The 60,836-nt window shown below is 40.8% G+C and overlaps 1 protein-coding gene across 2 annotated transcripts; it reads right to left on the bottom strand.

Moving 5' to 3' along the window:
• Positions 1-2,994: 2,994 nt before the first annotated feature.
• On the bottom strand, positions 2,995-60,609 carry USO1 (USO1 vesicle transport factor). Of its 2 annotated transcripts, XM_061588851.1 has the most exons (25): positions 60,398-60,609; positions 57,052-57,138; positions 56,870-56,934; positions 56,374-56,453; positions 47,039-47,139; positions 45,866-45,968; positions 43,517-43,572; positions 40,693-40,813; positions 38,143-38,321; positions 37,803-37,943; positions 34,331-34,419; positions 29,178-29,332; positions 27,171-27,382; positions 25,824-25,844; positions 21,180-21,290; positions 19,680-19,798; positions 18,255-18,436; positions 16,770-16,891; positions 12,180-12,318; positions 10,566-10,729; positions 9,225-9,314; positions 7,605-7,694; positions 7,240-7,350; positions 5,296-5,511; positions 2,995-4,276 (listed from the first exon to the last, which is right to left on the bottom strand). In XM_061588851.1, exons 1-25 carry the CDS (start codon positions 60,461-60,463, stop codon positions 4,187-4,189), a joined length of 2,910 nt encoding a protein of 969 aa, XP_061444835.1. In that variant the 5' UTR covers positions 60,464-60,609; the 3' UTR covers positions 2,995-4,186. The 2 variants fall into 2 exon arrangements, with proteins under 2 accessions (XP_061444835.1, XP_061444836.1); XM_061588852.1 differs by lacking the exon at positions 25,824-25,844.
• Positions 60,610-60,836: the final 227 nt, after the last annotated feature.

The following is a 60,836-nucleotide window of genomic DNA, read 5'->3' as shown; positions in this document are numbered from 1 at the left end:
GAAGAGGGTTTTCATGGTAAGCGGTATTCAGAGGGGGTTTACCATTGCCTTCCTCTGAGGCTGAGAGGCAGTGACTGGCCCATGGTCACCCAGTGAGCCTCATGGCTGTGTGGGGATTCGAACCCTGGTCTCCCAAGTCATAGTCCAACACTCTAACCACTACACCACACTGGCTTTCTAAGCACACAAGTATACATGCACAAATTCTCTTCCTACAAGGTAGCTTAAAAGTTCTTTCACAATGTTACTAGTAATGTATTCATTTTAACAAATGATTCTGTGCCAAATAAGTTTACCAAAGAAGACTATGTCTAGGTAACTTGTACGCTTAATCTGATGGTCTAGGATTTGGGCCCCTGCTTGGGAATACATTGGGATGGATCCAGTCTTACACTTAGATGAGTTGTGCTCACACTGGAGGAAGGAAACCTTTTTAGCTGACTTTTCCTTCCTTCTGCAAAGCCGCTCCTGAGGCTGGAGGGTCCTCTGGAACAGTGTGGGTGGTAGAACTGGTTACTGCATGGGGAAGAGGCAATAGGTGAACCACTGGTTCTCACCTGAAAGGTGATTTTATGGTCTGCCAGTCCATCACATGGGTTCACCTGCCATCCGGTGTTCAAGTACATGAAATGCACTGTAACTCTGAGGAAGCAGTCAGCCATTACTGGCTTGTACAGCCCAGTTCATTTCCTGTCCTGGTCCAAGGCGGATGTCTCAGCCCTGGCTCCCACATCTTCTACTATGTGAGGTCTAAATTGTTTTTCCGCTCTTTTCTTTGACTTTTACTTAGACTTAGTATTTAATAAATAAATAAGAATTCCCCCTTTTCTATCCCCCTTGTACCTTGTGGGGTTTTTTTCCAGGGGGGGTTCCTTGGCTCCACCCACCCCCCCAAAAGGCTCTGGGGTTGGATTTGAATCCTTTTGTTCTTTATAATCCCAAGAGTTGACTCTTGTCAGCTTTCAGTCCCAAGAGGAAAGTGAGCCTGCAGCCAGTCTGTTCAGATACTACTTGTCGTGCCCCTTCCTCTCCATGCCCCTTCCAGCAGCCCTTGTCTGTTTGTTCAGATAGGGCAGCAGCTCCAGCACCTGGCAAGCAGCAGTTTAAAAGCTTTTTCCTTTCCTGCTCTCCCACCTTGCCTGCCCAGCCACAGACATTCTTTCTGGGGCTTTTTCACAGGGAGCCCTACTTCTTTTCTTTGCATTGCAGAAGTTTCTTCTACTGTGTTTCCTTTGTCCTCACCAGCTGACTGTCCCCAAGAGGCAAGGAAATAAAATTTTGATTTTGCTGCTTTCTTTCCCCCCCCCCTCCTCTGGCATTTTGCCTGGGCATTTCAATTACAATTACAACAGAAGGCCCAGTGCTGCACCATTGCCTGTTGGTGAACCTTTTAACCAACATATTGTTCATTATTGTTATTATTGGGGGGCTTTCTATCGCCACTTACTTTCCGCTCCTTTTATTATTCTCCTCATTGCCTCAGACAGGGGAGAGAGTACAGACCCCATAGAAGGGGGCAGCTATTCGTCAAGGACCCACAAGGGCATATACAGCAAGCCTCTTCAGGAACAACTGCAGCCCTCTTTTCATGGTCTCCCCTCCCCAGCATTCAGCCTTTGCTGGGAAGTCATGCTCCCTGCCCCATTCCTATCATTGGCTCCCCCGCCCAAGAGGCTCAGGCCACATGGGCCCATACCATTACCACTGGTGGTCGGGGGAAACATTATTATTATTACTAACAGTACTACTGCTATTTACTAACTCACCAAGCAGTTGAAAACTAATCTCCCCTACTGTAAGGGACACTCTAGATATCCTCTGTCTCCCTTCTTCCCTCCTCTTCTTCCCATTGCCTCAGACAGGTTTAAGAGTGCAGAGCTCCACAGAGGGCACTTTCTCCCAGCAAAGATCCAGAAGAACATATGCTGCGACCTTCCTCTGGAAAAACAGCAGGCATAGTTTCCCTCTCACCAGCAGCAGCGAGCAGAACAAGCTGCCACCACAAGGAAATATGGCAGCAACGCAGGAAGCCTCCAAACAGCCCTGCTCATCAGTTGGGCAAGCTGCAAATATTACTGGGGTCCAAGGTGCTTCCACCAGCAAGCGTAGCACCTCTAAATCTGCCTGGAACAGGCTGCCTCAACAAGGAAATGTTGCAGCAATGCAGGACGCCCCCAATCAGCAATGCTCATCTGTTAGGCAAGCTGCAAATACTACTGGGGCCCAAGGTGCTTCCAAATTCCCATCTCCCTTCTTCCACAGGAGCTTCTACTGGACCCTTGTTCCATATGTGAATGGAAGTAGCCCTTCTGTTTGCAGAAGGGCAAGGATGGATACAATCTAATGGAAACCAGGCTCTCTTTGGGAGGGGGCTGATCTCAGTGGCAGTGCATTTGCTTCTCGTGCAGAAGATCCTAGGAGAGGAACCATAGTAGTTAAGTTGTAGATTACCTACTGTGCACGCAGAAGGGTTCCTAGGATCAATCCTTGGCATTTCCCATTGAAGTTTAATGATTAAACAGATCTTAAGCACCAAGGTTAGGAAAGACCCTTGGAAGCTTGAGGCCTAGATTAAATGGACAAATCACCTGACCTGGCCTAAAGTCAGCTTCCAGGCTCTGCTAGTTCCAGTTAAAAAGAGGTCCCAGAGAAAAGTTAAAAGAGCTGGCAACAATGACTGGTTTTGGTTCTGAAGAGATGCTGCCAGTTAAGACGATATTGGGCTAGATAGACCAGTGGTCAAGACTTGGAATAAGGCAGCTTCATATTACTACCATAACATCACACTGTGAATTACAGCTGCTGAACTTCAGTCCATTAAGTTAAGTGAGTTCTGTGGGCAATCAGTTTCCACAGTTTGCAATATAGAAGTCTCAGTTTTGGGTCCCTTCTTCCTTGCGTACTGAAGAAGATATATTGGCAAAAAAAGCAGGTTAGATAGCAGAAAGCCTTTTGCACATGGAATATCCATATTTCCAAAGAGGGATTACAATGTCGAGGTAGCATTCCAATTTATTTTGCTGCAACTCAGCGTACGTTACCTGTATCTTGACAAACTTGTAAGTACAAAATAGAATTATCTAAAAATACAAACTGGCCCAAATTCTACTTGAGAGTTAAGTAGTCTGTAAGCTGAGTCAATCATTGGAATGAACAGAAACAACTCTACAAATTTTGCGAACAACTTTACCAATTGCCATGTTTCCCTGATAGATGCTATTTTGATAGCATTTTAACAAACTTTTAAAAAATAAATTTAAGACTATTCCAAATAAAGCAGCATTCAAGAAACATGATTAAAAGCAGTCAAAAGTGAACCAAGTAAATAATACTAAATAGTTATATCATCTATTTTTGTTACCAAAAAGGCAAGTTGATGCAGCAACTGCATTTCTCTTTTTAAAAATCTTATATGTTGGGGATAAAAGTCAATAAATTATAATCAATCAGTATGTGGTTTTAATAATAGAACAAATGGTTGTTTTTAAAGTGATAATCTGGTAGCATTTTAAAACCTTTGTATGAGATTTTTGCTAAAACAAAATGCTTTAATATGCTACCAACCGTTGTTCATCTATGGAAATTCCTCCATGTTGTTCCAGCTTCTCTTTTTCTTCTGAGGTACAGAATGCAGCCATTTCAGGTGCAAGGCACTCAATGCTGTACAGTTCCTCTCAATCAGAAATCCACTGAGCAGTAAGCCAAAAGGCAAAAACCATTTAACATGCCCAACCCATCCACTTCAATTAAAAAAAAGTAGCAAGAAAAAGTCCACGAGTTCTCTCCATGCTGAATACAGGAAGTAATGATTTCATTAAACAGATGTTAAACCATATACATACCATATTTAATTACGCTGAAGATCCAAAAAAGGTAAGTTAAGTAATGACACACACTGAACATAGGCAAATGGCAACACACTTACTTCATCACACTGTTACCTTCAATGCTTCTGACAGCATCTAACACTGCTTCTAATGTGTTAACAATTCAGTTTGGATGTGCATGTAAAACTTAAAATAATAGACTTCTGGTTCAGCTAAAGCATTGCTCAACTTCACATCAGAAACTCAGGACTAGTTCTAGTGACCCTTCTGCTTTTTTAACCAGGCATTTTGCATCACAAGGCCATCAATATTTATTCTTACAACTCAATACAAGATTCCCATATTTGACACAATAAAGCTTAATCATCTTCTTCCTCCTCTTCTTCCCCATCGTCCTCTTCATCTTCCTCGCCTTGGTCACCAGATTCAGTATCATCCTCATCTTCCACCTTTTAGAGAGAGAAAAAGCCACAATGTTTAGTTGATTGATTAACTGACTGATTAAAAAGCCTTCCCCACCTCCCAACAATTAGCTGAGCAACGGATTTTTAAAATTCGTTTTTATTTATTTATTTAACAACATGTGCATACCACTTAACTAAGTAAAACCTGTAAGCAGTTTACAAAAGAAAGTATACTTTATTATTGTTTTTAATGTAAATATTTTGAAGACCATGGGTGACAAGTGCCTTCTTAGAAGAGGCATTCCTGTTCTCTCACACAAGATGAAATGCCTCTTCTGAAATGGTTCCTGACTGCTGAGACAAATGCATACAACACTACCAAGAAAGAAACCATGATTTTCCCCATTAGAGCTATGGTTTTATTCTGGTGGAAGTGCATGCAGATTTAATGTATTAAACCTTATATTTCTTTATTTGACAGCTGTAATAAAGTTGTATCACAGATTCCTCTCACTTGGTCCATGATTTCTTACATTCCTCAGCTGTTGTCCCATGTTGTGAAGATATCAGAATGAGTCCCTTAAAGAAAGTATATGCTGGATTCGGGAGTGGGCAAGGAAGCCAGTGTATGGATCTAAGGAAAGGCCTCACCTGATTTGAATGATTGGAAGGATGAATGACTAGGAAAGAATTACTTTAGTGGCACAATTCTGGATAGATATGAGAGGGCAGTGATGAGACAATTGAGGGCCAGAGAGGAGAAGGCTGAAGAAGTCAAGATAAACGACTAGAGCATGAACCAGTTTTCACCAAGGAGACACAAGAGAATGTGATACAAGAAGTGACATGACTTAGTAACAGGTTGAATGTCATCAGCTCTGGCTCCACCCATCAACGACATATGCCCTGACAGATTGCCAATGCCATCATGTGGCCCTCAACAGCAAAAAAGGATGCTGACTAGACTAAAAATTGAGCACTAGCAACATAGGAAGGGGTGCAAGTAGATGACTGCTCAAGCCTAAATGAGCTTTAGAACTGTTTTCAGTGAATGTACATCTTACCGGTTCTCCAAGTTCCTTGAGCTTATTCTTTAATGCAATTATTTTCTGATCCTGATCAGCCAGAAGAACCAGAAGATCATCCTGCTCTTTTTTAGATTCTGCAACTTCTTGCTGCAATTTAGTTTTCTCATTTTGCAAAATAGCCACAGTACTATTGGATGAGTCCAGCTGCTGTTTCAGTGACGCCTTTTCCTCACTGAGAGCTGCAATTTCATTCTGGCAATAGGGGAAAAAAAACAATGTGCATCACTGCTAAAGTTTTAATATCACCTTGTTGATACCTAAACATTGCTTTAAGATAGTAATTATCCTGGGTGTCCCAAACAAAGAGCTTATTTATAAAAGTGATCTAGTGTAATCAGAACCCTGACCTGTGCAATCTGTTTATATGATAAAGGAGCTAATCTACACAGACACTGATCTGATCCAAGGACAAGCACCAAGGTGATCTTTCCTCACACTTTGGGTGAGTTTTATGAGCACATGAAGTTGCCTAGAAATATTTATCCTGACACTGGCTTTGGCATAGAGCCACGGGCCTTTGCAACCTGTCAGTCCATATGCTACCCATGTGAATCAGTTCAATAAAAGGAATTTGTTCCAAAATGCACACATAGTTTCTCAGCTGCTACGGCAAACAATGCCACCATCTAGGTAATATAAAACTTGTGGAGTTTAAGCCAAATACTGAGACAGGATATGAAACCAGATGTTCCCCCCTTTGGGTCTGCATTTAATGAGCAAAATATTAATGTTTTATTTTCAATATGGCTACATCCAAAAACCCCATTTCACTCTTTCACCAGATGATCCGAGTAACTTCCTTTAACATATACAGATGGCATTAACTGAAATCTAAGCTCTGTAAAGGCCCTACATAAATGGAAGGTCGGTGTTTGAAGGTAATGTGCCTCTGACCATAGTACCATGAAAAACACGTGTTATTAATAGCCATACCATATTTCTAGACATTTTAACAACAAAAATTCCCTGCAGCACAATGCCAAAAATCTTTAATGGTTTTTTAAAATATCCAAAACCCATTTAAATACCCTTTTCTCCACTTATGTAATTATTCCAGTCCACATAATTTGGTAAGGCTGGTCCACTATCTCAGCAGGTGGCAGCAGCTCTCCACCCAAGGTCTCCCCAGCAGCAGATAGAGATTCATTTAATTTGATGTGCTGGATGTTGAACTTGGGGATCTTGTACAAGTTCTCTATCAGTGAGCTATGGCTCTTCAATCAAGTATCTCAGGATGATTTTACAATTCACTAAAAGTGTATAGTGTTTTACTGAATCTTGCCTAAAATTCCTAAGACACAGATTCAGAATAACCCTGCCCTTTTGGAAGCTAATACTTCACAACACTGATCCTTCACAGCTCTTTGATATCCAATTGCCAAATTTCATGTTACACTTTACTTTTCAAAAGACCAGCAAATGACCTGCATAGTTGAAATGAACAGATCATTTTTGAAGGCAGAAAAGTGAAAGAATAGCAATTCTTAGTGTGCATTACTCAATAAGCATCCCCGAGTTCTCTTCTCAGTGCATGCCAGTGCTTTTGCACGTCTCTGTGGAAGGTACCATATTCTTCCAGAAGCAAGGGGGGGGGGGGAGAGAGAGAATGAGTTTCTAGAGCCAGTGTGGCATAGTGGTTAGAGTGTTGGACTATGACTTGGGAGACCAGGGTTCGAATCCCCACACAGCCATGAGGCTCACTGGGTGACCTTGGGCCAGTCACTGCCTCTCAGCCTCAGAGGAAGGCAATGGTAAACCCCCTCTGAATACCGCTTACCATGAAAACCCTCTTCATAGGGTCGCCATAAGTCAGGATCGACTTGAAGGCAGTCCATTATATATTAATGCAAAGCTATGTTGAGAAGCAGGCAAGGCTGAACATTTAAATAAAAAATGCAGTATTTTTTATTAGGAAGCAACCTTTAACTCTTTAGTTCCCTGCAAGAGTGTCAAGAGCCTTCCTTCCAAGCACGCTGTTTTTGCTACCATAACAGTGCCATCGTCTCCTGATACAGGAACTGGGGTTATGCTCTGCAAAACAAAGAACATTGAACAAGACTGACATTGGGCAGGAGACATTTTTAGATTACGATTTGCAATGTGTTTTGTATGGCAAAGTACAGCTAATGTAACAGAAACCAATCTGTACTGACATAGCCCACCAGAGCTTATAACGGTGTAAGAACAGACTGTGGCTACTTATGATGCTAGAAGATTACTACTATTCATTACAGCCCATAGAAGAGATATAGAAACAAAAGGTTACAGTGAAAGTCTTATATTACCAGTTTTTGAAGGAGTTCTTGCTTTTCACTCTGAAGTTTAATAACGTCTGCAGACTGTGCCTGGATTTGGGTCCTCAAGGTTTCAACTTCCTGTGGGAGGGGGGAATTTAAATTCTGCTATCAAGAAAACAGTATTGTTTGCAAACATAAGCATAACAAAGAGCCACTGGGAGAGTTTCTCCAAGAGTATGGAGAATGTAATCAATAAACGCACAACACAGAGATCTATTTCTCCTTTTCATCAGATAGTAGTAGGGCAGCTGATGATGCTTCAACAGGTGCCCAGGAAGCTTAATAAACTGAGGCTTAACCCAGACTAGACAGAGGTGCTTGTGGCCAGGAGACTATAGATTTAGCCTGTTTAATGGGATAGCACTCCCCTTGAAAAAACAGGCTTGCAGTTTGGGGGGGTACTCCTGGATTCAACTTTGCATCTGGATACACAGATAGCGACTGTGGCCAGGGGTGCCTTTGTTCATTTTAGGCTGGTGCATCAGCTGAACCAGTTCCTGAGATCAGACCTCAGTTACATCTATGTCGGATTACTGCAACAGACTCTAAATGGGGCTACTCTTGAAGAGTATTTGGAAACTTCAGTTGATACAGTTGCAGTACCAAGGATGTTAGTGGGTGCTCACCTATAGGATCATAAAATTCCCTTTATTTCCAGTGTTCAGGCATGTGCCATTGCTTATGTAGCCAAAATGGCACGATAAGAGAGGTATAAGCAGGCTCCTAAAAATGCCTCCTGCCCCCAGAGACCCAATGGTTGGACAGTTTGCTGCAAAATCTATGTCAACATGTGCATGGATGACTTGGATCATGGCACTGCATAAGCCCCTCTTTATGGCCTCCTGTTTTCTCCAAAGCTTTCCCAATGGAGGTTGCATAAGGTGCTCTTTTGCACATGTGCTGCATGTGTGCCTTCTTGCGAGTAATGGGCTTGGTGATCGAGGCTTGTGCCAAAAGCATAAAAAGGATCAGACTGGCTCTCTTCCTATCCTAATTACCTGATCCAGGGAAAAGAAGCAAATGAAACTATGCTGCTAAAAGCCTGAAGTGTCAGAGGAGGACCTCTGAATAAACCGCACTGGAGAGCAGGCAGGACCAGAAACTTGGGGGTTGGGGGAAAGGATGAACACTCCTTCTACCAGAAAGGACAAACTCAGAAAAAGGATTTACACACTCCTGCTTTGTGATCAAGTATTCCACTGAGGGTATCTTCTCCACAGATTGAGAACATGATTACTCTCCAATGTTCAAGTTTCAAGTTTCAAGTTTATTGTAGGGCCATAGGCCAACACAAGATACAATACCAAACATATAGTATATATTAGTAGTTAAAACAATGTTAAAATTATGTAGAATTTAAAAAGCGTTAAATTGTACCAAAATCTTGTAAGCTCTCACATGATAACAATCCGTAAGAATTCAATAAAGGCAACTAACAAGTTTGTAATTCTGAGACAAATTTGACTCTTAATTTTTGAACCGCTAATGCAAAGAGAGAAACATTATGAGTGATCTCGGGGTTTAAATCGGAGAGTAGGAAGCAATGACAAAGGAAGAGTCAGGAAGAGTCCTGACTGAATATCCTGGAGATGCAACAGGGATTCTTACTTTATATAGTTCACTATCAACCTCAGGACCACTTGATTTGTTTGTTTGTGAAGACTGCTCTGTTCCTCCTGCTGCTGTTGGTGAAAGTTTCTGCAAATATAAGATATTAAAAAAACATTTTTTTTAAAAAAAATACACATTTTTAAATAGCATACCATAAATAGCATCCTTAGAATCTCAGGCTTCATTTTTTTAAAAAAGTGTCAGGTTTCCAGCCCCTATGGCTTCAGTTACAGGGTTTCAAATGTGTCGCAGTGCTTAATGCCATCTGTGAAGTGACGGGATATCCTGCAGCATTTCCAGTGATAAGGAGCAAGGCTTCAATATGTTGTGTAGTTCATCCCCACCCTGCCCATTAACTGCAGATACAAACTATGCAATATAACCAGATCAACATACATTTATGCAGGTCATAGCAATAAAAGAGGCTGATAAAACCACTTTGAAGCATCAGTGGAGAAAAGGGCATTTAAATGGGTTTTGGTTTAGGCACCACTACTATAAAGATCTTATTTCCATAGCCACCTACTTAATCTTCAAAGATGGGTGCCCCCAGATATGGGACTCTGAAGCAAATCTTAATTGCAAAGACCTACAATTGTCTGTCGTTTCAAAAGCTATCAAAGCAAGTTGGTGGTTCACAGCCTTTACTGGAGTTTGATTCCTACTTTATTATTTTCAGGCTACTTCTGTAAGTGACTCCTTTCCATATGTGTGTACTCATGAGGCTCAAAGGGATATGCTGCCTGTATATCCTCAGAATATCACTGTCTGATTTATAAGGAGACACATGCAGTAAATGTTTCCTATTTTATAATTATGGTCACTGATTTGTTGCAGCATTTCTCTGAATGAGGCTATAATAATGCAAGCAGTGTATTCATAATCAATATTTAAAATCTGTAATACTGCTTGCTCATAAGCAAACTGCTGAGCAGTAGATCAGGATCTAAAAGGCACGATCCATTCCTCTAACCTGGTTTTAAGTACCTATACCAGAAGTGACTTTAAAAAAAAACTGCATGGAAAATCTGAGATTTATGTTTTGTTATTGCAAGCCACCTTGAGGCTATATGTGATAAGATGGGATAAGAATCTTATAAGCAAACATGTCCATATTACAAGCCATATTCTTTCCTGCTAGCCACTTTTTGTCCAAGTAAGGAATAAAAAGTTACCTAGAAAAGGGCAGGACTGCTGCCTTTCATTTATATCATCAGCTTGCCTACTTTCTGATTTGGGAGCAAGAAAAGAAACCATATCCAGTCATCGCTTTTCTACTGTAAAGAATGGACTGAATGTTTCAGACCAGATGTTAACAGGCGGCATTCATTTACTCACCAAAGTTTCAATCAAAGAATCCTTTTCCCTCAGCTGTTCCTGTAACAGCTGAAGCTTGTGCTTCCACTCTTCTACTTCCTCATGCAGCTTGCTGATTTCTTTTGGCTGAACACCATTCATTTGAGCCACATCGCTGTGGGAGCTATGATGCTGATTGTCTTTCCCTATTAGATTTGAAAATGAGTTATTTGTAGTGTTCAGGACAGAAATTACTAAAAATATTTATATTATGCCAAACCCATTTCAAATCTATCTTTCTTTCAGAATATTACTACAAGATAGTGACACAGAGATAATAATATCTTATTGTAATTTAGAGCAGGGGTGGTCAGAAGGTTGCTGGCATGCTTACCAGGAATGCTGGACTAAGTGGTCCTTTGTTTGATCCAGCAAAGCACTTCAGTTCTTAAGCAAGAGTACATACTGAGGATCAGTTTATACACATTTGTTTATTGATATAATTTATATCCCACCCCTTCAGTAAAATATACTTCCCGAATAGTATTAGTTATGCCTCAACCGTTATATCTTGAATATGCACTTAAAAAAAAAAAAATAACACACGCATTAATGGATTATGGGGACTGCAGTAAGAAAATGAATTGCACAAAGCTAATGTCAGCCCACACCTAGTTTACAATTATCTAGATTCAGTCACCAATAATGAGCAGGTTTATTATATTTCTGTATTTTTTGTGAGGGAAGTCTGGACAAGTCCCTCATTATTTTGTACACACAACATTTTTCTTTTAGTCAGCAGTGTAGGTATCGTTAGACTTTGAAATATATCTCTTAGCATATCAGACGCTTCCCTTACTGATTTTGGCCTGATTAGCTAGGCATAATTGAGGAGGGGGCAGGAGACTGATTACACAAATAGAAAGAGATGCTAAGGAGGGGCATAGTGTAAGGGAAGGATAGCATTTGAGCTGCAAACAGCTTCAGCCAACACAGTGCCTCTCAAGAGATGCCCCAGCCCCCACAGAGGAAGAGCAGTCCTGTGCCATACTTGAAATGTGAAATAGTAGCAAATAATGATTAAATTCTACTGGGCTGGTTTTAACCACTATGGCTTTGCAAGAGCCAGACCTAACAAAATTGACTCAAGCATCTGTTCAGTGGGTTATCTGTTGTGAACCCATTCTGAGTGCAGTAATTGAAGAAAAGAAATATATAAACTTGACCACAGACTTTTACCTCCAATTCCAGGGGAGTAATGGGCAGGATTCCAATGAAGTTAAAGACCCATCCCATCCATGATGCCTGCCAATCCACTACCTCAACCTTAAAGTCTGCTCTTTTGCCCTTTAATAGGTCCCTACAACTCCAGGTTGACAACTCATTTCCTCTTCCACCTCAACATTGCCTCTTCTCAATAACTGCTCTGTTTCCACCATTTCCAATCCCTTTTCTTGTTTCAGTTTATAGGCTCCAAAGGCTAGTACACAGATAAATATTATGTCATCTGGTCAGCAGCCAGTGACTGTTTCACAAGGTTCCAGAGCTGCTCAAACAATTTGCACCAAAGTGTAATTTGAAATTCCATGGCCTGCAAATCCTCAACAATTTGAATTTGTCAGCAAAGATGATACAATTCATGGCTAGCAGCCTTACCTAGCTGTACTTTAAGAAGATTATATTGGTCCTTATGTTGCTGGATCTGTGACACTTGCTGTGAGACTGCTGTCTGCAATTGCTCATTTTGAACTTTTAAAGATTCTACTTGTTTTTTCAATTCTTCAAGCTCCTGATCCTGGAAAATAAAACAAGAATCTACTTAATGTAATCTTACCTTCGTTTCTTAATTCTTTTGCTTGCTACTGTGGTTTATTTTGCATGGAAAGAGTACTTCATCACAGAAATTAAGCACCCATAGATATCTACCTATAAACATTTCTAGATTATTAGCAGAGAGGGTAATAATGTCTTGATGTTTAACACAGTGAATGGAGGTATTCAAGTGGGTTATCAATCCTCCCATTTGCTCAAAAGGCAGGAAACACATGACTTTGAATTTTTCTGCTGACTTCCCCCTATTGGTTTTTCTCCAGTTCCATTTTGTGGCCCAGCTAAGAAGCAGAATCAATTCGTGAAAAGTAAAAGTTTGAGAAAATTAGTATTTTAGAAGAAAGAAGGCAGAAAAGCCCCATTCTCGAGTTGTGACCTGACACAAGCACTAGAAGGCTGAAGGGCGCTAGACTGAAGCAAAATCAAACAAAAACAACTCAGAAGGGAAGAATAAAGAAAAATGGCAGCCACTGGGAAAAAATATAGCATTGGATACCAATGTTCTGTGCCCATGTTCTGTGTGGGATTTATTCAACTGGGATGTACCAGAGGTATTACTATCCTGAGTGGGTATGTGGTTGCCTACTGGACCTGTAGGATGTGTTGAAATACCCTGCAAATTAAGGTGGCCTCAGTAGAGGCATAGTTCTCTATTTCATTAAATTTGGTGAACTTGCTCAGCATGGACCAGAGGGCCTCAAAAGAAATGTCTGATATGGGCACATTGGTAGAAAAGCATGCAGCCCTAGTGGAGCAAGATATGATGTGTACTGGAGTGGGAAGGGCTATACGTGCCTTTATCCATCTAGCTAAGGAAACACTGGAGATCCTTTTCCTTAGGTTAATGGTGTGGAAGGAAACAAACAAACATGTGTCTGACTGATGAATTTGGTGCAACGAATTTATGTCTTGCATGGCCATTTAGCATCCAACGTGTGTCAGGTCCACTCAATGGGATAAGAGGACTTGGGGCTTAAGTATGGGTGATGGATCCGTTCTGAAGAAGATTATTTCTGTGAAAGATGTACAGCTGAATGTCCATGGATAATGCATTGAGCTCAGACACCCTGCAATGCAGATGTGAAGGCAACCATGAAGCTAACCTTGAAAGAAAGGACTTGCAGCAAAATGAATAGGTTTGGACGGGGGCTTCAGAAGGGTTTGAAGGACCATATGAAGGTCCTAGGAAGAAAATCTGATAAGTGGTGGCGCAATCGCGTCCATTTCCACCCCCACGTGCTAAAGCTTCTGCTGCTGCGCTGCCACACCTCTCCCTAACCCTAACCCTAACCATGTAAGTGGTTTGCTAGCTGTGTTTCTGGAGAAATGCAGGCATATGGAGCATGTATGTTATAGCGAGGTGACGTTAAGTGAAGCGATGTTAAGCGGGGTATGCCTGCATTGTAGCTTTGTCTGATGGTTTGGACAGCTCACTGGTCCAGACCTGCAGCTATTGGAGCAGCCACAAGGGGCACCTGTAAATCTTCCAGTGTTCGTTGTTCTAAAGAATAATGATTTTGTGCATAATTGATGGTTTTCCTACTCTGCTTTGAAGGCAGCTGTGAAAAGCACTGCTAAATACTAGAGTCCAGAAAACCTGAGGCACCCTGAGATGCTGATGAAGCCAAATCCTGCGTAGACAGTGTCAGACCTAGCAAAGGTATTGCCTTAGACAATAAGGAAAGTCCAAATCCTTAAACAACTTTGCGCTTTGAGACTCCTCTATACCCAAACCTTCCAACCATTCTCTTTCTTCCACCTCCACTGGGTGAGGTGATGGGGGATCTCAGTTAGCAATCCAATCAAAATCCCCTGCAGAGGGATGAGGTGGATTGATCTGTTAGGTGCCAAGCCTCTGGGGACAAGATGAGGGTTATGTGATTCACTGGCTTCATTCTCTGTTGAATGGCCTTGTTGCACCAGAGAGCCCTTTGATATACATCTGGAACCCATCCCTTGTTCATTTTTTCTAATGGCAGAAGCTTCCGAAGAGAGGATGACAGTTCCCTAGTCCTAATATGGAAGTATTTAGTGGGTCTTTTACTGTGAAGCTCCCCAGAAATTTATGCCATAATTGCCTGGGCTCCTTTGGGAGGATGGGAGGGACAGAAATGTAATATATAAACAATGACATGAAGGCACTTTTCAGAATAAAAGATGGGATCTGAGAGGGGGGAGCTTGTTGAACTCTGGGATTACACAAAGACTCTACCTGATTCCAGCAAATCTGTTGGTTCTGGCCTAGGTCCAGGCCAGCTTTATTAGAAACTAGTTGATAAAAGATTAAGAAGGCTAACAAGATGCTTTTGCTTCATATGGCAGCTGGTGCTGACTGAAGCTTTTATTTCCAGAAAATTGTTCAGGACATCAGGGAGATGCAAGTGAAGCAGCTGTAAAACATCTGGATGGAGACAAGCAATCTCTTCTGTCAAATGTGGCAGGTAATTTGGACAGGTAGCTGCTGCAACCTTGCTCACAGCTCCTGCAAGGACTGGAGGACAGGCTCCCAAGTGCTCCAAACATTGATCTATCCTGTGGGCAGGTGTTTTTTCTTTGTGTTGCAGCAGATGCTGGGAGAAGCAGAAGATGTTTCTGCGTATTCTGGATGCTGCAAACTGAACTGAAGAGGAGTTAGTAGGGGAGGAGTCAGCAGAAAGAATCATAGTCACATACTTCCTTCTGAATAAATGGGAGCAGTGATAATCCTCTTGGATACCTCTCATGCCAAACATGGAAATGAAGGATTTTTCAAATACCTAAACCATGTTATTTACACAGCTTATTACATCCTAAATTTACTTGTCTATGCTTTTAGATCTTTGGATTAATCTTTACTGTGGTCTGCATCGTAATAAAGGAGCACACAGCATGGTCAATTCAGCTTGCATATGGACTACACTATCAGCTCTCCCCTGCTTCCAGTGTTTAATGTCTGTGTCTTGAACCTATTTCTACCCTATCCTTCCTTTCCCCCCCCCCAACATATACTTCCAAAACACACAAGTGATGCTCTGATGTGTTGCAGCCACTTTTTAAACTTAGCAATGCAAAATGTAACTGTGCCCATGGTATCTTCTCATCTGGCATTACTTCAGCTGTAGAAGTCCCAGACCCTCTCAAGTACGTATGTGTATATGTATGTATGCATATGAGAAGAGGATTAAGTGAAATTTGTAGGTTTAGAGGAGAGGTCTAAATGTAAAGACAGTGGGCCCTGTTAATTGGCTAATTCTTTCAAGAGACACCACTCCTAAAGAACCCATATGCACAGTAGAAGCTCTTCACAATTTTTTTATTTTCACTAATTCTCAAAACGGGACCAGAGATACTTTCCCAGAATTCAGTCACCAAAATAGTTGTGGTTGAACACAGAGGCTGATGCATTCGAGAAGATCGGATTAGGCATGGAATCAAGAACAATATAACCTTTGTGAAAACACAATCCATCATACTGGAAAGTGTAACAGACAGCTCTGATAACTAATTTATGGAATGTATCACATTTTTCAATTGAGTTATCATAGACCAGTCTCAGCCAATTATTATGTTGAAAAATGAAACATTAAAAGCTTCACCTTATCATCTTGTCACAAGGCCACTCCATATAATATGGTGGCAAACCCTGCTTGCCCCATGTTGTACATCGGACAAGGAAACAAAGTCAATCCAAATGCTTGTGCTATATGATATTTCACATCATTTTTCCAAATATGTATGTCATCCACACTTTGTATTTTTAAATTACATCTAAAATGTGGAGTGCCCCCAAAATGAGTTGGGTCATTATCTCTATTAGCATTATTAATTTAAAAATCTTATTTTGGAGAAGAGAATCTATTATAAAATAATTGAAATGAATTACAGCCAGCCAAAGTCTTTTAAATTTGGTAAACTTTGTTCATACCTTTTGAAGGAAAGTTCATAGATATACCCAACAATTGGAATATCCAAGGTTGTCTCACTAAGGGTCAAACTATTGATTACATGAAGCATGCAGTTAGTATCTACTTTAAAAAAAACAAAACTGCAGGAAAGTCCAATCTGGATTGGCACTGTGGTGTGAGGGTGGAGGGAGGAGAATGGACATAAAGTTTCTGTATCATTTCCCCACTAAGAGTCACCTCCACACAAAAGATGTAGTTTGTAGCACTTAGTAGCTCTGGGGGCAAATAGCAGCTAGGAAGGAAGGATTTTCAACAGAAAAATGTGTGTTTGGAGGATGGGGGAGTGTTAAAGCTCTCTTCCCCACACTAATCCAGATCAGTCTCATCCCACAGCTACTTTTCGCTGAGCGGTGACAGGTTCTAATCACATGTTTAAGCAGCACACTTACTGTAAGCTAGTTTGGCCCTAAGATGCACCTCCTTAAGCATACACAGCGCCCACTAGTACAAATGGAACTAAAATGTTTTTTACCTGAACTCTAATGACATTTTTATAGTGTGTCACTATGCTGTCATGTTGTTCTAACGACTTCTTCACTTCCTCTTCCTGTTTATCTTCTTCACTAGACTTATAAACTGCCTTTGTTAGAATGCCTGTAAAAGAAAAGCTCATTTTGTGAGAAATTGTAAGACACATATTTCTGCAGCGTTCCTAACTCCGAGTTAGCCATTTTAGGGCTTCTATCATCAAAATGGCCACCCAAGATCCAAGAAATGTGTGGTTTTGGTATGGAAAAACCCAGAGCTTGGAAAAGTTACTTTTTTGAACTACAACTCCCATCAGCCCAATCCAGTGGCCATGCTGCCTGGGGCTGATGGGAGTTGTAGTTCAAATAAGTAACTTTTCCAAGCTCTGGAAAAACCACATTTCCCTCCCTGCATAGCCAAATGCTTCAGTAAATAGAAACAACCCTATTCCTCAATGATTCTAGCAATAATATTCCCCAAAGAATCCAAATTTCTTTATTACTATGCTGAAGAAAATATAAGCCACCATTCACTGATTGCTGTCAATACTTCAGAAAGGTATACCAAAACAGATTTCATCTTTTTAGGCATGCTGCAATTGTTTCGGTTTGTATCTTGTTGGGATTCCCCTTTGGCATGTTTTCTTAGCTCCCAATCAATGGAATGCCCTCCCACCTGGCATCCACCTGTCTTCCTTGTTTTTAAATTCAAGGCTTCTTTATGACACTTCTGTTCGTTGTGGCTTTTCCCAATTGACCCTTGTTCACTTTTCCTTTCTTTCCTCCCTAATGTGCCATTTCTTTACCAGACTGTAAAGCCTGCAGTCTTTTTTTTTTATAGAGTGCATAGCAATTCTAGTGTTTTATAATCAACAACAACTTTTCAGCAGATAATGCTGACTAATTTTATAGGAGCAAACCCACTAAGTGCCATTATTTTTAAATTAAAACATATCGCAATAAAGATGGAATGGCAGACTGCTCTCTCAGATGCAGAATGGATCAGAACCAGAGCTTGGAAAAGTTACTTTTTTGAACTACAACTCCCATCAGCCCAATCCAGTGGCCATGCTGGCTGGGGCTGATGGGAGTTGTAGTTCAAAAAAGTAACATTTCCAAGCTCTGATCAGAACATACTCCCTGGTCACCGAGAATTTGAGAAGCTAAGCCTCACTGTGTTGTAAATCAACCGGGCCATCAGCTTTCCACCAAGGTAAACACAAAGGAGCTCACACTCAAAAGATAAGAAGCCCAATGAACTGGTTTTATAGTACACTACAAGCAAAGTAAATCTATTGCACCCTCTGTGTAAAATTGTTTGCCTCCAACATCATAGCATGACTTAGGGTTGTAGAAAATTCAAAACCTTACGAAGCTACAATTTAATTAACTTTACATTTAATTCTGAAAAGGACTGGCTCTAAATTTTCAGATTTAATTATCTAAGCAGTAAACAGAAAACTCAACAGAAGTGAAGCAATATGTCTCACCTTCCAGCTCTTTTACCAATTTAGTAAATTCATGATCAAACATCATATGGTCCGGGCTAGAAAAGCTTGGCTGAGGTTTCTGAGCTGCTCGGGAATAGAATTCATGTTTGCTAATGAATCCCAATTTCTCAATAAAGTTTTCCTTGCCAATCCTCTTTTCTATCAGCTGCTTTAATTTCTCCCTGGCGGGGGGAAAACCAGATTACTCAAAACCACTGTGAATTGCACAAAGTTGCCCTTTATAAAAATCAACCACTTCCCCCCTCAAAAAAAAACAAAACCCCAAAATGTGTTTAACAAATCTACTTTGATGGATGGGAAGAGAAACTAGCTGAGAACAGAATCATAAACACCCAAGGCCAGAAAAAATCAAGGAGGAGAGTGGTCAGTTATATCAAAGGCAACAGAGAGAATGAAGTGGTTAAGGCAGCCTTTCCCAACCTTTAGGGCCCCAGATGTTGCTGGACTACAATTCCCACCATTCTTGACCATTGACCATGCTGGCTGGGCTGATGGGAGTTGTAGTCCAACAACATCTGGGGACCCAAAGGTTGGAAAAGGCTGGGTTAAGGATGCTTTCAGAGTTGGCAGCGACGACAGTGTGAATGGAGTGCAGAGGGTGAAACGGATCAAGAGATGAGTTTGAAAAACAGTAAAAGTGACAGCATGTTTCAGGAAATTGGAAATAATGAGCAGAAGGGACAGTAAATTATAATTTAAACAAAGGGAATTGGCTAGATGAAGGTTTTCATTTTAATGTTGAGACTCAACATTAAGCTCTAAGGGAGAAGTATGACCCATTATTCCAATGGATAATTATCTAGCTGTTAATTATGGCATCAAACACTTGACTCTATTGAAGTCTCAAATAATAAAATGAGCCTAGGTCTGTTATTTTCTTTGGCTAAACCATAAGGGGGAGTTCATCTACTTTCTAGTCCAGGAGTTCCCAAACTATGGTCTGTGGACCACATCTGCAAGCTTTATTCAGGTGCGGTTCAGATTTGTGGTTGAAGACAGAAGGTGGCAGATCCATCACATTAAATATTCATATTGATTTTTAAATGAACTTTTATTGCTTCTTTTGTTTCTTATATTGTATTTTATTGTATTGCTATTTGAATTCTATGGGATAAAATAAATCTATGGGAAATAAAAGCAGCAATAAATATACAATTAAAAATCATATCGCATCTAAGACAGTGTATTACAATTGCTGCAGAAGGCAGATAAATAATTAAGTGGTCCTTCAACACCCTCAGCAATTTTCAAATGGCCCATGGGAAAAAAAATTGGGAACCACTGTTCTAGCCTTTCTCCTAATTATATTAGGGAAGATAGAATGTGCTTGTATGCATAGGAATGAAATTGCATTTCTTTTACATAAGAGCTACACAGCATCCCTCCCTCCTTCAATATACTCACTTCTTATAATTCTCGAGCGAGTTGTCGTTGTAATAAATAGAAATTCCTAGTAAGAGAGCGCACAACCCTTGGACTAAGTGCTCTTCTTCTCCAAGGTTTTCTGCTATCTGTCCTGTCAACTAGAACTTTAGCTAAGGATATTTAGGCACTTCATAGACAGAAAAATTCATATTCTTGTACAACGCTTTTGAGTGTCGCTACTATTAGTTTAACTGAGTGGTAATCAATCAAATTCTTATCTGTGCACTATGCACAGTTGAGTTCAAGGCACAAAACGTAAAACATACATTCTTTAGGCTTAGAAGGGAAATGTAAGGCTTAGAAGGGAAGGCACAGTATTGAAGCTCTCTTGCAAATATAATGATCCTATCTGAAACATGTGTTGAATTATTATATTCTCCCAGGCATTTCAATTGCTTAATGTTAAGTTAATTTTGTATCAAGTTGTTAAATGCTTAAGCTGTCTGTTTTAGGGATTTTATCTGATTCTTTTTTACTGTATTGTATTTTATTCCTTGCTGTGAACCGCCCAGAGAGCCATAGGCTAGGGGTGGTATAGAAATGGAATGAAATAAGCAAACAAACAAACAAACAAACAAACAAACAAACATATATATATATATATATATATATATGAAACACTTCTTTTGGAGAATTACATCTTTCCTTCTATCAAAGCTTTCAAGTCCAAGATCAAAATTAGAATCCCTGCAAGTTTATCTAAGCATCAAAGCCTATGTTTGTCAAAGCTTCCTTAAGTAATGTTACATATACTTCCATCAAAATAGAAAAAAAATATTTGAGTCTACTGGTTTACAGTACACACTGTTTAACCTAAGCAGCGATGGGGAATCTCAACCTTGCAGGCCAAATTTGGTCCAGCAGCCACACATCTGATGTCTGATGTGGGGCAAGTATACATATGGCTGGATCAGCTGACAGGTGGTAACATGCTGATCAACAGTACTTCAAAGTGACAAATTATATCCTGTGACTGACAGGAGGGCGGCCATGGCCGTCTGTCAATTTTGGGCAGAGAGGAGTGGTAGAGATAAGGATCTGGTTGCTAGCTGGATGAGGTTCCCCATGTTTGACCTAAAGTGTAGGGGAACTCCACATCTTATGCAGCAAATATGATTGCTACAGGTGTAATGGTATTTTCTGTAGCAAATATGTCAAGTATGGGCAATACATACACATATTGAGATAACTGTGTTACAGGAAACCCCAGGGCAGCCACCTTACTGAAGCTAAGTAGGTCTAGGTCAGGTTAATGTGTGGATGGGAAACCACCTAGAAAACCCACGTACACAACCTTGAATTCTAAGAAAGGACAGATGCAAGTGTACTAAAGAAGAAGATAAATAACACATTGCAGCACTAAAGCTTGCTGTGTAGTGTGGAGTCTCCTTGTTTTAGCTTACATATATAAACTTGTGCTCCTGAAGAACATTTTCTATGATAATACAGAAGCTTTAATTGCTAACGATTAAAGGATACAAATGGAACATTGGCTGGATTGTGGAGAAAATGTGTGACAGCAATAGGGCAGTTGCTTAGCCAGGTACAAAGCAGCATTAATAATCCAACTCTTGTCTGCACTTTGCTTCCCTGAAACAAACAAACAAAAAATATTTTCACTTGTATTTACAGGTCTTCTGCTTCCTTAACATGTTGTTTCTACTTTGAAGCATCTCCCAAGCTGGCAGCAATCTTAAATGTTGGTCCATAACAAGACAGGCAGTGATCACACAATGTCAAAACTTCACCATTCCCTCTATTCAGGGTGAGTGTGAATCCTTACGTAGCAAAACTGGCAAAATCTATAGACAAACGGGAGGTAGAAGGCGTAGAAGAAACTCAAGGTTTGCATAATATTTATTTTTAGAAAAGAAGAAATTAAAAGGGGAGTCCAGATCACTCATTTTCTGATTCACACTGAGAAGTTACTTTCAAATGTCCCCAGAGGTGGAAGTGAGAGCTGCCTATAGAAATCAGTGAAGAAATCCAAGGTCTTAGGATAGCTGGGATTGGGTATCAGTGTGTTCACCCCCCCAAATCCCACAAAAAGGCATCAGGATAGAGACAAATTCTCATTCACTTTGTTATTTTGTGTGAAATGCTACCAAATGCAAGCGTAGTTCATTGCCCTCCATACTGCATGTTGGAAGTGTATGCTGCTTGGAGAGAGTGGTTTATGACATTCCTGCAGTATAGTTCACATGGGATATTGCAAGCCAGGCTCTACTTTACAACAACCCTGAAGACCTTCTCTCAGGCCAAATCAAACACTCAGTTGCATGCAGAAGCCACAAGCTCCACTGACATGCATACAAACTGAGGATACTTGTAAATATTCAGAACTTAATAAATAAATTGTGCATGTGAAGTAAGATCTAAATTAGAATAGAGACTGTCTTTGATGTTAACTTTTGTTTCTTCAGGTCCCTTAGCTCAGGTAACACATGCACACCAGGAATACCATGCACAATTTTGTATAAGCCTTTTTAATGACAAAGTTCATAAACCTTATTTTCCAGTCTTGGTTCAGATCTAATGTCCCCCAGTTCCTTAAACTGGTTAACCAATTAGCAGCACCCCTTAGGCTCATGAGCTGTTTCCCTTAAATTACCCTTTCCCAGTTGCTATGATAAGTGTTCCTTCTGCACCAAGTTGAATGCTAATCTCAATAGGTTTCAATCAGAGTTTGAAACCATGGTTAAAAGCAAGTCTCATACTTTTTTTTTTAAGGAATAATAGTTAGCCTTCTATCTGTGCCAAGTTGAATTCTAACTACAGCTAGCTCTGAAAAGGGAAGGGAGGGAGGATTCGGAGGGAGACAGCAGAGAGGAAGGAGTGTGCAAGTCTGAGGGTTGCTCCTGATATCTTAACCATGGTTAAAATACTGGGAAATATTATGCCTGCACAGAAGCCAAGAGGGAAAAAAAGTGCAAACCAAGAGGCTCAATAAAAAACAAGCAAAAACTTTACAACAACAGCATGAGAATTGGCATTGTTTGATACTGGCCACTCATTTTAAAGAAGTGTTACTGAGTAGCAAAAATAAAATAAGCAGAAAGAATGACACACTTTTGAAACGGAGCCTTGAATAAAGCTATTTTATTTATAGAAATGAGGTTTTTTTCTTATTCTGACAGAGGGGCATCCACATACGAGGTCTGCATAAAGGAAGCATTGCCACACTGATTTTATTGTTGTCTGTATTTAGAAGAAAAAAGTTCTCCTTCAAGCAAGAAAACCCAAGGCACTTATTTAATTCATATATATATATATATGATCTCAGATATCATTTATATATAATATATATAAATCTCAGAGTTTGCCTATCTGTTCTGGGAAAGGTGTACATATACTCTCTAATATTTTTTGAGAAAGGGAAACAGCCCCTTCCCTGTAAATTCACAAGTAAGGGGATCCATCACCAAGAATCTTGCATTGTTAAAGCCCAGCAGAAGCCCAATCATATTCCCCACCTAATTACTTCAGCCCATCATTTGGAAATAACAGGTGTGCACCATTGTCTTGGCACTTAACATACATGATGAAAAAAATGATGTTTTCTGGATCCAGTGGCTGAGCTAAGACAATCATAGCTTATTAAGCCAATATATAAATGAACCTTGCATCCCCACGAAGCTACTTCATTCCTTGAACCAGGAAACAAACTTGGAAATCTTAAATCATTTCCAATCCATGGCTTCCCATCCTGGCTGTGGTTCTGAAGCCATTAACCATAGTTTCCTGGTTTAGATGAAACAGATAACTAACTTAAGATTTCCTGGCTTATTTGTTCACTCATTCAAATAAAGAGAGGGATAAAAAGTAAGTGCAAACAGGGGCACAAAGTTTGCTCATATGGCAGTAATTTTGATTCCTGAAACCAAGAAAGCAACAATTCCCAAGTTGCTCTACACTGCTTATTTTATAGTTCTAATGTTGTTTTGCCAAGACGTTACTGGAGCATCAATACTGAGATATGGTATTTGGCCTCTACTGGAGCTTGTTTCACTTTAGAATAATAGATCTAGATCTGCCAAGATAAGGTAAGGATCCAAGAGGTCATGCAGGCTATTCTGCACATGCATGGTGGAACTCTTCAATTTCCTATTCTACAATCAACCTGCTGTATGCCTCTCTCTAAGCAGCAACCCATGAGGGGCTACTGCTGGAAGAAAAAAAAGCCACGTAACTGTGTGTGTGTGTATGCACGCACACACACACACACTTTGTAGGGTGATCTTGTTCAATAAACTCTAAAGACAAATGAGCACATAAAGTCAAGGTCTAATAAAACATGATATAATCTGAAAAGTATGCAGAAATAGTGAAAAATATGGTCTATGGCTGTTACCCAACAGAATGCACAATAGTGACCAATTTTTTAGTATATATGCAATTTACTCGCACACAGTGATGTAAACTGCTCGCTGTGCTGACAAGATGTACATACACTCCCAATGGCAACACAGTAATAAATTACAAAGGTATTCTAATGAAGATGGACTGCCTTCAAGTCAATCCCAATTTATGGCGGCCCTGTGAATAGGGTTTTCATGGTAAGCGGTATCCAGAGGGGGTTTACCCTTGCCTTCCTCTGAGGCTAAGAGGCAATGACTAGCCCAAGGTCACCCAGTGAGCTTCATGGCTGTGTGGGGATTCGAACCCTGGTCTCCCAAGTCATAGTCCAACACTCTAACCACTATGCCACACTGGCTCTTCAAAGGTATTCTAATACAGAAGTATAAAATGCAAAGATAAAATACGCCCCATATCTCAAATAATTTGCCAGACACATTTCAACCTGAGATACGTCTTCTTTCCTAGGAAGCATACGCATGCAGAATAGGAGCAAAAAGAAAAGAACAAAGTAGAACATTTGGGCTTGTATCTAGTTGCATTATGGAAGGATTGTAAAGTATTTTGCATAGATGATATCTGCAGCAGCAACTGAGTTCACTTGTATTGCCTTATCTAAATCCACGCTCAAAGAGAAACTTTCCAAACAGATGCCACTAAAGAAGACTCGTCTCAAGTCGAAACGCATCTGGCAAATTTGAGATATGGGGTGGATTTTATCTCTGCATTTTATACTTCTGTATTAGAATACCTTTGTAATTTATTACTGTGTAGTCACTGGGAGTCTATGTACATCTTGTCAGCACAGCAAGCAGTTTACATCACAACGTGTAGGAGTAAATTGCACATATATTAGAAATTAGTCATTATTGTGTATTCTGTTGGGTATCAGCCATCGATCATATTTTTCACTATTTGTTTCTGCATATTTTTTCAGAATATATCATGTTTTATTAGACCTTGACTTTATGTGCTCATTTATCTTTGGTTATTGGTCAAGGAACCATTCCATTCCTAAATGGTTTTGAATTAGATAAAACATAGGAGCTTATTTTCCATGGAAAGGTTCCCCACATATGTACTAACCAGCTGTGACCTTCTTGAGAAAGCAGCTGGTACCTACTTGTGCCAAGAAGACAGGCTGCTAACAGCAAGCAATGAGAGCCTGAGCTAATAGCAAGTGATTATTATGCAACTTTGTCATGTGTCATTCTCATTCAAGATATACTCTTGACCTATTATGTGTCCTACCCTGCAGGGTTGACACCACACTCTGATTATGAATACTGAATCACTTCAGATAAGTTGGAATGAAATAAAGTAATGGTGAGGCTCTTTAACCAAGGTAATTATCCAGATATCACTAAAAAATTGGTAGATACCACCAATTTTTGCTTGCACTTTCCAGTCTGGTTGTGAAAAGGCTTAATAGCTTTAAATATGGATTAAACTTCACGCAAAAGTGACACTAAATTCACAATGACAGAAGAGGGGAAAAAGTCTACCACATTCAGTTCCCAGTGGCTGTGCAAGGGCTCCCTTAGTAGAAAGAGAAAGCACCCATAACAACCAAGTTTCCCATACCACAGTTCCCAAGAACACCAGTAGAGATAGACAGCTTGTTATTAGAAATAAAACTGGGCAGAAACACAAAACTGTAAGTAGAAAAAACTCCAAAGCAGTTATTTCATAAAACACACGGCAAAGCTAAAACACCAGAAAGACCCTCGAGCGATCAAGGAATACTTCAGGTGTACCAATACATACCCGTCTGTCGATCTTATCACCCTGTGAATCATACATTAAGAATTATAAGGGAACGCTGCAGCTCTGTTATGTACTGATACAATACAGGGTTAAGTTGGGTTTTTTTATTATTTTCATTTATGTCAGCTGCCCTGAATATATTTATATTGAAGGGCAGCATACGATTCTATAAATTAAAATTAAATAAACTAGCAGTAGCTATTTCTGGTGAAACATGATCACTACCCAGACAGAAGACAGCACAGGAGCCTATGGGTCTGACTACTCTGCAGCTCAGGTCAAATCTGCATGGCATGACTCATAAGGGTCACCCTGCATTTGTATCTGGGCACCTACTTGTCTAAAGTGCTCATAAAACAGAAAAATTGTTTATAAACAGTGCAGAACATGCCCCAAGGGCTGCTCAGCCTCTGTCCACGCTGTCCCAGAGAACGTAGGACAGGATTTAGCTTATTATATAAGGAACAGGCAATTGTAATTTATCCCCCTCCTTACTACTACTACTACTACTACAACTACAACTACTACTACAACTACAACTACTACTACTACTACAACTACTACTACAACTACAACAACTACTACTACAACTACAACTACAACTACAACTACTACTACTACTACTACTACTACTACTACTACTACTACTACTAAATGAACTATTCACTTCTGCAAACAAAAGCCTGAAAGTCCATTTGAAGGCTTATCTAAGAATATAGCTACTTTTTGTAATGGGTAGAATAAAAAAAGGCAACAGAAGGAAAACAAACCTGCTTGGCCTCCATTGGTTTAGCAACCATGATGAAAACGCACAGAGTTAATGCAGGAATGTTTTGTACCTACACAACTCTGGGCATCTTACATTTGTACCACAGGCATTTATCCTTGTTCTGCTTCTAAGAAAGCAAGTTAAAAGCTACTACTGCCCAAGCCTCCAATCTAGCATATATGTTTCTACTTCCAGTTTCTGTCAAAGACTTACACATCAACGACTACATATGCCCTTCTTTGATTCTTAGTAATCCATCATTCTTTGTGTAGATTAGCTGTAAATGTTGCTTGTTATGCCTGCAAGCCTGACTTTACTGATCATATCCAATGTGCTGAATGAAACTCAACAGTAACTGAAAAAAGTTTGCATGCAACATTTTGTGTCCAAGATAATTCCCTACTGACACTTTGACTCTGCTGCCTGTTATACTAAAGACAACCAGCATGATATTTTTAAGGACCAGCAGCAGTTTTCTTTCTACTAAAGAGAATGGCACATCTTGATATACCGTATTATTTTTCCTAATTTAACAGGAGACCTGTAAGTGTGAGAAAGAAGACATGTGGATGCTGTACCTGAGACAGAATGTTGGTGCACTGCTGAAGTAAAGACACTGGAGGGTTACCGATACTTGTTGCAAGCTGCACTCTGAGCAGCTGTTCTTTCAGAGTGGCATTTTCTTGTAAAGCATGGGCCAGTGCCACAGCCGCACACCAGTTTGAAAGAGAGTCTGTAGAAAAGAGTCCTCCGCAAAGCAGCTGGCCAGCTGAGACAGAATTTCCAGTAGCTGTAATAGCAGGCACACAATTTAGCAACATCAAAAAATTATCAGGATTGCTTTTTCAGACACATCTACACATTTTTAATTGATTAAATGTATCCCTTCTTCCCAAAGGAGCCCGGGCTGCAAAACAACTCAGTGATAAAAGAATACAATTAAAATAAAAACAACTATTTAAAATATTTAAAGACAGTTAAATGCCTGTGAATTCATTTAAAGCATGTCCAAAACATGCCAGACATATGTTCTGAAATGGCATCATTGGACCATTTCCATTTCCATTTCCATGCATGACACTGGCAATCCAAAGGACAGAAGTGGTAACCTGTGAGAGAACAGACTACTTTTCTACCAACTCTCACACTGCTTTGGGCAACTAGTGTCCCATCCCCCAAAAAGAGTACTGCTCAAAGCTTCATCGCAACTTGTCCACTCAAGCTCCTCCTTCCTCCTATCCAACACTCTACCGCTCTGCAAACAGAAATGTAAATAAAAAGCTTCTAATTGCTCTTTTCTGTATATCTGACCAGACTGTTGATCAGTACTAGTAGCTACCCATTAGCTATCAGGCCCAATTCAAGGAACTGATTATTGTGTACAAGCCCCTATGCAATCTAGGACCCAACACTTGAAGGAGCACCTCCCTCAATGCATCCAGATCCATTCATCAACAGCTGCAGGGGAGGTCCTGCTCATTGTGCCACCAACAGGCAAGGCTCATGGTGTATGGCAAGGCCTTCTCTGTGATAGCTCCGTTTATGGAACTTTCTCCTGACTCACATTAGATTGTCCCCCACATTGGTGGCATTTGGGCAGCACCCTAAAACAAGTCAGAATTTGACAGCCAAATCCCCCCAACTTTCATGAGGACATTTTGAGACCTGTAAAAAGGGGAGGGGGATTTTCGGCAACTTTCATATATAACGTTTTGGAAAGCTTATCATTATTTGAAGCAATTTCATTTTCTTTCCTTAGTTTAGTAAAAAAAAAGGTTGAGGCTGCTTTGAATGCAGGTAGTACTACAACCAGTAGTCTGTACATTAGTGACACTACAATTGCAAGATCTTACCACAGAGGTAAATAACCTTTTTTCCCCTGTGGAGGGCTGCACATTGCCTTGGGCGCAATCTGTTGGGGGCCGCGTGCCAGTGGCGGGTGAAGTGGGAGCCGATGATGAATAGGGCCAGAGACAGGAGTGATAACGGATAAAGTAAGCTGGTGTATGGACTGTTGTGCTTTAATTTCCCCCATGGCTACCTCAGATAAGATCTTAGGCAGGTCTACTTAGAAGTAGGCCTCACTTGATTTTATGGAGCTACATTCTCAAAAACGTTTACACAGGGTTTTTTTTTTATTATTAGACCAATATAGCTACCGTCATGGAAAGAAAGTGAAAATAATTCCTTTTGACTTCAGAGCGATATACATCAAGACACCAACTAATGTGTTCTCAGATAGTTGGAGAAAACTTATTTTTTGTAATGTCACTGTCCCCATTGGGCCATCATGTAAAAAACTGCAATGCTGCTGGGCTGCTGATTACAGCTCTGCTGTTGCTTAAAGGTGCAGCAAACCTTTTCTTGGCTTAGGGAAAGAAACTGGAAAACCCTCTCATATTGGTAAGCCCTCTAGAAATCGAGACTTCTTCCTCCCCCTGAAACATAATGCCTTTACATCAAGCCCAGCCCCTGAAATTGCTGGGTAAAGCAAATACTTCCACCTAGTGCTGATTCCTGTTCTCTGGGCTCTCCACAAATAAACTCACCCATAAAACTACAGCTATGTATTTAAAATTCTATACCATCAATGGTTGAAGGTAGAAGTGTTGACACAATTTCTCCTTGCCCCTTTTCGTTCTTGTATAAGAAGCACTGGAAACAGTAAAGGACAGCACAACGCAGCACAAATGGTTGTCTTTCATTTACCATTGACATAAGTAGTACCACAATTGCAGGCCTGTCAAGTTTGAAAGAAGACAACCTATTAGTTTTTTTTTAAAAAAAACATGTTTGTATACATGGATAAAAAATACTATTCTCTGGACTTGAATGATTAATAAGCAATAGCTAAGGGAAAACATATCAACCAATCCGAGGCTGCTGAATCATGTGACCCTCTATAATAAAGATATTCATTAGAAAATACGAGACGTGTTAATTCCCTACCACCAACCACATGATGTCTTCAGAGCACATGTTCTGCATGCAAAGGTCCCAGGTTCAATCCTCATTATCTCCAGGTAGGGCTTAGAGAGTTCCCTGTCTGAAACCCTAGCGAGCTGCTGTCAGTCAGTGTAGATAATACTGAGCTGCATCAATGTTCTTACTCAGTATAAGGCAGCTTCCTATGTTTTTCAGGTCCTCCAATAAATACTGTAACAGCCCATATCAAATGCTAACAGCATTCAAAATTAGAAGACAACATTAAACCACTAGCAACACTTTGGGATCAAAGAGAACTCTAGCTGTTGATGCTTTGATTGCTGGCAAGAAAATGCTTGATTTGGGTCTCCTCCGCCTTACATACTTCTTGAAGAAGTTATCTTAATATGTTCACAATATGTTTTATCTGGAATAATTTATTTTTAATTTGAGGGCCTTGAGGTTATTTGTAAAAGGGTTTTCTGTCTGTGGATAACATCCAATCATGTCAGCCTATTGTGTAATAGGACTTCTCTCTTATTTTCCCCTGCCTACAACCCTCACAGTCTGATCCAAAGAGTTGGGGAGCCTTCATGGCATGCCGTGAGTTGCTGGTGGGGGAGGAAAATAAGTCTGCGGACACCAAGTTGGATATCACCATATTTCTCTAACCCCTTTCTATATTTCTTCACAGATCTGACTGGACACTGCCTTTCTAAAAACTTGTGTTGTCACAATACATTCTGTTGTGTAGATTTTATACCCCAGAACAGAATACAGTAGGGTCCCACTCATATGGCGGTTTACGTTCCAGAACCCCGCCTAAAAGCGAAACCCGCTGAAAAGCAGAACTCATTAAAAAGAATGGTGCCCGGTGCCTGAAAAACACCATAAAAGCGGAACAAGCACCGTATGAGTGGGGCCTTACTCTAATTGAAAGCCGCCACATTAGCGGAATGCCGGAAAGCGGGCCGCCAGAAAGCGGGGCCCTACTGTATATACGTTGCAACAGACATTATCACATCAAATCCAATGTTACTCCTTCCTTGTTCATACAATTTTTAATTTACAAATTGCCTTACAACCATGATGCACTTTGCTGAAGAGTGATTGGCCGTATGAGCTATGGCAAAGCTCTCATTCTGGCCATCTCTCTCTAGTGCTCAATAATTCTAACTCAGTGATCAAAAGTGATGCTGATCAGTCAGCAGATTTCTAGTATCAATGTTCAGAAATGAAGGTTCGTTCTTTAACACCCCAGTTAACTCCTGGGCTGTTCTCTCCATCTGCACACGCCAAATACACATGCTAGGCTCACCCTCCGCCCGAGTAGTGATTCTTCTAACAGGAAGCTGGCACACTTGTCTGCAAGGAGCTCTATTTGTTAATGCCACTGCTTGCATTTTCAAACACCAAGATTCTTGAGTCAGTGTGCTACAGGATTCTGTTGTGAAAGCTAGAGGGGAAATCCTATACAAAAGATGGGGGAGGATCTATAGCTCAGTGGCAGAGTCAGCCCTGTAACCAGGATGGGGCAAATGGGTGCACCTCCCCTCCCAAACTGTTTCCCCCCTCCTTGGAATTTTTGGAGGAAATTCTCTTTTTTAATATGTGACATGATAGACATGATAGCCTTCATTTAAAGAATGACAACTTGCTTTAAGAACAGGAGCAATTTAAGGATAGGACCCTCTAAAAATTCAGAGAATAAGGCAGGGCCAGTGCACAACAGAAGTCTCATCTGGAAGAGCCCCTACAAGTCTGCTGCTCAATTCTTTCCCTGACCGAGGATGGATTTTTCATGATCAAAATCACCTTATAATTACTTCGGGGTTCCTGAAAAACACAGCCTGTATAATAACATGACCTTTGAAGAGTCAAATATTAGAACCTTGTATTATGGGCTAGAGCAGTGGTTCCCAACTTTTTCCCCTCACAGACCACTTGAAAACTGCTAAGGGTCTTGGTGGACCACGTAATGATTTTTCTGTTATAGCAATTGTAATTCACCGTGCTAGATTCTGTATGACTTTTAATTGTATTTTTACAGGCATGCTGTGTACCGTCTTAATGAAGCTCGTGGACCACTGGTAGTCTGCAAACCACAGTTTGGGGACCCCTGGGCTAGAGTTAGACTCTACTCCTTGTACTTTACCTTGCTCTGCTTTTCTGTTTCAGCTCAGGTTAGTTCTCTACTCACCCAACAATAAAGAAGCACGTTTGTTTGCCTGCTGTGAGAAGTAAGAATTTGTTTATTCTGCAGTGAGAGGGAAGGTCACTGCCTTTCCCTTCCCCTGGCCTGGCCCTCACAACCTCTCCATCAGTGAGTGTGCGTGCGGGCACTGGCTGGCACTGTGTGCCTTCCCCAACCAAATGTCCCACTTTACATGCAGAAGTCCCAGGCTTAATACCTGGATTCTTCAGTTAAAAGGCCCTTAGGTAGATCTTAGACTGGTTCCTGCCAGGGGCCCTGCAGAGGTGCTGAGAGTTAATAAATTGTCCAGAACTGGGGCCACATTTAATCCCAAGTACTCCTAATTGAAAAAGAAAATAGTACCAATCTACCTTAGGTCACAGATCAGACTACTGGTTTCACCTGAAGGGTGGTTTCCCCAGGTATCATACCATCAGGTGGGTAGTAGCACTGCCTAGTGTCCAAAGGCAGGAATGCAAGAGTCAAGACTTCGGCTGCTCCATCCAGCTTGACCCCATTCCATTCCGGATAAAGTGTGCACCAGATCCGGACATCTCTCTTCAGACAGAACATGCTCAGAGAAAAATGCAAGGAGCAGCAAACATACTAATGCACAACTTGACTCCAAACAGAAAATATGCATAAACAGTAAGAACATAGAGAACAGCCTTAGCAGTAACATAACTTATGCAGTAAGTAACACAGGAGATGCAAACTAACTCTAGAAATAGTTTCAAGAGATAATAGAGAATAGTAAAAAAAATTCTGCAGACTAGCTAGGCAGCCACCCCTTAGCAGGGAGGGCCCTGATTGTATGATACCTGGGGGAAACCACCCTTCAGGTGAGATCAATGGTCTGTTTCCCCTAGGCAGCATACCATCAGGTGGGATGTACCAAAGCAGTCCCAGTAGGGTGGGTCCAGGCTGCCTAAGATGAAGATAATATCTGCTGAAGAACTTGCCTACCAAAAGAGGCATCTGCTGAAGCCAAATGATCTACTTTACCGTGTCTAATAAAGGTATTAGGAGTGGAACACACTGCTGCCTTATAAGTATCTGCAATGGGTGCGTTGGTTGAGAACGCAGCCATAGTGGCCGCTGACCTCATAGAGTGGGCTGTGATGTTTTGAGGCACCGGTATCCAAAGAGACTCATAGGTCAGGGTAATGCAAACCCGCAGCCAACGAGAGAGTGTTGAGCTTGTGACCTTCTTCCCCAATGTCCTCAGATGAAATGAGATGAAAAGAGACTCAGGCAGACGAATGTCCCGGGTCCTGGACAGGTAGACCTTCAAGGCTTGACGTACGTCCAGGAAGTGCCAGGCCTTCTCCAAGGAATGGTGGGCAAAAAAGGGTGAAGCAGAACTATTGGAGGTCCTAAAACAGTGGAAGGGGCCACTGAGCAGAGCGGGCTGTCACACGCTCCACGCCAGAGACTGAGGCAGATGGCAGGAGAAAGGGGCTGTCACCCGCGCTCTGGGAAGGACGGGAGCCACAGCCACAAGCTCCAAGAAAGGGAAGGCGAGGAGCGAGTGGAGCCGCAGTAGCAGGCTCCAAACGGGAGACTAGGAGAGATGCTGAGAGCCGCTGAGCGGAGCCACAGTCGCAGGCTCCAAAGGGGAGGCCAGGAGAGCTTCCTTGAGCTGCCGCGACCTCCACTGGAGGAAAGAGCTCAAGGGCAGGAGCGATCAGAGCTGCAGCTGCAGGCTCTGACGGGGTGGCTGAGGGAGCTGCTGCAAATCGCCACGAGCTCTGAGGAAGGAGACAGCACTGGGCCAGGGGCGATCAGAGCTGCAGTTACGGGCTCTGGGGGGGGGGGAGGCCAGGGGAATCGCCGCAGCTCCAAGAGGGAGAAAGGTGCAAGACCGAGAACGATTGGAGCCGCCACTGCAAGCTCTGAGAGAGGAAAGGATGCAGCTGCAGGGCCAGCAACAATTGGAGCTGGAGATGCGAGCTCTGAAAGACCGGGAAGGGGCAGGTGTAAGGAATGGGCGGAAACGGGAAGGAAAGGATGGGACAGGAGTACCCACTGGCCCCACCAGAGAACCACCCCCCAAAAGAAAATAACTCCTTTAAAAAAACACATAAAAAACACAAGCTCAAAAGAAATGACAAACACTAAAAAGCAGCTAACAGAGAGGTAGCAAGAACAACAAGGAACAAACTCACAGAGAGCTAAGGCTAAAGGATCCGACCTAGGACAAAGGCAGGAATGGAATGGGGTCAAGCCGGATGGAACAGTCGAAGCCTTGACTCTTGCTTTCCTGCCTTTGGACATTAGGAGGCACTACTACCCACCTGATGGTATGATACCTGGGGGAAACTGCCTTAGGCCAGACAACAAAACACTTGTGGCTCTCATCCTTCTGGTACAAACCTAACGGAACAGACCATGGTGAGCTACATGAACCAATTTTCTGTCTTGGTATGGACGTAGCTTCATTAAGGCTGCTGCAAATTAAACCAGGTTAGCTTAATGAAGCTTTAGGGGCTTTTATTTTAGTTTCTTTCTTAAGGTTAAGTATCACATTTCTTGTATTACATGTATTAATTCCAACTGCAAACATTTTACTGTTTAATATGTTTACAATAAATTACATCAAAATTTTCCTTACCCTACCTTGGTGGATTTGAAGGTGCATTTACTGAAGCAAAGTAGTCTTGATTCATTTGACATCCTCGAATGACCTCTGACACAGTGTTAATGGTCTAGAAAGCAGCAAGACAAGAACAGGTTGCTAAACCATCAGAACTGAGAGCTGTTCAATGAACTGGTCCCAGCTTCATTTCTTCACAGTTACGAAACATGCACATGCTAGTCTCTATATATACTCTCAGAAACACAAATGCAAAGTAGGCAAATTCAAGAAGCCACATCAAAGTTTCTGAGACTGAAAACAATTCCTTTATTTGCCAGTTCAAATTATAGGAAGGAGCGGGCGGGGGGAGCGGAGGGAGATGATGCAGGGGAGAGCACCTAGTTTAGCTTCAATTGCACAATCATATGATTGTTTATTCATCAGTGATAATGAATATGGGTTGGTTCAGACATGCTTGATGACTTGCATGTGCGGAGAGAGATACTGCGGACAGAGTTTGACCACCATCCCACATTGATGCAAAAGTAATACTAATTTAACAGCATCAGGTCATATACTCATCACTGAAAAAATGTGACATCCAGTGATACCCATGCCTCTGTGAACTGAGCCTATGCATTGATGCCATAAGGCATTCAGGGAATTTTGACTGAGGTGAGTTCATAGTTTAAATAATAGGCAAAAAAACTTACAATTTAAGAGCATAGCTATAGCCAACAGATATTTCTATCAAAGTTTAAAAAGCAGGGGAATTGGGCAGCTATAGTGAATGCACCTAGGGAGCAGGAGACCTGACCTCCTCTCTGAGATATTGGATTGCCCTGCAAGTTTGTCAAAATGTAAACACCGTTTGGGTTGGTCTTTCACAGTCCAATCCACTTCCTGTGTAGCTTGGAAGAATTTGGTAACATGTGCCTCTGAGCATATGGTCAGTGGTGGCAACAGCTGCAATCAGGACTGCATTGCTAAAGATGGAGAATTACATGTTTGTATGTTTGTTGGTGTTCTTTTTACTTTTCTGTGTTACTACTGTTTCTACAGAGAATCTAACCTAGAAAATTACATTTCTCTCATTATTCATCCTAGAAATCTGTGTCAAATTTATTTTTATTAATTTCAAAGCCTTTTTATTGGTCTATGTCATATGATGGTGAAGAGCCTTTTGTGTTTCAAACTGGAGGTTATGCTCTATTTCTATCTTGGGCGCATTAACAGTTGAATCTGAAACTGCAGTTTGATGTAAAATCAGACTGATTACAATATGCAAACAGGAAGTGGACTGCCTTCAAATCGATTCCGACTTATGGCGACCCTATGAATGGGGTTTTCATGGTAAGCGGTATTCAGAGGTGGTTTACCATTGCCTTCCTCTGAGGCTGAGAGGCAGTGACTGGCCCAGTGAGCTTCATGGCTATCTGGGGATTCAAACCCTGGTCTCCTAGGATAGGTAAAATTGACCGTGGGGGAGAGGGGAGGGGGAGGGGAGGGGAAGGAGGAGGAGGGGAAAGGAGGGTATTGGAATGGGATGGGGAGGGGAAGGGTGAAGGGAAGGGGCAAGAGGGAGGGAGGGCAGGTTTGATCATTGCTTTTTGAGTTCAGTGCGATTTACTCCTGTGCAATCATGCTTAGGATAGGTGAAACTGACCTGGGGGAGGGACGAAGGGAGGAGATTGGGTGGGTGGGCACTGGGCAGAGGGGAAGCCCCTTTCCTTTCCAAAAGGAAAACACTGTGAACAGTATCATTGCTTTTCAGCATTTCCCCCAGCATTTTATTCTACAGCAGGCACATGTAGCCTCCCACCCAAATTTAAACTAAAGCTGTCCCTGGCCACATCCACACCAGACCTTTATTTCACTTTAGACAGTCATGGTTTCTCCCAAAGAATCCTGGGAAGTGTAGTTAGTGAAGCGTGCTGAGAGTTGCTAGGAGACACCCTATTCCCCTCACAGAGCTTCAATTGGAACAGCTGACTGTTAAACCACTCCGGCCACTGGAGCTCTGTCAGGGGAATACGAGTCTCCTCTCAGTACCCTTCACAAACTACACTTCCCAGGATTCTTTGGGGGAAGCCATGATTGTCTAAAGTGAAATAAACGTCTGGTATGAGTGTGGCCCCCTGATTAGCTAAGCTATGACTCTGGCTTTTAGAACATTGACAGTTGGTTGTTATTGAGCATGCCTGGCCTTATCATTAAAAATTTGCCCGGCATTTTTTAAACTTTTAAACTGCAGACAATGAAGGTTGGAGTATGGGACAAGGTCAGTAATAGGATTCCAGGTACTCTGTGAACATGGTTGATTTTTAATTAATTTCAACAGATTATGAAAACTCTGACAGAGAAGAAGTCCAAAAGGGCTCTGGGTTTTTTCTCTCTCCTTTTACACTCTGACCTCTTGATTCTCTCTGACTGTTTTGTGTATCGCCATGAAAATTTAGAGGGTTGTTAAGTAAGCGTTTCTGAGTTCGGGACTATAAGTTTACTAAGGTTTTGTTTTGAAATGAGCTTATGGGAAGCATCAGAATGGCATGGGGGTATTTTTAATTTAACATTGCGGAATACGAAAAATCCATGCTGACTATAGTATACAGCCACTCTTGTGGCTGTATAACTATTGGTTTTCTTAAAATGATGGCTATTCCTAATAATGGAACTATCTTAACTACTCAGCTTGTTAACACAAAATACACATTTTCAACAGATCTCAAATTATTTAAAAGCTGAATTTGAGCAAAGGATTCTCTGTGCCAAGATTTCAAAGCTGATGACTATGAAAAGGGATTACACAAATTCATGGACAATAAGGCTATCAATGGCTACTAGTAATGATAACTATATTAGCCCATGCATCTGAGACAGAACGCTTCTGTATACCATTTGCTGGAGATCACAAGCTGAAGAATGCTGTTGCACTCATGCCCTGCTTGTGGGTTTCCCAAAGGCATCTGGCTGGCCACCACGAGAACAGAGTCCTGGACTAGTAACACCTGTTGTCTGATCCAGCAGAGATCTATTCTTAATGTCTCTATCGAATCAATGACAAACATCCAAGTCCATGACATCCTCTCCTTGCCTGATCAAATCTTGCAAAATCTGTTCGTAGGTACACCTTCATCCAGACCCGGCACCAGGGGGCAGCCAGGTTGGTCAATGGCCGAGGGCCCCTGTGACTGCTGCTAGGGATGGGTAGATGTAGCTCCTGCTCCATGATCCAAGGTAGCATTGGGTCATGGACCATGCACCTTACAACACAATGCTACCATGAATCGCGGAGTGGGAGCCACCCTCTCAGGCAAAACCCCTCCCCCCGCCAGCATGGGCTTAAAATAGGCCCATCGTCACCACTTCCTGTGTTGCCACATTAGTGTGCCACTGCAGTCTGGTCCCACGGGTCTTCTATAGTTTGGCACCTGCCCTGCCTTCACCTCAAAGTAAAATGGCTACTTATTGCCAAGTTGGTATTAAGTGTATCACCTTCCTCTACTCCCTTACCTCAGTAAGAATATCAGCAGGAACCCCAGTTGCCATCAGGATTGTACAAAGCTGCTGCAGCAACCCACAATGAAACATGGCTTTCTGACAACTGCTAGTGGCACCAGGGGGATTTGTGGGGGACACTAGCACTCGGACCAGCTGTAAAAAAAAGAAAAAAATGCGTATATCATTACATACAAATGCTGAAAATCCAGCGGATGCACTTTTTTTTTTTTTACTTTTTCACATGGTAGAACTACACAGAATTATATAAAATTCAAGATACCGTTCATGGTGCTACAAAAGTGAATACAATGGACCTGACCTCATGGTTTACATTATACTGAAAAGTATTTACCTGGAGCATCAGATGAAGATTGGTTACTTTCTGTGCTGACCACCCAGCATTGTCATCACCAACTTCAAACCATGGCTTCATACGCTGAATATAGGAACCTTCCTTAAAAAAATTCTGATTTGAATTGTTGTTCTTCAACAAATTTTGCAGTAAGAGAAGACAGTCTTCCACAACTATGCCTGAAAAATCAGAAGGGTTGACGGACATTAGTGTCAGCAATCAAAATTATGTAATTTCCACATGGCCTGAAGTTTCTAGGGATAAAATGGAACAGCACATCATTCTTTTGATAAGAATGGGGATTTTGAGAGTGTTATGGAGAATATATTTTTCTTTAGAACAGCAAAATCAATACCACAGAAAGGGTCTCTGAGGGCAGAAGGCATCTCCAATGAGTGAAGTAACACCTAGCCTCCAGTCTTTACTACTGTGTAGCTTAGATAAGATCTATTTAACATAGCTAGTTCCTTGTAGCAGTGTCAGCATCTTTTCAAAAGCTGACTGACTGCTCTAGGAGTGATTATAGAGACCAAACCACAAATTTGAATAGTAATGGATATGGCAGAAAGAATAGCAAAGTCCAGCCTTGCAAAAAAGCTCACAATCTTACTGGTCTTTAGTCTTTTACTAGCTTGCAGAGTAAAAATCTGCATTTCCATGCTGGCTTTGGAAGAGGAATAGGTTTGCTTCCCTCCCTAGTCACTACAGAAACCAAATGGAGAGCTCTGTCCCTCCTTTGTCAGCCCCCCTCACTCATAGTTACCAAGTGAGTTGTTAAATACACACCCTGCCAATATCTTATTTCATTTATTATATTCATATCCCACCCTTCCTCCCAGAGAGATCTTCTTATACAAAGGATAAAGGTTAATTCTCTAAGCTTGTGAGAAAATGTAGCTACTGCATATAGTATTATAACACAGAAAGTAAGGGCAGCTTAGACAGGGTGTTCTTCCAGCACTTAAGCTGCTGATACTTATACTCAGATCGTCCGAATGCCGCAGGAAGGGTGGTGAAGAACATGAAGCAGAAAGTGGAGAGTCACGAATAAAAAAAGTAGAGTTTACATAAATTAAGAACACACATCTAGCAGTGCATTCATACAAGCTAAGGCTGCAATCCAATGCACACTTAACTGGGAGTAAGTCCTACTAAACCAAATGGAGCTTACTTCTGAGTAGACATGTACTGGATTACAGCATAAGTCATCATCATCAGTGTATTTCAAGATTTTTCAGCTGCTAACAATTATGCTGACATTTTATGTAGTACTAAAATGCCATCACTTCCCAAGCACGTTTTAGAACCGATTCTCACGTTATTTTTTAGTCTGTATTTTCTGTATTCAACAGAGAAGCAATATAACATGCAGTGTCACAATAATCATGCATAGAGCCCATCTGTCTAGACATTACAGTCCAATTATTTGAACTTATTTATTTATTTTATTTATAACAACACTTCTGGACTGTTTTTCCACTGTGACAAAGATTCCCAAAGCAGGTTTATAATACTTTACAAAATCATTAAAATAATTTAAAGCAAGATTTAGCAAGATTAAGAGACAGAATTAAAAACGAAGAGTTGAAAATAAAAATTACAAAAACCTAATTAAATGCCATTGGAATAAAAAAAAAGTGTGCACATAACCCAACAGATCAGGGACTCAGAAAGAACTAAACACAAATTCAGGAAGAGAATGAAAGGGTTAAACAACTAGTCTTAGAGATGCTGCTGAATGGCTTTCCCAGGTACCAGAATCCCATACATCTCTTTAAGGTTACGAAGGAAAACACGAGCACTGTGCTATATCAGCTATTTAAAATTGTGTTTTATTATCTGCAAGCTATTCAAGCAATTTCAGATTGTCTATGGACTGCATTGACTTTTTCCCCTACTGACAATCATCTGCAAATCCTAAAAAGAAATCCATACAGGTGTGTTTCATAGAGGTAGAATACCAGATAATAATAATATAATAATAAAATTTTATTTTTAGGCCGCCTATCTGGCCGAATGAATGGCCACTCTAGGCGGCGTACATAGATCAGTCTTCAGATAATCAGCCCACCCACATCTGTACGTTATAAACTACAATTACCTAGGAATCCTGTACAACTGGTATTTTACCTATTAATTTGTAATAAACTGTAATAAAGACATAGGGCTGCCGATCGTGAGGTATAATAGAAAAGCAATAAACATTTTTAAGGTTCATGAAGCTTCTAATCAGAAATCTCTCATGCTCAGATATAAAAATAGCTATGTATATCTGATAAATGTTGTTGCACCCTATGGTTGTTCTAACTGATGCAGTGCAGATCTAATAATGAAAATTTGTTAGCCTTATTTAAGCAGCAGATCATAGAAGTACACCCCTCCCAAATAATTTCTGGGTATCAACAGTAACTCTGTTAAGAAGGGTTCAGTGCCCTAATGGCTAAACTGACATATGAGAGAAGAATATCAAATAATCAATAAGACAGATTCATAGAAGGATGGGCACTTTTTAATTAACTTCTGGATAACACTGTAGCTTTCAAGGCTTACCTCCATCACTATTTCCCTCATCTGTTATGATATCCAACAATCTCTCAAAGGCATTTTCAAAAGCAACAATTTTCTGGATGGCTGCATTACTTTTTGTTAGCTGCTGAAGTAACAAGACACCCTGTAGGAGGAAAGAGAGACAAAAGTGACCAAAACTTTCCTTCGGGTGGGGGGAGGAGACCACTCTTCCTTAAATGGTACACTAACATTCATGTGGGGAGGTAATGAGTGGAGTACTACAGGGCTCGGTCCTATGCCCAGTCCTCTTCAACATTTTAATTAAAGACTTGGATCAGGAGGTTCAGAGAATGCTTATCAAATTTGCAGAGGATACAAAATTGGGAGGGATCGCTAATACCCTGGAGGAGAGAAATAAAATTCAACGTGATCTTGATAGGCTGGAGCATTAGGCTGAAAACAACGGAATGAAATTTAACAGGGATAAGTGCAAAGTTCTATTCCTGGGGGGGGGGGGGAACCAAGTGCACAGTTATCAGGATGATACTTGGCTCAGCAGTACTACATGTGAGAAGGATCTTGGAATTGTTGATCACAAACTGAATACAAACCAACAGTGCAATATGGCTGCAAAAAAGGAAAATGCTATTTTAGGCTGCATTAACAGAAGTATAGTTTCCAAATTACATGAAGTACTAGTTCCCCTCTATTCAGCACCGATTAGGCCTCATCTTGAGTACTGCATCCAGTTCTGGTCACCGCATTTTAAGGAGGATGCAAACAAACTGGAACAGGTTCAGAGGAGGGCAACAAGGATGATCAGGGGATTGGAAACAAATGAGGAGAGACTGAAAGAACTGGGCATGTTTAGCCTTGAGAAGAGGAGACAGGAGTTATGACAGCGCTCTTCAAGTACTTGAAAGGTTGTTACACAGAGGAAGGCCAGGATCTCTTCTCAATCATCCCAGACTGCAGGACACAGAATAATGGGCTCAAGTTGCAGGGAGCCAGATTTCGACTGAACATCAGGAAAAACTTCCTAACTGTTATAGCTGTACGACAATGGAACAAATTATCTAGGGAGGTGGTGGGCTCTCCAACATTGGAGGCATTCAAGAGGCAGCTGGGCAGCCACCTGTCAGGTATGCTTTAGGTTGGATTCCTGTATTGAGCAGAGGGCTGGACTTGATGGCTTTATAAGCCCCTTCTAACTCTACTATTCTATTATTCTGTTTGCTGCAACAGACTAAGGGCCCATCCATACCTAACCACAAAATGTGTGTTTTCCATTTTTGGTTGGTGGCCTCAAGATCCATACATGTCCTGTTTGTGATCGGATTATTGTGAAAACCCAATTATCAAACATCCATATGTGTGGGCTTTTCTTTTTTTGCTTTAGCATTGGCTGCTCTCCGAAGTCCATCCATTTTCAGTGATAGGTCCATCACTTTTCACGTGCTTTTTCAGACGAGCACAGAAATGAATATATTTTTTAAATTTCCACACATGTGCAGGTTTGTGAATGTGCTATTGGGTGGGAAGGAGACAAGGGGCTTGGCATATGATGGATGAATGCTCATGGGCCTCCTATTGCAGGAAAGACCACGGCATTGCATCCGAACCCACAGACGTTAATGTGATTCATTATCGGTTTAGGAAAGCTTATTGGTTTTTTGATGTATTTCTAATGTGAATTTGTGAACACGAAAATCCGTATTAGTTTGTAATGTCATATGGACGACGATGAATTAATGAGGACACAAAGTTGTAACATTGCAGATTATACAGTCATAAATATTCTTTGTTAAAATATACAGGAAAACAATCCCACTGAAACAAAGTGATTAAAATAGGAGATTTGGGTGAACAGAACAAGAGAATGCCTGCATGAACAGGTGTTTCTTCAAGAATCAGTGGAATGCCAACACGGATGGGGCCTCTCATATTTCCGCAAAGAGTGCATTCCATAACACTGATGCCACCAGTGAAGAAGCCTGCCTCCAAATCACCACAAGATGATGATCATCAGGCCATGCTAGGATTAACTGTATTCCATTTGTAAATTTTAATACCCTTACTGGTCATTGGAGGGTGATGGTCTTTCAGGTAGGTTGGTCCAGAATTGTTTAGGACTTTATATATAAATAACAAGACCTTAAAACTGGCTCGGGCCACATTCACACCAGACATTTATTCCACTTACATAGCTTCCCCCAAAGAATCATGGGAAGTGCAGTTTGTGAAGGCTGCTGAGAGCTGTTAGAAGACCCGTATTGTCCTCACAGAGCTACAGTTTGTCAGAGTGGTTTTACAGTCATTTCCTCTTCCCAAAAAACTCTTGAGAACTGTAGATCTGCGAGGGAAATAGGAATCTTCTAACAGCTTTCAGCACCCTTCACAAACTACACTTCTCAGGATACTTGGGGGGAATCTATGACTGTTTAAAGTGGAATAATGGTGGAATAAATGTCTGGTATGAATGTGGCTTCAGTGGCTAATAGGCAGCTAGTGCAGATCCCTTAACAGATGGACAACAAAAGTGGATTCTGTGAGCTCCTATGGTTGCAAAGAGACTTACACTTCAAGGTCAGAAGGATGAACACCCACCATCCTTTACTCAATAGTCTGAAGATCTCACTCCCTTTTCTGTATTTGAATCCATATCTTACAATCAACAATCTCATTTGGGTATCTATTTGGACGTATGGACTGCTCATATTTATATGTTTAAATTAGGATTGATGTATTATTCCTATTGTTAATGTGAGCAGATGTTCACTTTTTTCTTTGTTATGTATTTCTTTGCAATAAAAATAAATAAGAGATTATTAGATACAACTGTAAAGCTTTATTTTTTCCTACTTACATCATTCCGTATGACCTCTCTAGAATCTGCTAGTAGGTCCATCAGCCTTGAGACACCTGAAAGAAAACCATGATAGGAGATATGTTATGCCCATGCATATGAAGCTTCCTTATCCCAAGTCAAAACAAAAGTAATATATTATTGTTGTTAGGTGGCTTCTAATGTTTAGAGAAATTTAAAATAATCAGCTCCAGATGCTCCCCTTTGGATTACTACATCCTGATGCAGGGGTTCCCAAAGTATGGTCTGTGGACCACTAGTGGTCTGTGAGCTTCATTCGGGCAGTCCACAGCAGCAACTCTGAGAAGCGGTGTTTGTGTGTGTGAATAACAGGGGTCACAGTGGCTGCTCCATCATTCTTACAACTTGGCGGTCTGGGTGGAAGGTGAGCAAGACAGACCAGAAGTGAATGGCGGGGGCGGGGGGAGGCTTTGCACGCCTCAGAGGAATAAAGCTGCAGCTGGCCCAAAACCCGGGGAGGTTCTAAGTGGGGAAAAGAGGCTCACAAAGGCATGAAAGGAGTAGAGAGTCTACACGAGAATAAAGAAAGCAGCAAGAAAGAGGGGAACAGGCTAAAAGAATGTATGCAAAGGAAGAATGGAGTCACCAGTTTATAAAAAAGGATTGTACTCAATGTCTAAAAATGGAAATCATTAAGTGGTCTGTCAACACCTGCAGCAATTTTTTTAAGTGATCTGGGGGTGGAAGAGTTTGGGAACCACTGTCTTAGTAGATATTCTAGCTAAATTTCAGACAATGATACTTTTTCCTGTCTTCAGGCTGCTCTGGATGGAGTTACACAACTCATTAAGAATTAGATTCACAGTTTGGAAAATGCTATTGGTCATTTCTGGGAGGGCAAGTGGCCTTAATGCCATGGAGTACCTTTCACCAGCTTATGTTGGTGAGCCAGCTACAGTCTTTCCTAGACAAAAATAGCCTGGCTATAGTAATTATGTCCTTGTAATATCCTGTTTGGATTACTGCAACATTGCTCAGTTCAGAAACATACTAATTTATCTGCTGTATTCTGAACTCACTGGGAGCAAGCATGTGGTACAGATCTAGTCAATCAGTCTTGTCAGTTTGGGGGCCCAATGGAAGGTGCTGGTTTTAACTTTAAAGCCCTAAATGGCTTTAGAATAAAAAATATCAAAGATCACCCCCTCCCACAAGAACTTTGTTGTTGTTGTTATGTGCCTCCAAGTTGATTACGACTTATGGTAACCCTATGAATCAGTGACCTCCAAGAGCATCTATTATAAACCACCCTGTTCAGATCTTGTAAGTTCAGGTCTATGGCTTCCTTTATGGAATCAATCCATCTTTGTGTGGCCTTCCTCTTTTTCTACTCCTTTCTGTTTTTCCCAGCATTATTGTCTTTTCTAGTGAATCATGTCTTTTCATTATGTGTCCAAAGTATGATAACCTCAGTTTCATCATTTTAGCTTCTAATGATACTTCTGGTTTAATTTGTTCTAACACGCAATTATTTGTCTTTTTCGCAGTCCACGGTATGCGCAACACTCTCCTTCAACACCACATTTCAAAGCAGTTATCCGCCTTTTTCACTGTCCAACTTTCACATCCATACATAGAAATCGGGAATACCATGGTCTGAATGATCCTGACTTTAGTGTTCAGTGATATATCTTTGCATTTGAGGACCTTTTCTACTTCTCTCACAGCTGCCCTACCCAGTCCTAGCCTTCTTCTGATTTCTTGACTATTGTCTCCATTTGGGTTAAGGACTGTGCCAAGGTATTGATAATCCTTGACTAGTTCAATGTCCTCATTGCCAACTTTAAAGTTACATAACTCTTCTGTTGTCATTACTTTCGTCTTCTTGACGTTCAGCTGTAGTCCTGCTTTTGTGCTTTCCTCTTTAACTTTCATCAGCATTCGTTTCAAATCATGACTGGTTTCTGCTAGTAGTATGGTATTGTCGGCATATCTTAATTATTGATATTTCTCCCTCCAATTTTCACACCTCCTTCATCTTGGTCCAATCCTGCTTTCCGTATGATATATTCTGCATATAGATTAAGCAAATAGGGCAATAAAGTACACCTGTCTCACACCCTTTCCAATGGTGAACCTAAGTATTAAGCTCCCCAAAGGTACCAATGCAGGACCACACCCTGTATCTTTTCTGCACAAGTGAGAACCTTTTCATTCATCCAGGCTTTTAGTATGTCTTGATGGATGTTTTTATTTGGTTGTCTTTTACTGGTCTTTCCTTGCTTTATCGTATGGATTTTTATAGATTTTTTATTTTTTGTAAACTGCTTTGGTAGGTTGCTATACTTGAAACGCAATATAAAAATGTTTTTTTTAAGAAGTACTTACCCATGGGGCTGACTAGTATTATCTGCTGCACATGGGGTCCCTGCTGTTTTAATAACACTGTAAGAAGCTTCACTCCAGGCCACCGGACATGAAAATCAAACTCCTGTAATTTATTATGCTAAGCATTAAAATCCACTGTATTTCACTGTTTACTAATTATTCTAGACAAGCTGATATTTATGACATTATGTTAACATACACACCCTGCTTCTGTCAAAGAAAGTCTACTTCCTTGTCTAAACGACAATCAAATTAAAGCATAATAGTACCATTAGCATTTGTATAGTGGTTTATACACATCCTCAGTAATCCTTACAAACACCCTGAAAGGTAGGCCAGTATTGTTATTCTTACATTGAAAATGACGGGTGGAGAGATACGTCAAGGATGCAAATGAAACATGGTTACTTCTTAAGGCCATCTAGTCTGCTCACGGCGAAGGCTAAATTTGCATCAGGGACTTTCTGATTCACAGCTCCATCATTTAGCCACTATAGTATAATTAATTTATTATTTCTGAAAAACCTATTTGTCTTCCTGGAGATGTAACCATTTTACTTTAACTCCTGAACCAATCTAATGAGGCTTGAAGGCATGAACTGAAACTGAGAACAAGTTGCTACACTACTTAAATAAAAACATGATTTATTACGTTTATATCCTGCCTTTCTTCCTAAATTCTCAAAGTGACATGCCTCTCCTCCCCCATTTTATCCCCATAACAATCATCTAAGGCAGGTTAGGTTGAGAGACAGTGACTAGCCCAAAGTCACTCAGTGAGCTTCAAGGCTGAATGGGGATTTGAACCTTGATTTCCCAGGTCCTAGTCCAACACTCTGCTACATAATACTGGTTTTCACTTATAAGAACAGGCCTAATATAAGGAGATTTCTCAGCTAAATACATCTAAAGCTGCCTGGGCATAAAAAATAATGGTTTTAGATGAAGCTCAGTTGACCTGATTCAATGTTTCAACTATCCAGGATTCCATAAAACTGTTTGAAAACTGAATTCTGTTTGGTCCATTAGTTCCAGTCACAGTGGACAAAAGAATGCATGATTCAGATCAGCACATCTCAGTCAATAACCTCTGAAACCATCTTCGGTATCTGTGGTGAAGAGTCTTGAGATTAATACAGTTTCATTCATGGCAACATTATCTATAGTTCTCACCTCCAAGTAGGTCAACAATAGAGTGACATTTTCTTGCTGCTTAATGAAAATTTCTGTAAATTGACTTCCAAGATCTTCAACTTGTTTTTGTGAATTTTCTTCTGAAACATTAACAAAGATGCAATTACAGCACAGCTTTAATCACTTTAATCACTTCCATAACTGCCAACAAGTACTATTGGAGTAAATGTAATATAAATACAAAACTGCCAAATACAAGCTTAAGAAATAATTGTCATCCACCACACTGTCAATGCTACAGAGCAAACAATGTGTACTACAGATTTCCTAACCTCAGGCATGAAAGTTGACATGAACTTGCTTAGAAAATGCTGACGAGAAAGTCAGTAAAGATCCTAATGAAGAGATAATTATATTAACAAAGAAATTATTTATTAGAAATATTTCTATCCTACCCATCCTTCTAAATGTTCAAATTAATCTCACCAGGCATGCAAACACTATGCAAACATTAAGTATTCAAACAACACTCTATACGGGTATTTATGGATAGGGCATCAGCTTTGGTAATGTTAATACTATAGCACACGCTCCATCTATGAATTCAAAGCAAATTTGCAGATATGATCCAAATTATCATCCCCTACTAGTAAATCTGCTAAATGGCTCAACTTGTAGGATTCTGCTGTTGGGCACGTCACCGACACTATTTCATGCGCCATACTTTTCTTTATTTCTTGCCACAACTTGTATAGACCAGGATTACAATAAGGACTAGTATCCACCACTTCAGGTAGAACAAACAACAGTTGTGATTGTCCAAATGGGGGGCTTACTATCATAGCATGGACACAGCTCTCACAGAGTCCTAAGGTAAAGTAAAATTTAAAAAATGACAGAAGACTTAAAAGAAAAAAGCAGGGAGAGAGATAAAAATGAAGATTGCCTAACTGCTCTAACTGGAGAGAAAATTCTGACAATGCTACCACTGAAGCAATCAGAAAAGAACTCAGTGGAAAGAGGCCCATACCCCTTAAATTATGCCGTCTGAGGGCCAGGTACAGGCCTGCTGCCAAAATCCTTTACTGCCTAGCTCTACAAGATTCTGAATGTTGTCTTGTGCAAGCACACACCTGTATGTGAGCCTGCACAGAGCCCATGAAGAAGAAACTACCATACAGAAATGACATCCTCTTTACTGTAGGATGAATTAGCATTTTAGATACATTTTACTAATTTTTCACAAGTAAAGAATATTCTGAATGCCTTCCCAATTTGTAGAAACTTCCTTTATTTTTAAAGGGTTGAAAAAACATTGTCTTGTGGTTTTTAACAAACAGATACAAAAAAAATTATCCCAGCTCTTGTGGTTTAATGGGCTATTCTAAGCAGCACACTCTTGGTCTGCTCATTTAAAAGCAGTCAAGACCCGTTTGACTTATCTTTTACACACTCCCCTTATAACTTTTTTGCTGTAAAGAGAAAATGCTAAAGTTTTGCTAACACAAATATTAATCACAGAAGTCTGTTGCTGACAGTCCTCCATAAACTGTCTGCCTATTAGCTACTGTGCCAAGATCAAGATTCTGGTTTTGGTGTGCAAAGCCCTGTGCAGCTTGGGACCAGGATACCTGAAAGATTGTCTTACCTCTTATATACCCAGTCGATCACTGTGTTCTGCAGGTGAGGGTCTCCTGCAGATACCATCTCATCTGGAGGTCCGTTCCGCACAACATGGAAAATGGACCTTTAATATTGTGGCACCTATGCTTTGGAATTCTGTCCCCTTAAATATTAGATAGGCACCATCTGTGTTATCTTTTCGGTGCCTACTGAAGACCTTCCTCTTTCAACAAGCCTTTTAAGTAGAGACCTTATGCCAATATGCATCTGTGTTGGAACTGCTTTTTAAGATGTTTTAAAGATTTTTTTATAAGATTTTTTAAAGATGTTTTGTTTTAATATGTTTTAGTCTTTTGCTTTTAAGATGTTTTTGAGTGCTTTCAGTACTTTTAGTTGCCACCCTGGACTCCTTCTGGGAACAGGGGGTTATATATTTAATAAACAAACAAGTTTATACAAAGCAAATAATGACTCGATTTAGTCATCATATACAATCTATTAAACTAAGCCCAAACATTTTCTTCAGATTGGACAATGCTATACTTTCGACATATCCTATTCACAGCTTCTTATTCATGTAGCTACTTGTTCACTCTCAGTGCAAAAACAACACCAGAATGGTCTTCAATATGGAATAGCAGCATCTCAACTCCCATGTAAATTATATAGAATCACAGATGTCTGGCATAACTTTTCCAAAGAAAATGTTCTACAATTCATACATGGGAGTTACGAAGACCAGAGCTACTGGTTCCATGCCACCTGTCCCTCTCTTCCAGGATAAAAGCACACCTGGAAACTGACGTCCCTTATTTCTTCTTGCAGTTTGTTATAGGCTGTGATGGACCGCAAGAGCTCGGTGGTCCTTTGCTAGCACCTTGCCCTCTTAGCAGGCCCTGATCCACACCACCAAGCACCAACCAGGCAATGGCTCCTCAGGAGACCATATTTGGACTTTGCCTGGAGACTACCTATGCTAGAAGGAGTAGGGTGGGGCACTCATTCATCTGCCTGATGGGAGGGAAAGATCACAGCTACAGAGCCTCAGCAAGAATGAAGAATGGGGAAAGTTGGAGGACATAAAAAGCCTCAGAGATGGGGAAGGGGGCAGTGAAAGTCCAGAGAACAGGCTAGAATAAGTGAGGCCTCTAAGTGAGGGGCCTCCGCATAAAGGAGGAAGGGTTGGCCCTTACTCCCCTGCCAGAGGCCATCTTCAGGCTCTCCTGCTAAGCTCCACTGGTTGGGGCCAAAGAGGAAATCCCTGCATCCCTAGGTTTACTCAGTCCCCTTCCTCCACAGGAAAGGATAGCAATCCTGGACTTAAGTCTGCCAAGATTAATAGCATAGAAGCCAAGCACTCCAGGAGAGGAGACCTACAGACAGACTTTACTTACTGTTGAGAGTAACCTGGAACATGGTGGAAGCTAACCTGTGAGGCAACAGAGCTGAAATTATACAGCCACGAGAGTGTCTATATGCTATAGCCAGCATGGATTTTTTGCATTCTGCAATGTTACATTGAAAATACCCTCACATGCCATTCTGATGCTTCCCATAACCTCATTTCAAAAGAAAACCTTACAAAACTTATAGTCCTGAACTCAGAAACGCTTGCTTAACAGCCCTCTAAGTATTCATGGTGATACATGAAACAGAGAGAATCTAGAGTTCAAAGTGACAAACAAAGAGAAAAAAATCCAGGGGTCTCATAATTTGTTGAAATTAATTAAAAATCAGCCATATTCACAGAGCACCTGTAATCCTATCACTGGCCTTGCCCCATACTCTGACCTTCATCTTCTTCAGTTTAAAAATTAAAAAATGCCTGGCTGATTTTTAATTAATTTAAGAAATTTAACATAGGACTGTATGATAGCACAGGCATGCTCAGTAAGAACCAACTGTCAGTATTCTAAAAGCCAGACTCACAACTGTTTGGCGTGGCTAATCAGAGAGCCACACCTACACCAGACCTTTATTGCACTTTAGACAGTCATGGCTTCCCCCAAAGTATTCTGGAAAGTGTAGCTTGTGAAGGGTGCTGAGAGGAAACTCGTATTCCCCTGACAGAGCTCCAGTAGCCAGAGGGGTTTAACAGTCAGCCCCTCTTCTGGAGATTGTAGCTCTGTGAGGGGAAAAGGGCCTCTCCTACCAACTCTCAGCACTCTTCACAAACTACACTTCCTAGGATTCACAATATTTTCCTTTTGGAAAGGAAAAGGGCTTTCCCTCCATCCAGTAACCACCCACCCAATCTCATCCCCTCCCCTTACCCTTCCTCCCCTTCTCTCCTCCTTCCTCCTCCCTGAACCCCTGAACAGTTTCATCTATGCAAACATGATTATACGGGAGTAAATCCAATTGAGCAGGCAAATGATCAAACCTGCCCTTCCCTCCTATCCCTTCCCTCTCCCTTCCCACCCCTCCCCTTTTCCTTCCGTCACCTCCCCCTTCTCCCCCGTCAGTTTTACCTTTCCTAAGCATGAACTCCATAAGCATGGAAACGAACAAACCTCCCCTTCCTTCCCCCTCCCTCCTCTCCCCTCCCCTTCCAATCACCCCTCCCCTTCTCAGTTTTACCTATCTTAAGCATGATTGCACAGGAGTAAATCCCACTGAACTCAATAAGCATGCGAATGATCAATCCATTCTCAGCAAACTTGCACAGGATCCCATTTCTTACCTCCCAGATTAAAAAGCAGAGACATTCACAAATAGGCAAAAAAAACCCTTGTGGTTTACATGCGTACCTATAGCCAACAGATATTTCTATCAAACTTAAAAAGCAGGAAATTAGGCAGCTATAGTAAATGCACTAGGGGAGCAGGAGACCTCACCTCCTCTCTGAGATATTGTACTGCCCTACAAATTGATAAAAATGCAAACACAATTTGGGTTGGTCTTTCACAGTGCAACCCACTTCCTGGAAGAATTATGTAATGTGCCTCTGAGCATGTGGTGAGTGGTGGCAACACCTGCAACCAGCCCAAATAACAGAAACAAGTCATCTGCTGTGCTGATCTTGTTTTAGCAGGGAGGAAGCAACAATATTAAGACAGATGATATAGTTCAGATAGTCGCTTTAAATATGTCCAATTCACTTTGCAATTTTAGTGAAGCATTTTCTTTTGCTTCTGTTTCTGTGAATATGTGAAGTACAGCGATACTTTGCAAAATTTACACTAAAAAACTGTGGAATAATGGCACTGACTATTCTGCAGAATAGCATCCAATGGACATGAGGAGTGTCTCAGTTTGCACAAGATAAAACAGTGGGAGGTGAAATATATTCTAGCAAATTTTTAGGTGTGCTCTATGTTTTTAATTGACCATGCCCACCCTTCCTTAAGTGGAGTGGTTTAAGCATAGCAGGCTGAAGCCATGCATCTTGGAAAGGCCAAGGTTTTTTCCCAACAGCTAGATTCATTGCTTAAGTAGCAACATATTGTAATCAGTCTGATTTTACATCAAACTGCAGTTTGAGATTCAACTGTTAATGCATCCAAAATAGAAACAGAAGACAACCTCCAGTTTGAAACACAAAAGGCTGTCTTCACCATCATATGACATTGACCAATAAAAAGACTTTGAATTTAATAAAAATAAATTTGACACAGATTTCTAGGATGAATAATGATCTACATTAAATACTGTGTAGAAAGAGTAGTATCTAGCTCCTTTTAACCCCATTCCTCATATGTGCAGCAAATATGCTTTCCTGTTAGCTATACTCCTTCTTTGACCTCTGGAGGCCATGCCTCCCTCCAATCTGCTCCCCTCCCTTCAGTCACTCAGTTTTTGGCAATGCAGGCTACGGAAGAGCCATGATGGTGCTGCCATAGACGGACAGTTGGGCCAGTGTTGGCAAGCACAAAATAATATGCCAATAGAGAAAATCTAGGAATCTTTTGGACAACAACTGCATGGACGTGGACAAAACAATATAGTAACAGTAAGAAAGCCTCATATGCATATCAAAATTATGCTATTAAGCAGGTTATAACGCACCTGACATTGTTAGTACAATATCATGACAAAATATCTTAAAATTAGCTGCTTGATAAAATATTTATTCAAATGTATAAAACATGTTTACTACATTACTTCAAATGGACCTTGGGATCTAAGTGCTGTTAAGATGAAACCAATTTCTATGGAAGTACATTAAACAAAACATGCTTATATGCACAGCATTGTTTAAAAAGGACACTGTAACGGAGACCATTTTGAATTTCAATTTGCTGCTGTAAAATGTTTGCAATTCAGCAGTTATTCCTGAACACCATGTTTTCGTATTGCCCCCATTGTACTAATACATTCATGTATTTTAATTTAATACAAGACATTATTGAAGACAAGCCACATTTTTCTCCATTAGTTATTATTTTGAGCAACCAAATGGCTTCTCTTTGACATGAAAGGGGCCCAAACAGCTTTAAATTTGGAAGTGTAAGAGCGAAAACTCTGAGAATAATACTTGCAAAAGTCTGTACAGTATCCTTTTGACAATAGATTAAAGGTGTTGTGAGTTAGTAAATGCATGGAACTACAACTAAAGCCACACCATGCTAATATAAATTCAGGCTGCTTTACCTTCAGAATCATCTGTAAAGGCAGACAAGGAAAGAGAGAGATTCAAAAATGAAGCAGTTTTCCATTTAGTACTGCACAAAAGATCAGTTAATGGCATAAAACTGATTTCAGAAGGAAGAACTACAGATCAACGCTTACTACAGTGGGTTACTTGATTAGTCCAACTCAGGGATCTCTAAACAAATTTTGTTATATATATCCTCTGGAGACCCATCAAAGACACCACAATCTTATATATCCTAAACCTTGATCTCCACCCTCAAGTTTTTGTTCTCTTAAAAGAAGCAGGTGCCCCCCCATTAGATGCCTTGGTTTGGGTGACTCATAAAAGCTTATCAGCCATCAGAAGGAAGAGATAGCATAATCCCCAACACTGGCCTGGCTCAGACCACCCGCCACTTGACTGTCCCCTCCCCGAGATTTCTGCATCAGTTGTCATTCTAATTGCTGTGATATATCTGTAATGTAGCTGAATGTGTTTGTTTTCCTATGTCCCTTCTTCCTTGTGTGCCATGTCTATTATTTTGTAAGGTGTTCTGGTAGTTCAATGCTTAGTTCAATTTTAAGCATTTAATAAATAAATGATCAGCTCACAAAATATAATTCCCTTCTTAGTTTGCATTTCACACTCTATTATCTAAAATTCAGAAGATTACTTATGAAGACATACTTATGCAAGTCGTTATTTTGGCACATTCAAATGTATCCATATAATGCAAAAAGGTTGAACTGAAAGATGGAAGTTAGAAGCTCTGTCAATCCCATTCTTCAAGTTTTATTCAGCATAAAAAGGAATATTCCAGAAAACTACCTGCAAGTATTTCTATCTTGAATGCATATTAAATGTAAGCAGTAAGTTCTGTGCAGCTACTTTGTATCATAAGTTTCTTCCATTTATTTTATAAATGTTGTTCAGCTTTTCAATAACCTACCTGTCCTCCAATTAATCAGGAAAAGCATTAAAACACTTGTAGAATTAAAAGAAACGTGTCCTGCAAGAACTCCAAAGCCTCCTCCCCAAGTCAGCCCATAAACAGTTGTACCGCTTCCACACATTAGCAGAACCAGGACAGGCATGAAGATAATTTGGTTGTGGCTAACTTGACACAGCAGATCTAGTTCAGGTCTTAGTGCAATACAGTAGGTTTAGTGCAATAGCGGTAAGACACGTGACTGACTTTTCCAAAGCACTCTGAAAAGCACTCTGAAAAGACAGGACAACATCCAAAAGAGTGACTGGCCACATTTGGCCCATCCATCTGGGCCAACCTCTAGATCAGCCTTTCCCAACCAGTGTGCCTCCAGCTGTTGTTGGACCACAACTCCCATCAGTCTCAGCCAGCATTGCCAATGGTCAGGAAAGATGGGAATTGTGGAGGCACACTGGTTGGGAAAGGCTGCTCTAGATCTTAGCAAACTGCAAGAAGAAGATGCAGCACTCTTGTTTTCCCACTACTTTTGTAAAGAAACTCATTCAGAAAGATCCATCAAGAATGTTATCATGGGACAGACCTTGAAATTCTATTTCGCAATTACAAGCAAAAATAAAACATCGATATAAGTTAGTCGTGTTTCTTTCTGCCTCCCTCACTTGTTTGTAAAACATATGAGGGGCCCTCACTCAGCCTTTTAAGAAATGCCCCCTCATTGACCTATAAAGTGATCAGGTCAGCCAAATCTGTGTCCTCCTGATAAATCTGTGTCCTCCTGACATTTCTGTCTGAAAATCATTAATTTTACAGTACACCTCAGAGTTTGCTACAAAAATCAGTAACAACAGCCAGCCAGCTTCCGGTTCCACTGTACAGAAGCAGAGGACTCCACTGGACGGGAGGAGCACTCATTGCCCGCATACTGCAAGTTATAGAAAAGAGGGTATACACATTCTGACAAGCTTCATTTGTCCTTTACTGAGCCCTAGATAGCACAAAAATGAGGCATGGTTCCAGCCTTTGGAGATTATATGTTTTATCTTCAAGACTGCTTTGTCTGATGGGGAATGACATTTAAGGTCAGTTGGCAGTTTTAGCAATGTTAAAGGTGAAGCACCTTATGATATCAATAAACAAAGTACTTGCACATTACAATTAAGCAAGAGCCTGTGGTAGTTGATAAATTTTGATAAAATACTCTATTTAACAACATACTCCATTTGTTTTGAAGTATTACAGCATCACAAACTGGATTCTATGAAAGTTGAGCACCTGTGTTTATGTTAAAGGACAATAAAAATAGTTTCTGTGACAGAAAGATATACTGGGCTGGTTTGGACATAACAGAAACTAGGGTTCAGTGTCACGTGACTAAAAGTGCATGAGTCTTGGGCACATGTACTTCCACTCTCCTGATAAAGCTGCAAGGAACAGATTGGAAGCATCCAATTTCAGTTTTAAACTAATCATCTTTATCTATTTGCCCAAGGGATCACCTCCTCCTGTTCTGTCCTATCTGTTCAACACAATTGGCTGAGGAGGCCTTCTTGGTTGTACTGCATTTTTAAGAAGTGCATTGGACAGTGACCAGGAGGACAGCCTTCTGTGTGATGGATCCCCCTTGAACTCAGGTGGATGCTGATGCAAGTGGTGTTTTGGTGGCTTTGGTGGGAATATCTGTATTCCCAGGGGTTTGCTGAAATTGTTCCAAAAGTGGCATCATGTTAATTTGCCCTAGAATGCTGCTGTATTTTCTTTTTTTGAGATTTTACTCCTGTTTCAGCATTTGAAATTGCTTAATGGACTATTGTATTTCTTCTCTTGTGCACCATCTTGAGACACTATATGAAAAGTGGTATACAAATAATACCTAAATAAACCAGGGATAGAGACCTTGTGGCCTCCCATCAGTCCCAGTCAGCATGGCCAATAGTCATCATTGTGGTTTGTCTGAACTAACCATAGTTTAAATTAACCACCTTTCCTGAGTTCAGACATAACAAAGAACTCTGGTCAGTTACAATGGAAGCCAGATGCTTCCAATCTTCTCTTTGCAGTCATACCAGACTGCAGAGGAGGGATGTGTGCCCAACCCTCATGCAGGCTCATTCGTGTAATGCTAAACTGGGCCACTGCATTGTTTTATTCTTTACTAATAACTGGATAATTAAACCAAATTATTAAATCTAGTTATTAAGGAGATAAAATAAAAAAGTAAGTGCATACCTTGTTCTTCTTCTTCCAAATCATTGGACATGATATTGTAAAGGGTATCCAAAGCATAGCCAATTATTTCAGAATCTGAACTGTGAATACAAGTACAATGGTCACTGAATGAAAACACATCGACACAAGGTTCTTTTTAGAACAAAGATCCTAAAATAGTTATGGTACATGTTTAGGGATTGTGACTCTCTTCTTGGCAATTACTGCTTTACATTTAAGATCAGCTTTTCTATACAAAGAGTCTGGCAACAAAAATCATTATTTTTGAAGCTTTTTGCATTTGCTGAACATGAATGCTAGGATAAACATTCCACTATAACTAAAAACAAACCAATAAGGTTTTTATGGACTCTGATAAATTTGTTACTCATCAAAAATCATGCCATTACATCACTTTCACATTAACTTGAATTCAACTGCAGCTTCTGTTACATGGCAGAGGAAGTAAGTAATGAGGAGCACTTCTTTGCATATAGATGTTTCTTAAGATGCTTACCGATCTGTCTGAAGAACATGGATAAGATGAGGCATAGCTTGAATCCCCACTTCCAGGCGGTATTTCTGGCAAATTGAAGAAGTAACAACTAAAACCAAATTATAGACTTCTCAAATTGCCACCAAGTTCTGTTAAGTGTCATATACAATTAAAGCTCTATATAAGGAATAAAACACACATACCTTTGAAAGAGATTTTAGTGCACGTACAGCATCCCTGCGATCATCAAGTAAGGTTGAAGATGCTACTCTATCACATAATTTCTGTATCTATACGAGGAATAGGAAAAAATAGAAAGCATTTTTTAAAATGGTCCATAAGTCGTAGTCGACTTGGAGGCACATAACAACAACAACAACAACGTTATTTGTAAACATATTTTCCTCCCTCCATCCTTGATCTGTGCTAACAGAGTTGACATTGAATCTGTTCCATCAGCTTCAGTGGAAAAACAAGTATCAAGGTCAAACTATTGGTCCATCTAGCCCAGCATTGTCTAACTGACTGGTAACAACTTTCAATAGTTTCAGACAGGAGTCTTTCCCAGCCCTACCTGGAGATTCTACACAGTGAATCCTGGGACGTTCTGTATGTAAAGCTTCTTCTTACCACTGAGCTACAACCTTTTCCCACACATAAACTCTAGAACAAAAGGAGCAGCAAACCTAGAATCATAGTTAAGAATGTTTAACCTACATCCCAAATTATGTATATTTCTACAATAAAGAATTTTGAAGTTGCATGTGTGAAGACTCTCGCTTATTTTGTTAGCACACCAGCTACTCAATAGCACGTGCCAAATGAAAAGATGACATGGATTGAGAACCACAGAACTCACAGAAGGCTAAAAGGTTTTTTTGAAAGCTAAGGTGCTAGTTGTAAAAGAATAGATTTCTTCAAAATGTTTCCACTCCTTCAAGTATTTTCCTTTAGAGTGCAGTGCAGTTATTAAATTCTTAATTGTTCAACCCCTCACCCAAGCTGGATTGCAATTAAAACCCAAAATGTATCATACCAATTAGCATAATAAAAAGCAAGAGAGGAACAACACACACGCCCCAATACACAGCAACATAAACACTGTTCAGCTGCCACCTCCACCTCCACCTCTCCAGAGCAGAATACAAAAACAAAAGACAGAGCGAAATGCCATCAGCCTACCAATGAAGACATTTTAGGCCAAATCTCCACACGACTTCACCCAGAAGTTCAATATCTGTATTAAAAAGCATGGGAGACAACCCTTGCAGTGCCATGTAAAGAAGAAGCCACAAGCTGAAGCAGCAGTCTCCCATGCACCAACTGGAACCACCATAAAGCAATTCTTCTCAGTCCGATCAGAGTAAGGTGGCCAAGAAAGACACTATGATTGATGGTACTGAATGCTGATGAGTGGTCCAGGACAATCAACAGGGTTGCTCACTAATATGCTATATACATCCTACAAGTTAGGGGGCAGGCTGCAGGATACTCTAAACCATCTTCAAGGCCATCCCCAATAATACACCACAATACACTACTGGCTTATACCTGGGCACATTTTAAAATGGCTAGGTCTTCAGTGTCAAGGGACACAGCCATCTTAGCATCTACAGAGGCTCCTGACTATGGTCAAAACTAATTACAAGTAGATTTATGGAACTGATCAACTAACAATACAGGAGTGAGCTACTTTATACCAAGGCAGAACACTGGTCCATCTAGTATACACCAGTTTTCTTCAATAACGTCTGGGGACCCAACTCCCATAATCCCTGAGAATTGGCTATGTTGGTTAGGGATGGTGGCAGTTGCAGTCCAAGGATAAAGAATACTGGACTACACTGACCAACAGTTCTCTATGGTTATAGTTCTCTCATAGTTCTCTATGGTTTCAGACTACGGCCTCTACGAGCTCTACCTGGAGGTGCTGGGGATTCAATTTGAGACCTTCTGCATGCAAAGCAGATGTGCAGATGCTCAGACACTGAGATATGGCCCAAGAGTTTTGCTTCAATCTAATATCCATCATAGAGTTCTCTTGTTTCTTATAATAGCACATAGTATCTGAGGCTTGAATTGAACTCTCAGATTTCTTTCTTCCGTGTTGTTCTAAAATATAAAACAAAATCCATCTGGGCATGCTGCAAATCTTAACAGAAAAAGGGGTGGGCGGGCAAGATGCTTGACCTTTTGTTCTGCAGCAGCTCAAGATCACTCTAAGAGTAGAAAAGGGAGATACAGTGTACCCATACGTTTTCCTCCTACAGGTGAAAAAAACTGCTTGGGATGAATAGTTTTAAACTAAAAAGTGACTGAAGGTGGGAAATTGTTAAAATAACCTCTCCCCACTCATTCTTTCTCCCCTCAGTCTTGTAGCTCATCAAGGTTACTCTTGCTTTTTTAGAAAAAGACAACAGAGGAAAATAAATGGAACTCTATGTAATGTGTAGTTTGAGCCTCAGAAAGCTGATTTTTCAATGAAACAGGTTAGCCTTGCATGCACACACACAATACTATTAATTGCAGACTTTTTTGTATAGAATTCAAGGTTAAGATGGACATTTCCCTAGTGTTCAGTATAGTGCCACAAATGCCATTCATACTGGAAGAAAAAATATGTACCCTTGTTCTATTCCAATGTGTAAATCATATATTTAAAGTTTTTAGCATAGCAATGTGGAGTCTACCTTTTTTGGCAGGATTTCTGAGCAACAAAGATATCCATACTATGAATGTTCAGAATATAAGGGAGAATTGTTTCCCCTTGGACTCATTAGCATGATCAAAGGTCATAAAACTTTTTATTTTATTGCAGCCTCTGCACTCAGATAATTTCAGTCTAGCTCTGAATGGAAACAAGACTCCTGCAGTCACAATCAGTTGAGAAAGATTCTTCACACCTTAGTTTTTTTCCAGTTATTAATCATGCTCAGACCAAGTTAAGGTAAGTGAGAGCTCTTGGACAACGAAGAAGTTTGTGGCCCTACTGTGATGCCTTTCCCTCCTTTGCAAGTATGGAAACCTACAGCAAAAACTCAATCTGATTTGAAAAATGAAATGGACTGCCTTCAAGTTGATTCCAAGACAGCAACTTATGCAAACTAATGGGAGTGAGATGGCCGCCTACACAGCAAAGATGGAGCAGGTCTGAAGTGATGAACTCAGCCATCCCACCAATTAGATTTTTAGATATGCACCTACAACAGATAGAGAGACATACAACAGAGACACTGCTTCACATAAGACGTCTGTATTCACACCCAGAGACCTTCGTACACGTACATTTGAAAAAAACAGGTACCTCATTCACAGGTAACACTCGGAGAGAAACCTCTCTGATAATTGTACGCGCAAACCTAGACTGCTTAATACGTGAACCAACCGTGTGATGTGTGTGTGTGTTGGGGAACAACGTGGGCGGGCAAAGTAGGAAATTAGCCGGAAACACGGGCGCTATGAGAACTGTGCCGAAACGCGCCAAGTGGGTCGCTTGTACGGAGACCTGACAGTCCGCCCAAACTTTCCCCACCAGGCCGACTGACTCACCGTCTCGGCACCGGAAGGCTGAGGCCCACCGCTCTGGGCGCCCATGACACCCCGCAAGAAGTTCATCTTCTGTTGCCTGCCTCTCCCTCGGAGGACTCCTTAGGCCGCGACTGTTCTCTGGGACCCCGTCAACTCGCGTCAGCAGGTGTAGCAGCAGCAGCTCCACCAATGCGCCTGCGCCAAGACGTGGCACAAAGGAAGCCACCATAGAGAGAGAGAGAGAGAGAGAGAGAGCGGAGCGACCCACCAATTGAACTTCCGGTTTCGGTAGACTTTTCTTTCTCTTCAAGATAGAAGGACAAGCCACCCATAGAACACAATGGAGAAACCCAGGATTTTAATGCACCTGTGATTGGGCAGTAGGTGGCTGTCCTCAAACAAAAGACACCCGCTCGTGCTCTAAATCAGTTCTTATTTCGTGTCTGATTGCTTTAATTTT

This window comes from Rhineura floridana, chromosome 11 (assembly GCF_030035675.1).
Source record: "Rhineura floridana isolate rRhiFlo1 chromosome 11, rRhiFlo1.hap2, whole genome shotgun sequence".
Taxonomy (NCBI): Eukaryota; Metazoa; Chordata; class Lepidosauria; order Squamata; family Rhineuridae; genus Rhineura; species Rhineura floridana.
This window is presented reverse-complemented; position numbering and strand designations above follow the sequence as displayed.

Coding starts and splice junctions, on each gene's coding strand:
- USO1 (XM_061588851.1), bottom strand. CDS start 60,463: ATGAACTTCTTGCGGGGTGTCATGGGCGCCCAGAGCGGTGGGCCTCAG. Junction 56,935..57,051: donor CACTAAAATCTCTTTCAAAG/GTATGTGTGTTT, acceptor TCAATTTGCCAG/AAATACCGCCTGGAAGTGGG. Junction 40,814..43,516: donor GAGAGGTCATACGGAATGAT/GTAAGTAGGAAA, acceptor TTCCTCCTACAG/GGTGTCTTGTTACTTCAGCA.